At 40.1% G+C, this 56,923-nt stretch overlaps 5 protein-coding genes across 5 annotated transcripts; 2 read left to right on the forward strand and 3 right to left on the reverse strand.

Moving 5' to 3' along the window:
- The first annotated feature begins 3,023 nt into the window (after positions 1 to 3,023).
- Positions 3,024 to 5,189, forward strand: LOC104715265 (uncharacterized). Its single transcript, XM_087465562.1, has 7 exons — positions 3,024 to 3,399; positions 3,466 to 3,704; positions 3,796 to 3,804; positions 4,145 to 4,404; positions 4,495 to 4,782; positions 4,865 to 4,919; positions 5,052 to 5,189. The coding sequence occupies exons 1-7, from the start codon at positions 3,024 to 3,026 to the stop codon at positions 5,187 to 5,189; spliced, it is 1,365 nt and encodes a 454-aa protein (XP_087321688.1).
- A 730-nt stretch (positions 5,190 to 5,919) lies between these two features.
- Positions 5,920 to 8,203, forward strand: LOC147938285 (uncharacterized). Its single transcript, XM_087465563.1, has 7 exons — positions 5,920 to 6,138; positions 6,217 to 6,430; positions 6,501 to 6,589; positions 6,674 to 6,797; positions 6,881 to 7,437; positions 7,519 to 7,818; positions 7,913 to 8,203. Exons 3-7 carry the CDS (start codon positions 6,524 to 6,526, stop codon positions 8,201 to 8,203), a joined length of 1,338 nt encoding a protein of 445 aa, XP_087321689.1. The 5' UTR covers positions 5,920 to 6,138; positions 6,217 to 6,430; positions 6,501 to 6,523.
- An 8,591-nt stretch (positions 8,204 to 16,794) lies between these two features.
- Positions 16,795 to 19,323, reverse strand: LOC104710966 (uncharacterized). Its single transcript, XM_010427627.3, has 2 exons — positions 19,209 to 19,323; positions 16,795 to 19,110 (listed from the first exon to the last, which is right to left on the reverse strand). The coding sequence occupies exon 2, from the start codon at positions 17,936 to 17,938 to the stop codon at positions 16,958 to 16,960; it is 981 nt and encodes a 326-aa protein (XP_010425929.1). The 5' UTR covers positions 17,939 to 19,110; positions 19,209 to 19,323; the 3' UTR covers positions 16,795 to 16,957.
- On the reverse strand, positions 18,241 to 19,059 carry LOC147938286 (uncharacterized). Its single transcript, XM_087465564.1, has 2 exons — positions 18,805 to 19,059; positions 18,241 to 18,696 (listed from the first exon to the last, which is right to left on the reverse strand). Exons 1-2 carry the CDS (start codon positions 19,057 to 19,059, stop codon positions 18,241 to 18,243), a joined length of 711 nt encoding a protein of 236 aa, XP_087321690.1.
- Positions 19,324 to 28,184: 8,861 nt separating the features above from the next.
- Positions 28,185 to 28,850, reverse strand: LOC147938287 (defensin-like protein 206). Its single transcript, XM_087464308.1, has 2 exons — positions 28,706 to 28,850; positions 28,185 to 28,605 (listed from the first exon to the last, which is right to left on the reverse strand). The coding sequence occupies exons 1-2, from the start codon at positions 28,773 to 28,775 to the stop codon at positions 28,397 to 28,399; spliced, it is 279 nt and encodes a 92-aa protein (XP_087320434.1). The 5' UTR covers positions 28,776 to 28,850; the 3' UTR covers positions 28,185 to 28,396.
- Between the last annotated feature and the right edge of the window lie 28,073 nt (positions 28,851 to 56,923).

Genomic DNA, 56,923 nt, shown 5'->3' on the forward strand with positions numbered 1-56,923 from the left:
AGCTCTGCACGCGTAGCATAACTACGTCCTCTACAATGGGCCCTCAAGTCATCACGAAGAGCCCTCATAAACCTACTGATCTGGGCCTCCTCAGGCTCCATAGCCCGACCCCCATAACATAAAAGTCGACTGAACTCCAAGTCCAGCTCCCGCACTGACCGCGTCCCCTGAGATAACTGAAGAAACTCTACCTCCAACTGGTCCAATGCCTCTCTCGGAAAGTACTTGCGGTTGAACTCCAAAACGAAGTCAGCCCAAGTCATCTCCCTCTGCACTCTCCTAGCAGCCACTGATCTCCACCACACCTGAGCATCACCAACCAAGTGGTGGACCCCTATGTCCACCCAGAACTCCTCAGGACATCTCAGAGTATGGAAGTTACGTTCCACACTCGTCCTCCACGCATCTGCAGCAGTAGGATCTGTACCACCCAAAAACGGCGCAGTCTCGATGCCCTTCATCTCCTTGAGCATGAACAAATAACGTCCATGTGCTCTTGCAACTGCAGCCACTGGCTGCTGCTCCTCCGCCACCACTGGTTGCACCACCTGAGCCTGAGCCGGTACCACTGCTGGCAACCACTCTAACAACTGTGCTAGAACCACCGTAAAGTCAGCACCAGGGACTCCATCCGCTGGGACTCCCACACCCGGAACCCTAGAATCACCGGCCACTGGAGCATCAACACCGCCCCCTCCAGCCACACTCATGGAATCTTCCTGGCCACCCTACGACTCGCCAACACCCTCAACTGTCACACTATGGTCCGCAGTCTCACTCACTGCTGGGCCTCTGCCCCTACCACGACCACGTCCGCATCCACGACCACATCCGCGTCCACGACCAGCAACAGCACCATCTCTAGCCATCTGCACTACCATGGACAGAAGACGAAGCAAACACTTTCTATTATAACACAGAAACATAAACTCGCCGTGGAATCACACAGTAGGCTCGAAGAGGATGTTATAGGACTCCATACCACACACAATCGACTAACTCACATAATCAATCGAAGCATGCAATCCCAAACATCTACAGCACAAAGCCTAGTGAACCCAAACCTAGAACCGTAAGGCCTCTGATACCAAACTGAAACGACCCGACAAATTTTTAAAAAAAAAATTAATAAATAATAAGAAATAAGTATAAATAGTCTACAACTAGTGGTCCCATAAGTATAAATAGTCTACCACAATCACAACCAACAGCGGAATAACAAATACCAATAAATATCCAATAACCAATAAAATAATAACCAGTATTAATTCCAATCAACATAAATCAGAGAACTAGCAATCCTAAACAACATTCTAGGACTCAACTCTAGCAACCTAACAGAAGCCAGACAACCAAGCGAACCACTAGACATCCTCCTTTTCATTGCCTTGATTCCACGATCACACTTTGCCTTTACTTGCATCAAAAACACAAATTGCAATGCATGAGTATTTTATAAACACTCAGTAAGGCAATCCTCTCACCTACTGGGCTATACACACAAGCAATAGGGACATCTCTAACTATCAACCAACAATCAACAATCAACAATAACAAACCAGGACTCTGCATCGACCGACACCGAGTATGCATCGACCGACACAAGTTGGGGGTTGCGTCGACCGATGCAAGATCTGCATCGACCGATGCAAGATTAACTTGCATCGACCGATGCTCCCTTTGCATCGACCAACGCATGCTCGACATAGCACAAAAACCCTAGATTTTACGCGCCGTCCACGCATTTGCACCGACCGACGCACAAAGTGCATCGACCGATGCAATGCCGAGCATCGTTTTCCCCCAAAGCTTCTCGCCAGATCTTTGTTCCTACAACCACAAAACTCGATCCCAAGCCACAAGTAAGCTTCCTAACGTCCCAAAGAACAATCTAACAATCCTAGCAACACATAACAAGCAAATCAGAGATATCTCCAGCTTACCTTTGCCAAGAAGTTTCTGAACCTTAAACAAGCAAGAACATGCTCCTAGGAAGCTCCTACAACTATCTCAGCTACAGATCTCTACAGGAAACGCCTCCAACCTCCAAGAATCTCCCAAAACGCTCAAGAACTCTTTTCCTCTCTTTTTTTCTCTCAAAAACGGCTAAATTCGCCTAATGAGACAAAAACTCGAGGTAAGGGTTTTTCCTAACCCAAAACGCAGCGTTTAACTTAACTCATCCGCAGAAAAACCAACCTTGCATCACCGATGCACATAGTGCATCGACCGATTCAATCCCTAAACCGGGAATTTGGTTCGCCGATGTTACAAAAGTACATGAAGAATAAGTGTTTGTGTATGCATGGTAAAAGAAAGGATGAGATGTCGGATAGTGTTCCAACATCAGAAACTGAAGCTTATTTTGATGGTGAAGGCAGTCCACAAAAATCAAACCCAGGAGAATCTGAGGAGGATGCAACTATTGGAGACTTTGAATTTAGGAAGAGTTTGAGAGATGCTGAAACTCCATTGTATGCAACATGTTCTAATTACACCAAGGTTTCTGCAATCATGGCCCTCTATCAGATAAAAGTGAAAAGTGGACTATCAGAGAACTTCTTCGATCATATATTGACGATAGTTCATGACATGCTGCCGAAAGACAATGTGCTGCCAAAGTCTACAGATGCAATCAAGAAATTCATGAAGGTTTTTGGGTTTGGATATGATGTCATTCATGCGTGCAAGAATGATTGTATTCTCTACAGGAAACAGTTTGGTGAGATGGAAAGCTGCCCAAGATGCAGTGCTTCAAGATGGGAGATAGATAAGCAAAGTGGTGAGGAAAAGAAGGGGATTCCAGGAAAGGTTCTTAGGTATTTTCCAGTCAAGGACAGATTCAGGAGGATGTTTAGATCCAAAAAAGGGCTGAGGATTTACGTTGGCATTATACCAATGCCACCGAAGATGGTACAATGCGACACCCTGTAGATTCTATATCTTGGGCTCATATCAATGATAAATGGCCTGAGTTTGCTGCTGAACCGAGAAACCTTCGACTCGGTCTTTCTACAGATGGGATGAATCTTTTTGCTATTCAAAATACCAAATACAGTGTGTGGCCAGTGTTGTTGGTGAACTACAACATGCATCCAACTTTGTGTATGAAGGCTAAGAATATCATGTTGACTATGTTGATCCCTGGTCCAACAGCTCCGAGTAACAACATTGATGTTTATCTAGCTCCTTTGATAGATGATTTGAAGGATTTGTGGAATGAGGGTTTAGATGTCTATGATTCATATCTGGAAGAGCATTTCACATTTAGAGCTTTGTTATTGTGGACTATCAGTGACTATCCAGCCTTAGGGACATTGTCTGGCTGTAAAGTGAAGGGTAAGCAAGCGTGTAATGTTTGTGGAAAGGATACACCTGCTAGGTGGTTGAAGTTTAGTCGTAAGTATGTATATATGGGAAATAGGAGATGACTCAGACATGGACATCCTTACAGATGCTGAAAAGGATGGTTTGACAACACGGTTGAGGAAGGGACTGCGAATAGGATTCAAACAGGTCCTGAAATTTTTGAGACACTTAAGGATTTCAGGAATGATTTTGGAAGACCCTTGGATAAGGAAACTAAAAGGAAGAGAACTGAGATGTTAGCAGATGAGGAAATTTCAGAGGAAGAGTGTGAAGAAACTTCTGATCAGTGGCGATGGAAGAAGCGGTCAATCTTATATGACTTACCTTATTGGAAGGTAATATTTTATATTTTATTAATTTGTAAGGTCAATTAACATCATTGCCGGTTAATTGATTTTTATTAATTTTTGTCTTTTCATGTGTTAGGAATTGCCGGTGCGACACAACATTAATGTTATGCACGTAGAAAAAGAATGTGTCGGATGCTTTATTATCTACATTGATGCAGAATGCTAAGTCAAAAGATGGCCTGAAAGCAAGAAAAGACTTGGAAGATATTTGGATTCGACAACACTTACATTCATAAGTACGGGGTAAGAAAATGTACTTGCCTCCTGCGGCTTACTGGTTGTCTAAGGCAGAAAAAAAGATTTTGTGAGCGGTTGGCTAAATTCAGAGGTCCTGATGGCAATTCAGAAATATTGCCTATTCTGTTTCAATCAACCCTCCTATGATTGGTAGTTTAAAGTCCCATGATCATCATGTACTCATCCAGAATTTGTTACCTGCTGCATTGAGAGGATTGCTTCCAAGAGGACCTCGGGTGTTGGTAACTCGATTATGTAACTTCTTCAACAGATTGTGCCAGCGTACAATTGATCCTGAGAAGCTGCTCTCATTGGAGTTTGAGATTGTGGAGACGATGTGCCAACTAGAGCGGTATTTTCCTCCATCACTTTTTGATATCATGTTCCATCTCCCTATACATCTAGCAAGAGAAGCACGTTTAGGAGGACCTGTACACTTTCATTGGATGTATCCTTTCGAGTGGTTAAGTTCTATTTATTGTATTCGTCTTATTATATAAATGTGTTAGTTTTGGGATACTGATATTACATTGTGCAGCTACATGAAGATACTCAAGGCATATGTTAAAAATTATGCAAGGCCAGAAGCGTGTATGGCTGAGGGATACTTGGCTGGAGAATGTATAGCATTCTGTTTAGAGTTCTTAAAAAAATCAGTACATGTTCAAGAAGCAGTAAACCGTAATGAAGATATTGAGACAGATGGACTTGTTGTCGAAGGCCGATCACTACAGAAGGGCAGAGAGGTGACCCTTTCAGATAGAGAGAGAGAGGTAGCACATCGATATGTTTTGATGAACTTGGCAATTATGGATCCTTATGTACAGTAAGTTAAAACATCCCCTGTCAATTAGCTGCAACTTTACTTATCTTGCATATCATATACATCGTTTTGTATGGTAAAACAGGATGCATTTAGAAGAATTGCAAGCTAAGGATGTTCGATGCGCTAGAAGTGAAACTGTTTTATGGAAATATCATACTTGACCAGTTTATAGAATGGATTAAGGAAAAGGTTTGTACACATCCATTTATATGTTAAGTAGTCTTTAGTTTCAAATCAGTCACTTACATTTTTATATTCTAATTAACTAGATTCTTTCTAACTCGAAAGATCATTCGAAGAAGTTGATGTGGTTAGCATTTGGACCGAAATACATTGCACAAGCTCATAAAGGTTTTGTCATTAATGGGCATCGCTTTCACACTGATGATGTTAAGCGGAAGACTTAAGATTTTGGAGTGACATATGAAGCTTTCAAATCCATATTGCTGATGATTTGGATAATCAATCTTCTGATGATGAGAGTTTTTTTGCTAGGGATGATTATGATGGGATTATAGTGGCAGAATAATATGTCCACGTTGACTTAGGTTTTAGCAACTTTGATTTGTAGCTAATTTAACTTTTTGGTTGGTGGTCCAGGATAAAAAATGGTGAAGACAAGAGGAGTACTAGTCCGTCGAAGTGCACGTCAGCAAGGTTTGGAGCCCAGGTTTCCCATAGATACGAAAAATGCTAATAAACAGAGGAAACAAAAGATTCTGGCACGTAAGTTGGGTGACGTTAATGGTGTTGAGAATCAAGAAGTTGCTATTATAGAAACTGATCCAAAAAAATCTGCTGAGAAACCAGATGGTGGGGTTCCAGAGCAAAACGTCGATGAAGTTGACTATGGGGTTCCAGACTAAAACGTCGATGAAGTTGATGGTTGGATTCCAGAATAAAATCCTGAGGACGTCAATAGTGGGGTTCCAGAACAAACTGTTGAGGAAGTAAATTCTCAATTACTAGATGGTGGGGTTGCAGAACAAATTGTTGAGGAAACTCCTTCTCATATACCAGATGGTATGCTTCCAGAAGATCAACCTAGATTCTCAGATGGAACTGAGACTAGGGAGCAAGAATCTCATAATCCTATCAATGAAGAAGTACAAACACCGCAGTCAGGTGAAAAAAGAAAAGAAGAAAAGAGGACCAACCAAGATGCGTAAAGTGGCGAAGGATCCTAAGGACAAAGTAGATGTGGAATTCAGTGAGCTTGGTGAGCACTACGGAGAAGGTTCAGTAACACTATCATCTTTTCTTGGTGCACCTGTCCGGGAACATGTTCCGGTAGTACTTGATGACTGGAGGAAAGTCGATAAGCAGACGAAGGATACATTATGGAAAGCAGTTCAGGTTTACTCTATTCTACTATATTTAATAAACTCATCTCAATTATCTTGTTTAACTCTTGGAAATATGTTTTTCTTATAGGCGCGATTTAATTTAAGAGAAGAGTGGCAGAAGGATGCTGTTTTAAAGCAGATGGGTGGTATTTGGAGGAGTGAAAAGTCTAAGCTGTTAAACCAAGTTCGAGATGCAAAGAGTACTACAGAGAGGAATTCATTAAAACCAAGCAACATCTCATCTATTGCAACTTGGAACTCTTGGATTAAGAGTAGGAGTACAGCAGCTTTTAAGGTTGAATGTGTTTAAATTTATTTGAGGATGTTCATATTACTGTTCTGTAATTTAATTAACCTCATTTTATTGTGCAGAAAAAAGCAACAAGTTTAGAGAAATGAAGAAGAAACAGATTCTTCACACCACTAGTCGCCAAGGAATGTTTAGACTAGGTCAAAAAATGGTCAGTGACTCTCTATCTTGTATATTTTCTACAAGTTATATTATGAGTTCCATAATGATGATAAATACTATGACTTGCTTATAGAAAAAAAATAGTGCAGACCCTAGAACGATCACTAGAAGTAAGATCATGATTGCAGGACACACACATGCCGATTGCAGACCTGTGAAGCCCGAGTTTGCTGACACTATTGTAAGAATCATACATAATTCATGTTAAGTAATAAGTCTTCTCTATAGTTTTTTGACCAATCTACATGAATTGCATTTGTTCATGAACAAATCAAATCACTTGATAGTCAAATGGACTCAACAAGCGGTTCTTTTAATATTAAAGAGGATGTTGTGAGCAAAGTGTTGGGAATTGGCAAACCTGGACACGTCAAAGGGATGGGCAGAGGGATTACTGCTACCAAGCTAGCACACCTTCATGCCAGAGATTCTAAAATTGAAGAATTGCAAAGCGAGGTTCAGGACTTGAAGAATATGGTCCGAGAATTAGCTGACAAGAAAAGTGGTGGTAATGTTGCTTCTCAATCTGAAGATAGTAATTTTAGCACAGGAGTTAGATGTCAGATACTGGATTGGGTTTCTCAAACATATATTGTCGTTGGTGAAGGAGAATTTTGCTCTGCTGAACCTCAATATAGGATTGGCGGAATTCCATTAGGTCCTAACATGGCAGCTATAATCATCAAGTCTGTACTTGTCCGAGAAGCATGTATTTGGAGGCCTACGACAGATGTATTTTCCCTGCCAGAAGCTATAGGGACCAAAATAGCATGGCCATCTCATAAAGTGATATTGGACAATGAAGATCTCTCTCATCAAACTGATGGCTCTAAGCAGGTAAATTTTAATAACCATTTGGGATATTTTACGATGTCCCAGCAGTTGTTTCATGACTAACCATACACATGATAACTGTAGGATCCTACAACAAATGACAAAGTTGCTAGATGCAAAATCTTGGGTTTATTTGAAGATGAAATTATTGCTGAGGGTGTTGTGTTGTCGACTGATCAAAACGAAATGGTGGATAATACTCGTATATGTCAAAATGCGGTTGTTTTGCAAGTTGAAAGTGTTATTAACCCTAATGCTTATTTGTGGAGACCAAGTTCCGAAATATATTTGATGGGTGAAGCACTGAATGTGAAAATCGCATGGCCAATCCAAAGGATAGACTACATACATGCACCAGAAGAAATACAGAGAAAGTCTAGTCAGGTATGATACTCTTTTTGGATACATTATTGTGTTAGATTTTGATTTTGCTGTGATGGATGCTTAATAGTAGTTTTGATGTTTTTGGGTGCTATAGAGTGCTACAAGTACCAACACCACCAATACTAGGAAAGCTGCAAAGAAGAAGTGCATCTTGTTAGAGTGTAATAACTCTGGACGCAGAGTAACAGAAGGCAGAGTGTGTTCTACTGATCCTGCAGATGTTGTCCATCACTTCCCATTAGGCAAGAATGCCAGCAAGGTCTGGGTAGAAGTTTCGAAGATTGGTACTGCAAGTGTATGGAGACCAAATTCAGAAATCCAATACATTTCTAATGCAATCGGCTCAATAGTGGCATGGCCAAACTATAAACTCCTTTTTGAGTGAGACGTTTTAGGCTATCTGTTTAATTAGCTGCAACTTTGTAACATCCACCCGAAAAAAAGTAATCCTTCTCGAGTCAAACGTTTTAGGCTAAGTACTTGCTGTTGGAACGAGATAATTAAGCATGTTTCATGTGTTTAATATTTTAATAGATATTTCTCTTTTTAATACTAGTACTATGCTCATGAATAACATATAACCGACCAAATTTTATAAATGATATAACCGACCAAATTTGATAAATGATATAACCGACCAATAACAAAAATTGAAAAATAAACGTCAATGCTAATTATAACAAGTTAAAAACAAATATGAAGGTGTAAAAAGTTCATATTTTATAGCTAACTAGGTAATAACCTGTGCTGTTGCACGAGACCAAATTTTTGTTTGAAATATTACATTTGTAAATACATTTATTTAGTATAACATTTCTAATACAATCTTATATAGGTTTGAATTCATCAAGTTTTTTAAAGTTTAAAATATTAATCTTTTCACCGTAAATTTTAGATTGACATGATGGCAGATCTGGATCGAATGTGAACCGAAATCAGTTAGATTTTTATCAAAATCTTGAACTATCAAATCAGATAAAAACTACAAAAATTTCATGAACCAAATGATTTAAATAAAATTGTTAACTCGGTCAAACGCACTACAAGAAAGCACGTCGATTTCAGACGAATTTCTGACAGAAAAAATCCATAGGAAATTTCTGACAGATTTGCGAGAGATTTCCGACATGTTTCCGAGGAAATTCTGAAGAAAAAAAGTCTCTCATAAAATCCTTGGAAATATGTTAATCCGTCTGTAATTGCTTGGAAATTTCCGATGAAAACCAGGTCGTCAGAATATTCTCGGAAAATTTTCAACATTTCCGACGCATTTCTGAGGGACCAAGACCGTTGGTTTTTTCTAAGAGATATCTGACAGATTAGTGAGAACTTTGCCATTATATCTGTTGCGATTATAATATAAATATATGTAATATATAATACAAATACATATCATATATATATAAAAAACATCAGTCTCGGTATTACAGACGGATAACCAAGGAAACTAACAAAGCGTCGCAAATCCGTCGGACATTCCCTTGGAAATCCGTCAGAAATTTCAGAGGGCTGCCCGAGGGAAGACGAATGTGGTCAGATTAAGAAAAAAAACTTGTTTCATAGGAAAACCCGTGGAAATTTCCGATGAATTACCGAGGCTTAAACCGTGTTCTCTGAAATCTGTCGGACAACTCCTCCGGGTCCTCTGAAATTCGTCGGAAACTTTTGACGGAATTCCAAGTGATTTTTATCTATTAAAGAATTTATAAGTTTTGACACATCTAATATGTTGTCTAATATTACAATAAGCCATATTTGACAATAAATAAGATTATAAAACATTGTACCACAAAAAAATATAACATTTGGAAGATTACATTATCTACACACTTAAGTGTTTAGAAGATGATATTAGAGATGTAGTTGTAATTTAGTGAGAGTTAATTGATTTTAAAAAACTATGTGATATTTTATCTATTATGATCCTAAATGTAATTGTGTTGACAATATGTCTTAGTCTAGTGTTAAACAACTCTTGAGATTAATCAATTTTTATAAAATTGTCATAAAAAATAATATCCGTCTGAAATCCTTTGGAAATTTCCGACGGATAACCAAGGGAGACTAAACTATCCGACGGAATTCCAAGGGATTTGGACTGTTCAGATAAATGTGTTTTCTTCGGTTAAATAAATGGTATTTCAGAGGGATTTCCGAGGGAAGCCAAAATATTTTAGACGGGTTTCCGACGGAAGGTGAATTTCCGACGGGTTTGCGAGGCGAAAATAAATACCCGCCTATTATTTCATTCACGCGGCAAAACCCTAATTTTTTTCTAGGGATTTCCGACGGTTTAGTCCTCTGAAAATGTTTATATATCCATGTTCAAATAATTTTTTTCCCATCGACAACTCTGAAAAACTGCTGAAATCGAAGGACAATCTCTTTCCTCCCCTGCTCCGCCGGTCTTTCCTTCCCTCCCCTGCTCCCAACGCCGCCGGCCATCTCTTCCCTCCCCTGGTCATCTCTTCCCTCCGCCGGTCATCTCTTCCCTCCGCCGGTCAGATCTGCTTTCTTCCGCCGGTCAGCTCCGTTTCCCTTCCCCCAGTCCGCTCCGCTTCCCTCCGCCGGTCAGCTCCTTCCCACCGCCGGTCACCATCTTCAAACATGTAAGTTTGATTTGTGATTTTTGGTTTTGTTTGTTAGAATTAGGTTTTTGAATATATTTATTTCAAGTAGGTTGGATTTGTTATTGAATTAGGGATTTTATATAGATTTAGACTGTAATTTTAAAAAGCATTTCTTTGTCTAAATAATTTTAGAAAGAATCTATTTTAGAATTAATTTATTTTAAGTAGATTGGATTTGTTATTGAATTAGGGATTTGATATATGTTTAGATTGTAATTTTAGAAACCATTTATTTGTGTAAATAATTTTAGAAAGTATTTATTTTAGAATTAATTTATTTTAAGTAGATTGGATTTGTTATTGAATTAGAGATTTGATATACTCTAGGTATGTTTAAATATATTGTTTTGTCTTTTTATTTATTTCTAATCATTAATTATTTTTTATTCTTCTAACTTAGGAAATTCCTTTAATCAAAGGTCAGAGACCCGGTTTAGGAAATCTTGTGTCACGAGATGGGAATGTCTCTTCAGTTTTTCCTCGGGGCAATCAACTTGTTCAACAAGTTCAAGATCTTAACCGGATAATGAAAGAAAAAGACGCGACGGTCGAGGAATTGAAGCAAGAAAATCTCATGATTAAAGAATTATTTTTTTTTCTAAACTATTTTAATTTTATGAGAATTTTTATTTAGTTTGATAATTATGTATTGGGGTTTATATATTTTGTATTAGGATATGTATATATTTATTTTCAGCTTTTTGATATATTAGTTTTTATTTATTATTGAAGAATTTTTATTTTTATATTAAATAAATTTATTTATAATTTCGAATAAATATATAAATTTATTTGTTTTTATTTCCCTTGCAAAGTTCTCGGGAACTCTGTAGTCGTCGGAAAATCCTCGCAATTATTTTCCCTCGGAAATTCCTCTGAAATCTTACCTCTTGGAATTCCGTCGGAAAAGATGTTTCCCTCTAAAATTCCTTGGTAATTTTGCGTCTTTGGAAATCCCTTGGAAATTGTACACCCTTGGAAATCCATCGGAAATTTCCGACGGATTTCAGACGATTTATAATTTCCGACAAGCGGTTTCTGAGGACTTTTATTCCTCGGTAATTTGTCGGAAAAGGCTGTTTCCGAGGGATTACTGACGATTCCTTCTCTCGAAAACTGGCTGTTTTCTTGTAGTGAACCCGTCCGCTAAGCCATCCCGCAACGGGTTAATATATTTTGAGCTGCAAAATTTCTTTGCATCTGTCCCGCTTGAATTCGTGAGATCCGCGGATAACCCACATGCATTTCAATAAATCATTTTTTCTAATATATAAAATATATTTATACCTTAAACTTAATTTATATTAATAAAGTTATGTGATAAAGTTTTTAAGAATAACACATTTGTTTTTTTTTTTGTTAAAAACACAATGGCATATATGTAGCTGTAAATAATAATTCAAAATGAGACTAAATTATTAAATCTAAAATATTGTGTATATAAATAAATTGAATAGTAGTAGCAGTTGATAAAATAAATAGCAGTGATAGTTTTATATATTATTATGGAATATTAAAGACAAATAATAAATAGGGACAAAGCTCTCTGGCGACGACACGTCAGTTTTTTTAAGAGAATGCTTCTCTTTTAATATATAGGGGATTTTGGATTGTTACATAATATTTAACTACATATATATAACTAATCAATATATTTGTTTTATTTTTCAAATAATGAAATATTTTTGTGAAATATTGAATCCTAATTAAACCCTAAACCCTAGGGTTGTGAAATAAAGAATAATGAGTAAAATATGTTGTGACGACACCGATCTATTCCACCATCACAGAATTAGATGTGACTCTTGCTCCTCTCTACCGTCGGATTAACTTCCATAATCGACGAAAGGTTATGGTTCCAATTTTACGAAAGGAAATCGTTGTTCACTTTATTGTTCATATGGCTGAAAAAAATAGGTTAGAACACTTTGTTGTTTGTATGTCCATTAATTAAGATGGTCATATTATAATATCTACGTTCTAATTTGTGTTTGGTTGATTTTGATGTTCTTAGGTGTTCTTTGAGAAGAAGAAGAAGGAGGAGAATAAGAAGAAGTCAACAAATGAGAAGTTGTATTATTTTTTAGGCTTTAGAATTTGGGCTCCTGTAATAAGAAGATTTCATGTTGTATATGTTGGGTTTTGAATTATCTTTTTGTTGGGCTAATAGGCCTCTTCTTAGTGTAAAAAGTGAATCCCTAAATCCCATTAATGAAATCTTATTTTTGTAATAATTTTTCCTAAATTACAATTTAATAAAAAAGCATAAAAAATAAATTTTAAAATACGATAAAATCTGGTAATCAATTGCATTTTCTCAATGTTATAATAGAATAGGTTACAGCTACAAAAAAAAACCGTACTAGATAATATAACTGCTATAGATAATTTCAGTATAATAACATACGCAACTGGCGCTATTAAAAAAAAACAAATGCTGCGCATAAAATTAGTTTTTTTTTTTTTTTTTTTTTTGACTTCAAAAACCCCATACTTTATTAAACTTGGTCAAGAAGGTTGGTTTCAAGTACCAACAACTCTGGAACCTGAGAGTTTACATGGGAGAAAAGCGAACCTCGTGTTCGAGCACCTTTTGCAAGGCGATCAGCATGGACATTAACAGTTCGAGGGATATGCGAAACAGAGAAATTCAAAAACTTTTATCTCAAAACAGAAAAACTATCTAACTCCGTTGAAAAACTTGGCCAATCTTCAACCTCATCAACAATTTTAATAAGAGTCAAGCAGTCTGTCTCGAAGTGCACCGAAGTCATACCCTGTTGAAGCACTGCTTCCATTGCCCAGAGAAGAGCATCCAATTCCGAGTGTAGGACCGAAAGATGTCGCTGCGTGTTCTTCAAGCCGTAGATCGGTGTTTGACTCATCAAAACAAAGCCCAGACCAGCAAACTGATCCTTAAACTCCCAAGAAGCATCAACCTGGAATCGAATACTGTCCATCACTTGCTCCTCTTCCTCTTCGTCACCCTGTAGACTACCGTCAGAGTGCTCATAAGAAGCTACACACTGAGCTACTTTCCACTCCTTCGCCTCTGAGAGAGCTAGATTCAATGTATCCATAGGCGAAGTATCCTTGCCATTGAACAATTTATCATTTCGGGATTTCCATATATACCATACTATCCAAGGGAAAACTTCTAACTGCTCCTCTGTTGCTCCCTGCTCCTTTGCACACCAGAAAAGATAGTCAAAATTTGCATAAATGGAGTTACACGGGAAAACTCCCGGAGATGTTGCAATGTTAGACAATGCCCAAACTTGTAGAACCGGTGGACACATAAATAGTATATGATTAATGGATTCCTCTTCATCTCCACATCTGGGGCAGGATCTATCAGTTCCACAATGCCGTTCGACCAGTCTGCTATTAGCTGCAATACACCCTGAAATGGCCTGCCAAAGAAAATGTTTAAGTTTTCTTGAGGTTTTTGTTTTCCATACCTGGCTCTTCAACTTGGTAATACTCGGTTCTAGGACTTCAAAATTGCCTTGCGTTGCAATGGCGTAACCCGATTTAACGGTGTATTGGCCTGATTTTGTAAAACTCCAAATATAATCATCTATCATAAAACGACTGCTAGGCTTTAGACAAGTAATGAGAGGGATATACCCCGAATCCACCAGGTTGTTCAACATGTCCATCTTCCATGTTTTTGACTCAAAATCAATCAAGTGATTAACATAGAGGTTTGGGTCCCTTGGAGCGCCACAGTCTTTCGCTGGTCTCGCTGGAATAGTGGGAACCCAGTTGTCTGTCCAGACGCGGGTATTAAAGCCAGATCGAATGTTTTTCCGGAGACCCTGCTGGAGGAGAGGTTTTGCTGCCATTATGCTACGCCATCCAAACGAAGGAGAGTTTTCTTTCACCACATCCATGGGATTTGAGTATCTAAAGTATCTTCCTTTTAGAACACGGCATAGAAGAGAGTCTGGATATCTCAGGAGTCGCCAGAGCTGTTTTGCTAGCAATGCTAGGTTGAATTCCTTCAAATCTCGGAACCCAAGTCCACCCTTTTCCATGGGGATGCTGATTTTGTCCCATGCCACCCAATGCAGACCCTTATTATTACTCTTCGTACTCCACCAGAATTTAGCTATCGCTCCTCGCAGCTTGTTGACAATATGTTTTGGCAATAGGAAGCAGGACATGACAGGTTGGTAAAGCTTGAGCAACCGATTTAATGAGTACCTCTCTGCCACCCTTTGAAAGAAACTTCGCCGACCAGTAGTTTATCCTGGCATTTAATCTGTCCTGTACAAAGGCAAAGACTTGTTGCTTCGACCCACAAATCGTTTCAGGGAGTCCTAAATAGGTTCCCATACCACCTTCCTTAGAGATTCCTATCGCTCTTTTCAGCTCTGCTTTTAGATTCTGATTAACTCTGTTCCCGAAGAGGATGGCCGACTTCTCTCTGTTCAATTGTTGTCTAGATGCTGCTCCATAACTGTTAATGATCCTTAGAAGCTCAGCACATTGCTGGATGTCTGCTCTGCAAAAGAAGAGGCTGTCGTCAGCGAACAGAAGATGTGATACAGGCGGGCTTCCTTGTGCTATTTTTAGTCCAGTGATACGTCCATCTGCTTCCGCATCATGAAGTTGCGCTAAAAACAGGGACAGCGGGTCGCCTTGGCGTAATCCCCTTGAAGGGATTATATTTCCTTTTGCTTCCCCATTAATGAGCACCTTATAAGAAACTAAAGTTATACAACACATCATCATCGAGATCCACTTGCTATCAAAGCCCAACTTCCGCATGAGCTGTTCCAAGAAAGACCATTCCACACGGTCGTAGGCCTTGCTCATATCTGTCTTGATAGCAAGAAATTTTTCTCTGCAAGTCGAGTTGGTTCTTAACGCATGAAAATTCTCTTGTGCCAGCAAGATATTGTCTGTGATCAGACGTCTACCCACAAAGGCCGATTGTGTCTCCGAAATCAGCTTCGGGAGAGCTTTCCTTAACCTATTAGAGAGGACCTTTGAAATGATTTTATAATTTACGTTGCAAAGGCTGATGGGTCGGAACTCTCCTATTTCCCTTGGCCTCTCATTCTTTGGAATCATGCAAATGTTGGTCTCATTCAATCTCGGGTCAAAAACTCCTGTCTCGAAGAAATCCTTAACCATTTTGATAATATCTTTGCCAATAAGGTTCGAAAACCGTTGAAAGAATAGACTTGTCATCCCGTCAGGACCAGGCGCTTTGTCCGGGTTTATTCCAAAGACTGCCTTTTTTATCTCCCCATTCGAAGGGGGACGAGTTAAAGAAGCATTAATCTCAGGAGAGACTTTTTCTGGAACATGTCTGAGGACATCCTCGACACCGGTGATACTTGAGGCCGTAAACAGATCTTGAAAATACTGTGTCGCTACACTCTCGATGCCTTCTTCAGACTCTACCAGTTAACCATCTTTGTTTTTTAAGCTGAGAATACAGTTTCTAGCTCTTCGTTGCTTTGTAGTGGCATGAAAAAATTTCGTGTTTCGATCTCCCTCCTTTAACCAGGTGGCTCTACTTTTTTGCTTCCAGTATAACTCTTCCTCCCTGAAGGCGGCACACAGCTTCCATTTGATTTCCAGTTCTTCCTCTGTGGTAAGAGAGTCATCATCTTGTGCTTGTTCTAGTTTGTCCTTCAGTGCCTCAATATCCTGTATTGCGTTACTCGGGTTTTCCCTTTTCCATACTGAGATGGCCTTGCGACAAGCCACAATCTTGGAGTAGACATCCGCTGGGCCCTCCGTGGTTAACTCCCCCCAACCTGCCTTAACCGCATTCTTAAAACCCTGTTTCCCAAAGCACCGCTTATCAAATTTAAAGCTCTTCTGTCTCCGCCTGTTATTTGATGAAATTCTAGCCAACACTGGCCGATGGTCGGACCCCCATAGTTTGAGATACTCCACATTTGTGTGGGAAAAAAGATTATGCCAGTCTTCATTGCCTACTGCCCTATCCAGTCTACAATGAACCCTCTTGCGATTTCTCCTCTTACCAACCCAAGATAGAAAATTCCCTTGATAGGGAAAGTCAATCATTCCACAATTTGATAACATAGTGCGGAAAGGAAGGAAGGTAGACTCAGCTCTCCGTTTACCCCCTTGCTTTTCCTGGTTCCCAATGATTTCATTAAAATCTCCTATCATAAACCAAGGGCCCTTCCTCGAATGACTTATCCTTGTCAGTCTCTCCCAAACTTCCTCGCGATTAGCCACCACTGGATCTCCATACACGAATGTCATGTAAACTTTGTGTCCCTCCATTGTGGTTTCTATATCGATCATCCTATTATCAGAATAGATGATTGTCACATTAGGGGAATTCATATAAAACAAAGCTAATCCGCCGCTTCTCCCAGCTGGATCCACGGTAAAAAGATTATCATAACCTAAAGAAACTTGAATATCTTGCATAAAAGAAAAATTGTTTTTTGTTTCAGAAAGAAAAAGAAAAGCAGGAAAAAAATATCTACTGAGCTCCTTGAGATGCTCTGAGATCAAGTAGGCTCCCGCTCCTTGACAATTCCAGGCAATATATGAGTACTGGGTGGTTTCTGGGACACCACTGAACCAGGTTTAGCAGCAGACTTCTTGCTTATAGCAGAAGGAAACACCTCATTACGAGGGACAGCAGTCGATCTTGTACGCCCATTTCCTGACTTCTTTTTTGGAGATTGGCGAACTCTTAAAGCGTTTAGTTTTCGGGAAGCCACCCCTGATATCTCAGGATTCTTTGATACTCGTCGCTTATCCATATTCTCGTCTACACCTGGAGGATTTGTGCTCTCTTGACTTATAACCGCAGGGGGATGTTGAGCCGTAACTTTGTCCTTGTCTTTTATAGTCTTCTCCTTGTTTCTGTCTCTTGCATAAGCCTTTTTTGAAGGTTGGCGAAGCTTTGATTTGATTACAGGTGAGAGCTGCGAAATAGCTTCTATTTGTTCCTCCCCCTCCTCAATGTGTTCGCCCTGCTCTGTTGAAACATACAGGATCCCTGCTTCCCGTAAATAATCATCAATTGGCGGATCCTCCTCGGTTAGCAAATCATCATTATCAATCATTTCATCATCCATTATCATCTCATCCTCTAGCTCTATATCTTTGAGTGGAGCTTCAGTCTCCTTACTTGCCCCATCGTGACTAACAACCACCTGTGTCTCCTTGTTACCATCCCCATTGTCCTCCTTCACAGGTGGGACTTTAGGAGAAAAAGTCTCCCCATCCACCTCCAAATCCATGGTCCTCTTTTGTTTTGCTGAAGCTTGTACCTCCGGATTTTCCTTGTTTCCATTTACCTGAACAGCACCCTCATCCTTTTGAAAAGCCTCCTTTGTTGTCGTGTTCTTCATTCGCCAGCTCGTACCCGAAGCTCCATTGACCGCAGGTTTATAGTTCTGTTTCTCATACAATATCCCTTTCCTGGAACTATACTTCTCCTGATTTCTATCTCCATACCCACCATGACGGTCTATCCTCATTTTTGCAAGCTGATCACCTGTCCTGTATATGTCAGAGATCGTTCTTTGAGAATCAGTTGTTCCTGAGGAATCTCTGGTGAACCCTCCATCTTCACGTCTCTCAGGGATACGTGTGTTATGGAATGGCCTACGAAGGCTCCGCTGATCTCTCCTATTCTCACTAGTAGATTGATGTGTGGATCTTATCTCATCCCTTCTTCTCGAATAGGGATGGAATCTCTCCCGATAGAGGGGGATATCTTTAGAGTACTGTTGATCTAATCTATTCCATACATCTTTGCTGCGATACGCTCGTTTCTCACTTAATTCTTGGCGTAAATCCGACCCATTCTCTGTCTCCTTTGGTCATAGTCTTGCTCAATATTCCTTCTAACATAATGCGACGATTCAGCATGATCTTCTTGTCCACTATTGTTACCAGAATCTTTACCTCTTTGGGAATCCGACAAGGAAGAAGATGCTCTCAACGTCTTGTTCCTTAGTCGCTCCAAATCAGTGAGTTTAGGACAAGTCCTTTCCTCATGGGAAATCCTTTTGCAAGTGAAACAGTAGCGGTACAAACCTTCATAGCGCAGAGAGACATTGACTTCACCCCCATTATCGAAGACTACCTTGCTCTCAAATTGGAGTGGTTTATCCCCATTAATAAAAGCTTGTACCCTTGCACCCTCCACATCAACAGCATTAACCGTCCCTAGAGCTTGACCAATTCCTCTGAATGTTTGGTCTTTTCTATATATCGGTGGGACACCCTTGATCTAAACCAAAAACAGCATAGTATTTGGAAAATCCTCTCGGATATTTGCTTCCCATCTCTCAAGGGAGAAACTCCAGCGATTAAAGTGGCACGGTCGACGCAGCAGGACCTTTTCAAGATCTTCCTCATTATCAAAATCGAATTGAAATTTATCATTCCCCAGATCTGTGCCCTTAACTCGTCCTTCTACATCCCAAATACGCTCCTTTGGCATGAAAGCTAATAAAGCCTCAATGCTCCTGCCTTCCGCGTGAAACATCCTGCCCACCAGAGAGTTTTTAAATTTATCTAGCAGATCCGAAAAATCGAATTTTGGGATACAAATCACACTTGTCTCTTCCTCTTCCTGGTCCCGATCCACCATGGGCTCCTTACCGCTCCTCCTTGTGAACTTAGATCTGAACATCGTGGAAATCTGAAAATAAGAGAAACGAAACGAAATAAAAACTACGCAGAGAAACTTAGCAGTGTGCTAGAAAGAAGGATGAAAATTTTCTGATCCTAGAGAACTACCCCAAACGAAATCTCTATTGGAGTGGTTTGAAGGGATCGCACAGAAAATTGCCTAACCCTAGAAGCGCCGCCATCCTTAAACAGTAGCATAAAATTAGTTTAATAACATATTTGTACAACGCTGTTAATAAAATTGCTATATCTAAGTTTTTAATAGCATATATATAACTCTATTAAATAAATAACAATGAAAAAAACAAAAACGCTATATTTACTATATTAACAATAGCGATGCGCATAAACGCTATTTAAAGGGTCTGACCTACCGTCGCGGGAGATGTCATAGCATTTGTTATAACGCTGTCGAACATTTGAATAGCGTTTTTTACGCGCTGTTAAAACCCCGATTTCCTGTAGTGCACCCACCTCTCCATTGTAACATCCGCGAACGAAAATCTCGGTTTAGGGATTGCATTGGTCGATGCACTATGTGCATCGGTCGATACAAGGTTGATTTTTCTGCGGACGAGTTAAGTTAAACGATGCGTTTTGGGTTAGGAAAAACCCTTACTCATTAGGCGAGTTTAGCAGTTTTTGAGAGAAAAGAAGAGAGAAAAAGAGTTCTTGAGCGTTTTGGGAGATTCTTGGAGGTTTGTGGCGTTTCCTGAGGAGATCTGAGGCTTAGAACGTTGTAGGAGCTTGCTTGGAGTGTTTTCCTGCTTGTTTGAGGTTCAGAATCGTCTTGGCAAAGGTAAGTGCATGACCATGACTTATCTAAGTTGGAGATCTCTCTCATTTGCTTGTTATGTATTGCTAGGCTTGTTAGATTGGTATTTGGGACGTTAGGAAGCTTTCTTGTGACTTGGGATCGAGTTATGTGGTTGTAGGAACGAAGATCCGGCGAGAAGCTTCGGGGGAAAACGATGCTCGGCATTGCATCGGTCGATGCAGTTTGTGCATCGGTCGATGCAAATGCGAGGACGGCGCGTAAAATCTAGGGTTTTCGTGCTATGTCGAGCATGCGTTGGTTGATGAAAAGGGAGCATCGGTCGATGCGAGTTAACCTTGCATCGGTCAATGCAGATCTTGCGTCGGTCGACGCAACCCCCAACTGGTGTCGGTCGATGCATGATAAGGAGGATGTTCTAGTGGTTCACTTGGTTGTCTGGCTTTTGTTAGGTTGCTAGAGTTGAGTCTTAGAATGTTGTTTAGGATTGCTGGTTCTCTGGTTTATGTTGATTGGATCATTATTTTATGTTTGAAATTAATATTGTTTATTATTTTATTGGTTATTGGATTATTGGATATTTATTGGTATTGGAGCGGTTGCCAACAGTGGTACCGGCTCAGGCTCAGGTGGTGCCACCAGTGGTGGCGGAGGAGCGGCAGCCAGTAGCTGCAGATGCAGGAGCACATGGACGTTATTTGTCCATGCTCAAGGAGATGAAGGGCATCGAGACTGTGCAGTTTTCGGGTGGTACAGATGCTGGAGATGCGTGGAGGACGAGTGTGGAACGTAACTTCCAGACTCTGAGATGTCCTGACGAGTTTTGGGTGGACATAGGGGTCCACCACTTGATTAGTGATGCTCAGGTGTGGTGGAGATCAGTGGCTGCTAGGAGAGTGCAGAGGGATATGACTTGGGTTGACTTCATGGGGGTGTTCAACCGCAAGTACTTTTCGAGGGAGGCATTGGACCGGTTGGAGGTGCAGTTCGTTTAGTTATCTCAGGGGAACGGTCAGTGCGGGAGCTGGACTTGGAGTTCAGTCGACTTCTATCTTATGGGGGCGGGCTATGGAGTCTGAGGAGGCTCAGATCAGGAGGTTTTTGAGGGCCCTATTTGACGATTTGAGGGTTCACTGTAGAGGGCGGAGTTATGCTACGCGTGCAGAGCTGGTTGAGACTGCGGCAAAGATCGAGGAGGACATACGGGCACAGACAGTGGCGGTTAGTCCAGCAGTTCAGCCTAGTAAGGCTCAGCATCATGGAGGTTCTAGCAGGGGCGGCAAGCCTGCGGAGGGAACCAAGAGGAGGTGGGAGGTTATGCAGAGGCCGAGTGGTGCGAGTTGCTACGGGTGTGGGAGCAAGGATTACAAGGTTGCTAGGTGTCCCAAGAGGAGTGCTCAGACGGCAGCGGCTTGTGTATGATATCATTGCAGGGAGCCAGGGCACATCAGGCCCTTATGTCCCAAGTTGCAGCCGGTAGCAGTGACAGCGTTGCAGCAGGTGCAGCTGGGAGAGCAACAGGTGGCAGGGATTGAGCAGGCGTCACGGGTGTACACGACTGCAGAGACTGGTTGAACTAGTGCCTGGGCGATCATAGGTATAATTTCTGGTACTTAAGCTTTGTGAATTTTAGTAGGTTCAGATTTTATGTTTTTCCTGTGATAAAGTGTTAAGTTCTCAACACATGAGGTTTGTGTAGGGACCTTGTTGGTGGGCGGGTTTAAGTCCCACATTATGTTTGATTCTGGAGCTTCTCATAGCTTCATTACTCTGGAGTGTGCATAGAGTACGGATATCAGAGGAGATCCCGAGGAGTGTACATGAGTTGTCAGAGTTACAGGAGGCAAGTTCCTGAGAGTTATTGGACGAGCTAGAGGGGTTGATATTCATATCACAGGAGAGTCGTGGCCAGCGGATTTGCTTATCAGTCCAGTAGAGTTGTATGATGTTATTCTCGGGATGGATTGGTTGCATCGGCATATGGTGCATCTGGATTGCCATCGGGGTAGAGTGGAGTTTGAGCGTCCATTAGGGAAGTTGGTTTTCTAGGGGATTAGACCGACTTCGGGGAGTCTCGTGATCTCGGCCATTCAGGCTGGGAAGATGATCGAGAAGAGCCGTGAGGCTTATCTGGTTACTATATCTATGCCAGAGTCAATGGGAAGTCTACGGTTAGCGGTATTAAAGTTGTTGAGGAGTTTGAGGATGTGTTTCAGTCATTGCAGGGATTACCACCATCTAGGTCTGATCCTTTCACTATTGAACTGGAACCGGGGCCGACCCCGTTATCCAAGGCTCCTTACAGAATGGCTCAAGCAGAGATGGCAGAGCTAAAGAAGCAGCTAAAGGATTTGTTGAGCAAGGGATTCATCCGTCCTAGTGTATCACCGTGGAGAGTGCCGGTGTTATTTGTGAAGAAGAATGATGGGAGTTTTCAGTTGTTTATTGATTACCGGAGTTTGAACTGGGTCACTGTGAAGAACAAGAACCCTCTTCCCAGGATCGATGAGTTGTTGGATCAGTTGAGGGGTGCTACTTGGTTCTCCAAGGTAGATCTGGCGTCGGGTTATCATCATATACCGATAGATGAGGCAGATGTGAGGAAGACGGCTTTCAGGACGAGGTATGGGCATTATGAGTTTGTGGTGATGCCTTTTGGGTTGACTAACGCGCCAGTAGCGTTTATGAGATTGATGAACAACGTGTTTCAGGAGTTTCTGGACGTGTCTGTCATCATTTTCATCGATGATATCCTGGTATATTCTAAGAGTCCTGAGGAGCATGCAGTGCATTTGAGGGCAGTTCTGGAGAAGCTGCGGGAGCAGAAGTTGTTTGCCAAGTTAAGCAAGTGCTGTTTTTGACAGCGTGAGATGGGGTTTCTGGGTCACATTGTTTCTGCAGAGCGAGTTTCTGTAGATCCGGAGAAGATTCAGGCTATGAGAGATTGGCCTAGACCACAGAATGCCACAGAGATCAGGAGTTTCCTTGGCTTGGCAGGTTACTACAGGAGGTTTGTACAGGGTTTTACAAGTAGGACACGGCCTATGACTAAGTTAACAGGGAAGGATGTTCCTTTTGTTTGGTCACAGGAGTGTGAGGAGGGCTTTGAAAGCCTTAAGGAGATGTTGACTACTACGCCAGTGTTGGCTTTACCTGAGCAGGGATAACCCTATGTGGTTTACACTGATGCATCTAGATTTGGTTTGGGATGTGTGATGATGCATCATGGGAAGGTGATTGCCAACGCTTCGCGACAGTTACAGAAGCATGAGGGCAACTATCCTACTCATGATTTGGAGATGGCTGTTGTAGTTTTTTCCCTGAAGATTTGGAGATCTTATCTTTATGGTGCAAAAGTACAGGTGTTTACAGATCATAAGAGCCTGAAGTATATATTCACTCAGCCTGAGCTGAATTTGAGACGGAGGCGGTGGATGGAGCTTGTGACAGATTATGATTTGGAGATAGCTTATCACCGTGGTAAGGCTAACTTGGTAGCTTTGGCTCAGGAGCAGGAGATGGAGTCTCTGGTAGGAGAGATCAGTGCTTTGAGGTTGTGTGTTGTTTCTCGTGAACCGTTGGATTTGGAAGCGGTTGATAGAGCAGATCTTCTGTGTAGGGTGCGGTTGGCTCAGGAGAAGGATTTGGGACTGGTAAATGCCTCTAAGGATGTTGATTCAGAGTATCAGGTCTCAGATAATGGTACTATCTTGGTGCACAGTCGCGTTTGTGTGCCCAAAGATGAGGAGTTGAGACAGGATTTCCTAAGAGAGGCTCATGCGAGCAAGTTTTCTATTCATCCAGGAGCGACTAAGATGTACCGTGATCTCAAGAGCTACCATCACTGGGTCGGGATGAAGAAGGATGTAGCTAGTTGGGTCGCGAGGTGCGATGTGTGGAAGCTAGTGAAGGCTGAGCATCAGGTTCCAGGCGGGTTACTAAAGAGTCTACCCATTCCTGAGTGGAAGTGGGATATGATCACTATGGATTTTGTGGTAAGATTGCCAGTGTCTCGCACTTTTGATGCTATCTGGGTCATTGTGGACCGGTTGACTAAGTCAGCACATTTTCTGGCCATTAAGAAGACTGATGGAGCAGCGGTCCTGGCTAAGAAGTATGTGAAGGAGATAGTCAGATTGCATGGGGTGCCAGCGAGTATCGTGTCTGATAGGGATTCTAAGTTCACTTCGGTGTTCTAGAAGGTATTTCAGGCAGAGATGGGCACTAAGGTGCATATGAGTACAGCTTATCATCCCCAGATAGATGGACAATCAGAGCGGACGATCCAGACGCTGGAGGATTTGCTGAGGATGCGTGTGTTGGATTTGGGAGGCCATTGGGTGGCTATTGAGCAGATCACCTGAACATGGTAGAGTTTGGTTACAACAACAGCTATCAGGCGAGTATTAAGATGGCTCCTTATGAGGCTTTTTATGGGAGGCCATGTCGTACACCGTTATGCTGCACTCAGGTGGGGGAGAGGAGCATGTTGGTGCTAGTTTTGTTCAGGAGACCTCAAAGAAGATTCGGGTTCTCAAGCTGAACATGAAGGAGGCTCAGGATAGGCAGAGAAGTTATGCTGATAGGAGGAGGAGAGATCTTGAGTTTCAGGTAGGAGACAGAGTGTACCTCAAGAGGGCCATGTTGCGAGGTCCGAACAGGTCATTGACAGAGCTTAAGTTGAGTCCGAGGTTTATGGGTCCGTTCGGAGTGATTGAGCGGGTGGGACCGGTAGCATATAGGCTGGAGTTGCCTGAGGTTATGCCTGCGTTCCACAAGTTTTTCCATATTTCTATGTTGTGGAAGTGTCTCAATGAGGATGATGAGTTGTTGGCTAAGATTCCTGAAGATCTTCAGCCTAACATGACTTGAGGCGAGACCAGTGAGAGTTCTCGGGAGGAGGATCAAGGAACTTCGGAAGAAGAAGATTCCTTTTATGAGAGTCCTTTGGGACTGTGATGATGTTGAGGAGCAGACTTGGGAGCCTGAGGCGAGGATGAAGGCAAGGTTTAAGAAGTGGTATGAGAAGCAAGCCGCGACTTGAGCTTGTCTAGCCTGGTCCCATCTGTAATCCGTGGCTGGAGCGGGGATGGAGTATTCCAGCCCATCTCTCTTGTTTACTTGGTCGCTTAGGGGTGGTTGGTTGTGCGACTAAGTAACAAGATGAGGTGGTGTTCGGGGTACGAAATTCCCGTGAAGCGGGGTTTTGGAGGGAAAGTTTCCTGAAATAGAATTTTCTAAAAGTGGAAAGTTTCCAAAAGTGGAAAGTTTTATGTGAGTTAGAATTTGTCCATTTTTATTTGTTGTGAGCCTTGGAGGGGCTTGTGTGGCCTTAGTGGCAGACTTTTGTCATTGTGCCCGTGTGTGGCGGTCTTTTGAGACATTGTGTGGCCTTTGTAGCAGGCTGTATAGCCAGTTGTGTGGCCTTTGTGGTGGGCTGTTTAGCCAATTGTGTGGCCTTTGTAGCCAATTGTTTAGCCAACGCCTGTTTAGACGGTCCTTCGGGACAAGTGGTCTTTGTGACGGTCCTTCGGGACGAGTGGTCTTGGTGGCGGTCCTGTTTAGGACATTTGAGTGGCGTTGGTGGCGGTCCTGTTTAGGAAATTTGTTTGGCCTTGGTGGCAGTCCTATTGAGGACATTTGATTGACTTTTGTGTCGGTCCTGGTTAGGAAAGATTGTTTGGCCTTGGTGGCGGTCCTGTTTAGGATATTTGTTTGGCCCTTGTGGTATGTATATGATCCTTGTGCGGTCATGAGGTATTCCTGTGAGGGGATATGTGGTTGGTAGGACATTGTGATGTTTTACGCGAGCCACAGGAAGGAAACCTGGATAGGGATAGGACTCAGACGTATTCAAAATTGTTTGCTCGCGACTCTTGGGGGACTTTGGATCTCCTAGTACTGCCATATTCTGAGACTTTGTGGCTTGGGAGTATGGTTGGTATATCGACTTCAGATGACGATCCGGGGGTGCGCTGTATGGTGGCAACCCGAAAGATGAATATTGGACTTCCTTTTGTATATGGCATGCGAGCTTAGGCCCGATGAGGAGCCAACATTATGGCATGCATACTTAGGTTTGATGAGGAGCCAATAAAAACTTAAGGTTTAGACCTATGGGTAAAGGAAAGCCCAAAAGTCGCTATCGCCTAGAGGTGACCTTCCGTAGATCGGTCGGAGGAGTGTGGGCCGTGGAGACGTTTGCACGGGAGTCCTTGGCTGATGGTTGATCAAGATTCCAGGATGAATCTATGTTGGTGGGGGAGAATTATAACACCCGCAAACCAAAACTGTGCATTTTGGAGGAGGGTGTCGATCGACACCATGGTGGTGTCGGTCGACACCAATTCTGTCTGGTTCAACCAGATTGTTTTAATTGGTGATTTTGGACGGTTTGTTTTAAGGGAAACCACAGAACCGGACTATTAAGTGAAAAACGACCTAGGGTCGTGTTTCGTTGTTGTCTCGCCGCTGAAAACAAAGAGAAAAGAAGAGAAAAGTTTGTTCTTGAGTTTTTGTGAGATTTCAAGGCTTTCTAGGTGAGATCTTGAATTGGGAGTGGGGATCCAAGGCTAGGAACGTGTGGGAAGCTTGCTAGGAGTGTGAGATTCATCATTGTTGGTCAGAAACTTCCTGCAAAGTGGTGAGTGCATGACCATGGCTGATCTAAGCCTATGATTCCTTGTTCTTGCTTGTTTGTTGCTGTGTTTGTGTGTTTTTCTTGCTGGGATTGATTGCTACAGGTTCCTACGGATGTATATGGCTTGGATTTTGAGTATTGGACGATTTGGTGGAGTTTGGGAGCAAGATTCGACTCTCGGCTTTGTGAAAATCACGGTTGCAGAGGTAGTGTCGATCGACACCAAAGGGTGTTGGTCGACACCAGTGAAGCGGCATCGATCGACACTGTGGGGTAGTGTCGGTCGACACCAAGAGCCAGTGTCGGTCGACACTTGGCTGGTGTCGGTCGACACCTCCCTTCCAGCGAGACGATGTTTGTTTTCCTGGTTTGTATGCTTTGTTTGTTGATTGTTTGGAACATTGGAATTACAATTGCTTTTGTGTATAGCCCAGTAGATGGGAGGTTTGCCTCACTGAGTTTTTATAAAATTTTCATGCATCTCAATTTGTGTTTGTGGTGCAGGTAAAGGCAAAGTGTGATCGTTGAATCAACGCAATGAAGAGGAGGATGTTCTAGGGACTCGATTGGATGTTGTCTGGCATTGCTAGGTTGCTAGAGTTGGGTCATTAGAAACATTGTTAGGTTGTTGGTTCTGTGATTCCTGTTGGTTGAATTTTGGATATTGTTATGTTATAATTATTGGATTATTATTGGATATTTATTGGATATTGGTGTTGGTTATTTCCAATGTTGATTGTGATTGTGGTTAGGTGGCTACTGGGTATGGACCACTAATTGTAGTTTATTTATTATTACTATTTATTATTTATTATTCTATAAAAAAAAACGGGTCAGATCGTTTCAGAAGCAATGCATGGCCTTTTATACAAGAAAACTCGATATATCTAATAAACGGTTTTCGAATGTGAGGCGGGAATGGGTTGACGAACACAAATACAAATCAAGTTTATTTTTTCCATAATTGGAATAAAAGTTCAGAGAACATGAGATATTATATTACATTTGAGAGGAGGGGATGCAAGCAATGGTTAGCTTTTCCCTCCATCTTTTATTTGGAAGCAAAAGAAACATGAACATAACATATATACACACAAATGTCACACTTAATAATTATATAACAAGGTTATTTCAAACTTTTTTTTTGCAGTGGCAGTGTTTGTCCGGTCATTCAATAACCTTATCGCAAACTGGAGGTGAACCACTTTTTCTATAAAACACTTACGACATACATTCGTCTTCAATGAGTAAATCAATCATTCAAAAGAATTTATCATGCTTGAAACCAGTCATCCCCTAAATGAAAAGTCGTCCATAGTCATGATGAGCTCATAACCGGAGTAAACCGGTGTCAACTAGGGTAAAGTTAAAAAATAGATGTGGTTATGGTATTGCTTTGTTTTTTTTCCTATATTAGTGGGATTGTATCACCCACCTCTCCATGTACGTTTCTTAGTGGTAAATTTAGTAGTTAGTTTCTTTTCTTCAGAACCAAGGGAATATGAAGAAAATATTCTGAAGAAAATATTGCTAAAAACTTTTGTTTTTGTTTTGTTCTTATGAGCGATTCTCCTTGGCACTAAGCTTATATATATTCTCTCACTCTCTTTCTCTGATCTCTAGGAACCGGTTTTAGAATGTTAGGCGGGAATGGATTGACGAACACAAATACAAAACGGTTATATTATATATGATGATTAAAATAAAAGTGCACAGAAGATAAGATTACATTTGAGAGGGGGGCAAGCAATGGTAAGCTTTGCCCTTAATGTTTTTTATTTGGAAGCAAAAGAAACTTGAACATAAACACACGCAAATGGCATGTCCTCACACCGAAAGGGAACAAAAGTCACACTTGGAAATTACATGATGAGGTTATTTTTAAGCCTTTTTGTAGCAGTGGCAGTGACTGTCAGTTCCCTCAACAACCGCCCAGCAGACTGGAGGACTACCGTATGTGGCTACGCAACACGTACAACATTGAGCATTTGTTGTACCGTGGGCCGACGGGCACTCGCCAAGGAACACACGTGAAGCGGCCGTAAGACATCCACCAGCACCACAGGTTTGAGCCTCAGTATTAAGGATTCCTAGATGTTGACATATTAATTCGTCAGCAGAAGATACTTAAGAGGCAACTGCAAAGTACAATATATAGATGAGATCAACTTTGTAAAACTAATATTATACCAGTTGAAGCCATCAGGAGAACAACCAAGAGAACAGTAAAGCTGACGGAGTTGATGAGGTTCTTTGCCATTTCTTTTCTTCTTTGCTTTGCCTTCGCTGAAACTTGTTCTTTTAGTTTTTCTTTTGGATTAACTTCAAACTTCGATGGTTTAAATTCGTAGGTGTGGTCATCTATTTTTAGTCAAAATTTTGCAACTTTTTTATATTTTTTAATCACTTCTCTCTTCTTTCTGATTTTCCCAAGTTCATAATGTCGCCACAATTATGCACGCCCGTCTTTGTTATCCTCTTTTTTTAATCATGCACTTGTCTTTAAAAAATCAACTTAAAAGAAGGTCATCTCTGTATAAATTGTTTTTTATGTACATTTTTATTTAGTTTGAAATAAATATTGTTTAAAATTGATATCGTTGTGAGTAAGCAGGAATCTTGGCAATTCTTTAATCCAACAATGATAACGATTTTCCCTCATCAGTTCATTAAATAATTTTAGGGTTTCAGCTACAAGACAACATTTATGGCGACACTTATGAGATTATAATTTTAATAAATTTTAGTGGTATGTTTCAAAAATAAAATTAGACATGGAATTTACGAAAAGAAACTTATCTTCGTGGTATTTATCTTCTTTTAAATCTAACATTATAACGTTGTAAATACAATAATTAATTCTAAAAGGTCAAATTCTAAATTATTTTGTATATACATCAAAGGATAAAATTACTATAAAATTTGGAATATGTCTATATTATTTAGCAAAAACAAAACATATCTACAAATTAATTTATTATGCATTATACGAATTAAGCGTAAGTGCTAACTAATATAAAAGAGTTAAATAATATATTACCAAGTCCTATATCTATTCACATTTAATTCTAAAATAATAATTAGTATTTAACTTTAATTTCTCACAATAAATATATTTTTTTATTCACTATAACTTATATTTTTTTTAATATTTATTTATGATTTTACAGTATTAATAATGTTCAAAGTATACCTTTTTAAATATATTTACATGTATTTTGGTAATTTTGGGTGAGTAAAATACTCTTTTACTCGTTTAGGTGTTATCGAAGTAGATTGTTCTGAGCATTTTTTCATTAGTTTTGAATTTTTCTTAAATTTTAAAAACCAAAACCTTTTAATGCAGTGTGTCGATGCGAAACCTAGATCCACTGGGTAGTTCGAGAAGAACTACAAAAAAGTTGCTTCTTGTTATAAAAACTCTCAAGAGATTTAGTACAAGGTAAGAACAAAATGCTCTTTAAGTAATTCTTATTTAAAACTATGTTTGAAAGAAGCAATGTATGGCCTTTTATATATGATAACTCGATATATCTAATAAACAGTTTTCGAATGTGAGGCGAGAATGGGTTGACGAACACAAATACAAAGCGAGTTTATTTTTTCCATGATTAGAATAAAAGTTCAGAGAACATGAGATATTATATTACATTTGAGAGGGGGGGGGGGCAAGCAATGATTAGCTTTGCCCTCCATCTTTTATTTGGAAGCAAAAGAAACATGAAAAGAACATATATATACACAAATGTCATACTTGGTACTTATATATCAAGGTTATTCAAGCATTTTTTTTGCAGTGGCAGTATTTGTCCGATCATTCACTAACCATGTCCCAAATTGGACGAGAACCGTTTTTTCTATAAAACACTTACAACATCATACCCGTTAATTAAAAAATTATAAATATTTCACAAATACATTCGTTTTCAACCAGTAAATCAATCGTTTAAATTTTTTATCATGCTTGAAACCATTCATTCCCTAAATGAAAAGTCGTCCACAATCATGATGAGATCATAACCAAAGTAAACCGGTTTGCTATGTTCGAGAGATTTTGAAAACTTGTTACCGTCCCTACAAATCAGCATATGATCTTTCCCTGTGTTTTGTCCTCACTCGAATAGTTCGACAATCACTTCCCAGAAGATCACCCATTCTGAAATTATTCTAGCATAAGCATGCTTAACTGTAGAGTTTTCTCATGACTTTTGACCAAAAAGATAAGTACACTTTGCTGACATAGGTGGCCAAACTAATTTTTCTAAACCTCTCCGCAAACCGAAGTGTCACAATTCACCCCTACTGACAGATTGCAATGTCCTAGTTGCGCACCAAGACCGTCACCCCCGACGGTGTGAGTCCACTCGACTCCACACTTGTCTGGGTTTGGCTCTGATACCACTTGTTATCCACAAAGCACATAATCGCTATTGACCTTGCGTTTCTCGCTCAGGAACCGGAACCGGAACAGGAAGTGGAAACACATGAAATTGCTCAGAATCACGATTATAAAACTGAGGCATTTGGAAATGTGATTAAAGCGACGATCCCGAGTTAGAAGCGCTAGTATTGTAGATCAGAAGTGATATGATCATGAGACCATCCAAGAAGATACTTGAGTCTTGTTCAGCACGAACGAAGTCAAAAATCAACTCTTCTAGCCAAACTTCTATTTGGGATACATTTTTACCTCATCTATAGCATATCTTGAGGTGGAATTAGTCCAATAAGAGTTCAGATGAAGGAGTTATTCATTTTACAAATCAGGTGAACTCATGGCTATGCGACTTGGACCTACGAGCATTCAAAGGAGGATTCCGACCAATACAGAAAGATTCAAGCTATGAACCAAACTTTTATAGAAATTTGATTCATCCTGGAGTCACTGAAAATTGGAATCACATTAAGATCAGTTCATATGTGAGAGATATGGATATTTCAAGTCAGTGGATCTGTCCTACTCCCAGTTTCGCGTCTGAGCCAAAGATAATTTTACACAGACCAACTCAGCAAAAATTTCGACAAGAAATCAGATGGAGGATTCCAATGGATCTCTTGTGTTTCCAAAAAGTCCAAGAACACAAGATTTGGCCAACAAACCACAAAATTACGCCTCAATTGCCAAAGGAGGTGAATCTAGTTCTACACTTGAAGAGTTTTAGGTCCAATTGGTTTAGTAGCTTCCAGAACTATGTATGGCAACCAGGAGTTGTTTCTACTAAACTCAAGGTGAAGAAAATATACAGCCCATGTTGTTTCTCATCAGCAAATTGGATCAAAGAGTCAAAGAGATAAAACATCAAGAAAGTGCTTAATGGGCTAATTCAAGAGCTTATGGCCAAAGAGAGCATGAGAAATAATATTAGGGATAATATCTATCAAGTCCAGCCCACTTTGAGCCTAATTCAAGTCCAAAAAACCCCAAAATAATCACTTTATTTTGTGGTCAAAAAGAATTGACGAAAATAGAGTTCAACTCACCTTGGCAAGGAAACAATGGGAAGGGAAACATCATGTACCAAGAGTTGGGTCTTCTTTCAACCATCTATCTTTACTGTCTTTTAGTTTCAAGAATAGTTAATACTTGGCTTTGTTACCAAGTTTCTTTTCCTATATAAACTCATGTAAGAGTAATGAAATAATCAATTCATTCCTTTTCATTTTATAAGTCTATCTCTTTGTTCTTTGTCTTGAACATTTCCTTGTTTCTTGGTGTGTAATATCCAACCAACAGCCTCCTCTTACTGGACTAGTGAGTCATATCTAGCAGCGACTAGAGTTGGAAATATCATCAGCCTTCCGCAACTGCTGTGCGATCCCTCAATCCATTAAATCTCCCTCGTTGCACCTTGCACCTTGGCGAGTAGGACTGGGCATTCGGGTAACCCGTTCGAATTTGGGTATTACCCATTTGGGTTGGGGTAAACGGGTTTAGAAAAATAGAACCTATTGGGTATTTTTAGATATATGGGTTTGGTTCGGTTTGGGTACTATCGGGTTCGGATCGGTTCGGTTTACAAATTTTAAAATCCAATTAACACCCAAACTACCGGGTACCCGAAAAAAAGTCTTTAAAATTAATTAAATTTAAATAAATTTAGTTAAATTTTGACTTATATGATAAATTTTTCTAGATATTTTGATTATTTTTGATATTTAGGTATAAAACTAAATGAAATATTGAAAAATATAATTATAATTTTAGGTAATTGCATTATATTGATACTAAATATTATAAAAATGTTTATATGTTCGGGTTTGATGAGTACCCAAATGGATACCGGGTATTATCCGACCCTAACCCGAACCCACGGGTATTGAAAAATAGAACCCAATAGGGTTTTATTGGCAAACCCGTACCCAACCCGAACCCGGTTTTCCGGTTCGGGTTCCGGATTGGGTATTTGGGTACGGTTTTTATGCCCTGGCCTATTGGCGAGTTTCTATCATTTCTAATCCGGCTGAGTGATCCTCGAATTTGGGCATATCAAGAAACGTTGATGGCCATATCACATTATTAAAAACTCTACCTTTTGATTTCACCTTATGTTGAATCTTCCATAAATTTGAAAAAACTAAGTGTAAAATGAGTTAAAACCATAACTAACTAAGCAAAATACAGCACACAAATTTCACATTTGGTACTTATTTAACAAGGTTATTTCAAGCATTTTTCTTGCAGTGGCAATGTTTGTCCGATCATTTAATAACCCTGTCGCAATCTGGAGGAGAACCGTTTATTTCTGTAAAACACTTACGACATCATACCCGTTAATTAAAAAATTATAAGTATTTAACAAACACATTCGTTTTCAACCAGTAAATCAATAATTTAATATTTTTTTATCATGCTTGAAACCAGTTATCCCCTAAATAAAAAGTCGTCCACAGTCATGATGAGCTCATAACCGAAGTAAACCGGTTTGCTATGTTCGGGAGATATTGAAGACTTGTTACCATCCCTACAAATCAGCATATGATTTTTCCCTGTGTTTTGTCCTCACTCGCACAGTTCCGACAGTCACTTCCTAGAAGATCATCCATTCTGAAACTATTCCAGCATAAGCACGCTTAACTATAGAGTTTTCTCAGGATCTTTGACCGAAAAGATAGGTATACTTTGCTAACATAGATGGTCAAATCAATTCTTCTAAACCTCTCTGCAAACCGAGGTGTCACAATTCACCCCCACTAACAGATCGCAACGTCCTTGCTGCACACCAAGACCGTCACCCCCGACGGTGTGAGCCCACTCGTCTGGGTTTCTCTCTGATACCACTTGTTACCCACGAAGCATGGAATCGCTGTTGACCTTGCATTTCTCGCACCGGAACCGGAACAGGATGCGGAAACGCATGAAATCGCTCGAAATCACGATTCTAAAATTGAGGCATTTGGAAATGTGATGAAAGCGACGATCCCGAGTTAGAAGCGCTAGTATTGTAGATAAGAAGCGTCGATGATCATATCATGTTATTAAAAACTCGACTTTTTGATTTCACCTTATGTTGAATCTTCCATAAATTTGAAAAACCTAAGTGTAAAATAAGTTGAAACCATAAGTAACTAAACAAAATACAGTAACGATGGCAACTAGGGTTTTTAAAAAATTGTAGGTTTTAGGATGAAGATGATGGTAGAATTATCATTCTATTCATTAATTAAAAAAAAAAATGTCAAAATAGCATTTTAGAGCTCGAACCCTTCACCACACTTTATATCATGGCAACTTGCCAACAGACCTAGACAATTCTCAAAATATTAGTGCAACTAAAAATTTATATATCCTTTGCATGTAATTATTTAATTAATATTTGAATATTTTCTAAAATATTCCTAAGTAATATTTTTTTGTAATTAAGCACTAGCTCTGTAACATCATCTAATAATGTAAACAATTAGATATTTTATTATATATATATACATATTATATTATATTATAATATTACACACACATACAATGTGTACTCGCTTCTTAATTTTATTTTAAAAATCCCTTCTCCGCTTCCATTTTTGTATACCCGTTCCCGATTCCATGCAGCTTAGCTTGTAACGTCACCTTCTTTAGTGGAATCCATATCCATTTCCGGTCTATGAGCCCACTTCGCTTAATGGGCTCCATTTCCTCTAAATAGGTCATGAACCTATCCATATCTAACGGTCGATTTGCTACGTCTGGAAGACTTTAAAAACTTGTTTACCGTCCCTACAAATCACCAAATGATCTTTCCATGTGTTTTGTCCTCACTCGCACTGTTTGGACAATCACTTCTCGAAATGTCACTCATCTTGAGACTAGTCCAGCATAAGCATGCTAAACTGTGGAGTTCTCTCAGGACCTTTGACCGAAAAGATAAGTGCACTTTGGTAACATTGGTGGTCAAATCAATTATTTTAAATCTCTCCGCAAACCAGGGTGTCACAATTCAGCCCTACTTACAGATAAAAACATTTTCGTTGCGCACCAAGACTGTCACCTCCAAAGGTTTGAGCCCGCTCTACTCCACACTTTTCCGGGTTTGGCTTTGATACCACTTATAACGTCGCAATCGTCACCTCTCAATGGTCTCATGTCCACTCTCAGTCCTTGGGCCAACCTTCCTTAATGGGCCTCACAGCCTCTCACTAGGTCTGTGAGCCTATCCATATCCGAAGGTGGGTTTGTTACGTCCAGGAGGCTTTAAAGAGTTGTTATCGTCCCAACAAATTGCCACATGATCTTTTCCTGTGTATTTTTCTCACTCGCACAGTTCTGACAATCACTTTCCGGAAAGTCACCCACACTAAAACTACTCTAGCTCAACCACGCTTAAATTTAGAGTTCTCTTAGGACCATTGAGCGAAAAGATAATTGCACTTTGGTGACATAGGTGGCCAAATCAATTCGTTCAAACCTCTCCACAAGTCTCTGAAACCAGGGTGTCGCAGGATCACAATGCTTTCCTGATGAAATCCTAGCTCACTGGTAATTCTCTTTAACCATAGAGCTTCGTTTACTGCTTCTGCTAATGCCATCTATTTTGCCTCTGTTGATGACATGGCAACAATTTGTTGCAGGCCAGAACGCCAACTCACAGTGTTCCCTCCAATCTGAAACGCGATCTTCTTTGATCTAGGTCAGTTGCATAGTCACTATCACAATAGCAAACGATTTCAAATTTTTCTGACTTTCTAAATGTACGACAGCAATTTGAACTACCTTTGAAGTACCTGAGCATCTAGATAATAGATTCCCAATGTTTTATGTTAGGAGAGCTCATTTTCTGACTCACCAGTCCTACAGCATGAACGATATCTGGTCTGGAGCTTACCATCTCCTACATGATGCTTTCGACTGCGCTTGAGTATGGTATGTTCCTCATTTCTGAGTCAGTTTTTGCCTTCTCTTCTTGTCTTGTACTAGAAAGTTTGAACTACCATCCCATTGGTGTCTGAACGAATCTTTAATCGTCAACCCCAAAGTTCCTTAGGATTTTATCAATGTAGTCTTTTTGAGATAGAATTAGAGTTCCTTTCTCTCTATCTCTGATAATATCCATTTTTAGGATCCTCTTGGCTGGCCCTAGATCCTTCATTTCAAATTCCTTGCTAAGTATCCCCTTTATCTTACTGATCTCATGCGAATCTTTAGCTGCTATTAGCATGTCGTCAACATATAGAAGTAGATAAACTTTCTTTCGTTCACCATATTCTCTGAAATACATACAAGTATCAAACTGACTTCTTGAAAACTTTTACGACTTCATTAACTTGTCAAATCTTAAATTCCACTGTCTCGGAGATTGTTTAAGACCGTATACAGATTTCTGAAGTAAGCAAACCTGATTTCCCTTAGCGTATCCCTCTAGTTGCTCCATAAATATTCTTTCTTCCAAGTTTCCATTGAGAAAGGTGGTTTTCACATCCAATTGTTCCAGATCAAAATCTTGATCCTCTAGCATTGACAGCATCACTCGTATTGTAGTGTGTTTCACAACTGGTGCGAACACTCCATTGTGGTCAATACCTTCCACTTGAGCATCGCCTTTAGCTACTAGCCTTGCTTTAGAACTTGGATCTTCTTCTTCTGATAACCCTTGTTTAAGTTTGAATACCCACTTACACCCTATAACTTTCTGTCCTTCTGGTCTCTCAATCAATCTCCAAGTCTGATTCTTGTCATGTGAGGCCATTTATTTATCTGTTGCTCCTCTCCATTTTAGTTTATTTCTGCCTTCCATTGCTTCCTGAAAGTTCACCTTGGATGTTCAACGTCAAAGAGCTCAGCTATTTTTATGCATAGGCTGCTACATCTCCAACATCAAATCTACTTGGAGGTTTGATAATTCTCCTTTCCCTATCTTGTGCTAAGAGATAAATGTCAAGACCTGTTGGTGAGTTTTCTTTCCTCAAAGCCAGGCTCTAAATTTCCTTCAACTCTTGCTGAGGTAGCTCCATCTCCAGTTGAAGACTCTCCTTATTCAACAATTTTGTGATTATCATCTAGAAGCATAACATCGACTCTTTCTTCTGTTGCTTTTCCAATGTCCTTGTAGAGAGTCTCTTCCCAAAATGTTACATCATGACTGATGACACATTTCCTCTCTTCACAACTCCAAATTATGTATTCTTTCACCCCTTCTAGATACCAAAAACCTCCTTTCTTTGCTCTCGGTTTTAGCTTCCCATGAACAGTATGATGATACACAAGACATCCAAACTTCTTCTATGACCATACTCTGGTCTTGACCTTGTCCAAAATTCTTCTGGAACTTCAAAATTTAGAGGCGTCGATGGTGACATGTTTATCATGTATACCACTGTGGATGTTGTTTCAGCCCAAAAATTTCTCCGAGTCCTGTTTCACTCAAGAAACTTCTTACTTTCTCCAAAATGGTTCTATTAAGCCTTTCAGCCACTCCATTTTGTTGTGGAGTATAGGGACATGTCTTGTGTCTTATTATATCATGAGACTTGCAATGATCTTCAAAGACTTTGTTGCAATACTCAAGACCATTATATGTCCTTGATGTCGTTAGCTTCTTACCACTTTGATTTTCCACTACCGTTTTTGTGAGACCCCGGTTTCAGCGACTTGTGGAGAGGTTTAAAATAATTAATTTGGCCTCCTATGTCACCAAAGTGCACTTGTCTTTTCGGTCAAGGGTCCTGAGAGAACTCCACAGTTAAGCGTGCTTATGCTGGAGTGTCTCAGGATGGGTGACCTTCCGGGAAGTGACTGTCGGAACTGTGCGAGTGAGGACAAAATGAAACGACCCGACCCGTTTTTTTTTAATCAATTGGTGACAGCTTGTCCTGTGGGAAGGTTGTTAAAGGGTGGGGACTAGGGTTCTAGGAACGCCTGGCGCACCAATAACCTACTGGTGGATTTGGATGTGAGTTCCTTTCCATGGTGAGGGGTTAGGATCGATACCCTGCTGGGCCAGCTTGGAGCTTATGGGGGCAAGCTAGCGGTGGGGCTAGTGGGTCAACGGGACGGGTTGTCACACAAAACACAGGGAAAGATCATGTGGTGATTTGTAGGGTCGGTAACAAGTCATTAAAGCCTCCCGGACGTAGCAAACTGTCCGTCGGATCTTGATGGGCTCACGGGCTTAGTGAGACGATGTGAGGTCCATTGCGGAAGATGGGCCCGTGGACTCGGATTGGTGGCGGTCGGGGCGTTATAGTTTTCCATTCCACAAACTTGTTGAAGGCTTCATCTTTTGTCTTCAGAAAATAGACCCATACTTTCTTGGAGAAATCATCTACGAATGAGATGTAATATTGGCATTTTGGAGATCCCCATAGATCAGAATGAACGTATTCCAAACAGTCTTTGGAAGTATTCTTCCTAGTCTTGAATGATGACTTGTGATACTTTCCAAGAACACAATGTTCACAGTAGACCTTTTGCACTCATATGCCCCATTCTACTATGCCACAACTGTAACACCCTGACTGTCTACTCACTTAGTGGGCTCCATGTCTACTCCCAGTCCATAGGCCCATCTTTCTTAATGGGCCTCTTGTCCTTCCACTAGGCCCTTGAGCCCATTTATATCTGACGGTCGGTTTGCTACGTCCGAGAGGCTTTAAAGACTTGTTTCGTCCCTACAAATCACCACATGATTTTTTCCTGTGTTTTGTCCTCACTCGCACAATTCGGACAGTCACTTTCGTGAAGGTCACCCATCCTGAAACTACTCCAGCATAAGCACGCTTTAACTGTGGAGTTCTCTTAGGATTTTTGACCGAAAAGATAAGTGCACTTTGGTAACATAGGTGGCCAAATCAATTCTTTTAAACCTCTCCGAAAACCGGGATTTCACAATTCACCCCCACTAATAGATCGAAATATCTTTGTTGTGTACCAAGACCATCACTCCTGATGGTGTGAGCCCGCTCGACTCTACACTCGTATGGGTTCGGCTCTGATACCACTTGTAACGCCCTGATCGGTTACTCACTTAGTGGGCCCCATGTCCACTTCCAGTCCATGGGTCCACCTTCCTTAATGGGCCTCACGTCCTCTCACTAGATCTGTGAGCCCATCTTTATCCGACGATCGGTTTACTACATTTGGGAGGCTTTAAAGACTTGTTATAATCCCTACAAATCACCATATGATATTTTCCTGTATTATTTCCTTACTCATCCAGTTCCGACAGTCACTTACCGGAAGGTCACCCATCGTGAAACTTTTCCAGCATAAGCACGCTTAATTGTGAAGTTCTCTTAGGACCTTGGACCGAAAAGATAATTGCACTTTGGTGACATAGGTGGCCAAATAAATTCTTTTAAATCTCTCCGCAAACCGGGATATCACAACAGCATTGTCGTATCTCCTTCTTTTAATGCTGAAATTGCATGTTGATATGCTCAAATTTACCCTATAGCTACTCTCTCAAATTAAGAGATCATTATACTACTTAGGGATCAAATTCCACAAGGAATCTCGTTTACACAATAGATTACTAAGTATCAAATTAAGCTAAACCAAATAAATTGTAATAAAATAAAATGCAAGAAACAATTAAAACAATTGTGAATTCAATATGAGAGAAGATAGGACCACGAAAATTCTTAGGAAATTCAGAATTTCAGATAAAATAATTGTCATGATTTATTAAGAACCATTCTAGAACTCAAATCACAAAGTTAAAATTAACCAGCTCTCGCTGCGAAGATTATCTAAGTCTAAAAACTAGAATTCCAAATCTCTTTGCAAATCTTAAAGATTAAACAAGCATTAAATTCAGGTTTGATAACTTAACAAAATCCCTAAACCAAATCTCTTTGTGAATAGGTATTTTGCTCATCTAAGATTATTTCAGGAAATCAATAACACTCTCGTGTTTACCAATGAACCTAAGATCAGATTCTAGGTTGCTCTCGCTACTCTAGAATAAACAACAACTAATTTAGATGAACAAATCTATAGATATTATTGTAACAATCCGATAACCTAACAATTCATGAATTCCTTTGAAAATCCTAAACTAAGAGATCTACTCAGACATGGTGAATAAAACAAACATCATGAATAAAATATATATCATTAAGAAATTAATAAAAGGAGTAAAGGAGTTATGCATCTTCTCCAAAGGAGTATTGATTCTTCTCCCCAAAAGCTCACTAAAAATATCTCTCACAAAAATTGGAGGAAAAATAAAGCACAGATCTAAACAATGACCTAAAAATCCTATATATAGTGTAAAACACGAATTGAGTCTTAATTGCAAATAAAGAGAACTTTTGTGCCGAATTTGAAAATCTTATGAACTTCAAAAAGATTGAAAATTCAGTTGCCGTCAAAATGATGTGTCGCTCGACACAGAGGCTTCATCGAACGATGCTCCACACCAATTTTGCTCTTCGAGTTTGTTTTCTCACCGTTGTTTCTCCTGATGCTTCAAAATGCTCCAAAATCTACAAATAAGTCCAAGACGTTTCTAAAACTGCAAAGACTCAAAAAGATCCTAAACACACCAAAAAGACTCAATAAATATTACTTATATCATGGCTAAAAACACCTAAAAACCATTCTATATCACATGCTCCACCACTGGTTTTCCATCTAGGATGTACAAGATTTCTTTATAATCACTAGCCAAGGCTTCTTCCCTATAGCTTGCATATAATGTGTCATTACCCATAAGAATTTTCCTTCATCGATTTCTTCAGGATCAAACATTAGATCCTTTCTATAGGTTCGATGATAAGAACACCCTGAATCCAAAAGCCAGCCATCTCTTGTCTTTTCAAACGTAGTTAACATCATAGGCTCATAATCTATGCCTTCCCCAACACTAGCTTCACCGTTACTAGCTTGATCTCTCTTGGGACAGTCATTCTTAAAATGTCCCTCTGCTCCACAAATCCAGCATGTCTTCTTTTTCCTAGCCTTTTCTTTTTCTTTGGTTGCTTGTTTAGCTTTCTGATTAGGCTTCTTATTAGTCTTTGGCTTGTACTGAACATAGATCTCTTCACCGTTAGACTTGGTCATGTAGTTTCCACTTTGCTTCAACTATGTTTCTAAAGAATAAGTTGATTGTGTTATCTCCTTTTGAGTGATGGTTTCCTTTCCCCCTCTATACTTGAGGGTGTATACCAAATGAGCAAAATCCAATGGTAGACTGTTTAGAAGAATAATCACCTGATCTCCATCTCTTAGCTCCATGCCTAAACTTCCCAAATCTCAAACTATTTTGTTGAACACATCCAGATTTTTGTCGAGATTCTTATCCTCCTCCATCTTGAAACTGTAGAATCTTTGCTTGAGGTAGAATTTGCTCAGTAGAGACTTATCCTGATAATGAGATTCCAAGGCTTCCCACATACAATGAGCAGTGGTGTATTTCATGAGCTTTCTCAACACCGGATCAGTTACACTCATGCCAAACAGATTTCTAACTTAGCTAGCCACTTAGGATTTGATTCACTTTCTGACCAAGTATTTCTAGTTGGCCTAACACTATGTGCTTCCAAATAGAGAAAACACCTTCTCCATCAAACTTGTCTACTTTGAACTTTCCCTTAGTAGGTTTCATCTACTCTTTTTACCAGACTTCTTCAGATTCTAGAAATACAAATATTAAGAATAAACCACTAAGAACACCAAACCCAAACCCAGAAAACCACGATATGCAACTAGATCCAAAACCAGATAATCTTCACTTAGAACTCCACACTAATACCTGAGATTCAGAAGGAAACATCTAGACTCAGAAACCAGATAAGATCCCTTACCTGCTGAGAATAGATCCTCTGTTGTAGGAACTCCAAAAGAAAATCTCAAGCTGAAAAGCAACAACTTTATGACCTCCAACCTTTCTCTAATACCATTTGTTTACTTGATGTTTGTTTGGGTTTCTAGAAAGAAGAACGAACAAAAAAGGAAACGAGACACGGAGGTTTACATGTTCCCAAGGTCAATGTGACCAAGGTACGTCTTGGAGAGCTAAAACCAGCTCTCAAGGTTTATATCACGCGTCTAAACCGAGTACAAGAAACTAGAAACAAAAACACCTCTAGAGAGATTACAACCATAATGAAAGGAAGAAGATAAACTCTAAAACCTCTATCATTCTCTCTAGTTCTTCCGGCTTGCCACTCACGCTCCTTACACTTGTCTTCACTCTATGATCTCCGTTTATAATCGTTGAATGCTTCTTTTTACAGCTCACATTCAACCTTGGAGCAACAAACTCTAGAGCCAGGTCCAAAGCATAGTGACACATCCGTAAGACGACACAAAAGAGTATTCCCAAACTTGTAACTGGGTCTTAATGAAACAAAATAGCTTACTTGGCCTTACCACCTTAAAGGCCCAACTGTTTCATACCTCGCCCAACATGTCCGACTAAATCGACACTCAGAGATACATTTTCTTGATAGAGAAAACACACAAAGCGTACAGAACATCTTCTTATGTCATATCTCACTCTTTGGTGTCCTTGCCTCAACTAATTGCCCCGTCCTTAGTCTTTGCATCCATCACATTCTGGACCGTTAGTTTGAGAAAGAACAATTAACAAAGAAGAAAGAACAATTATTATTATTATTATTATATATATATATATGTGTAAAATATTACAAAAAAATTATTATATATTAAATATTTAATTTAATAGACATCGAAGACCTTCTCTCTTTGTTAATTATTTAATATATATATATACACATGTAGAGTTGACCTGGAAATAAAATCTATATATAGTAGTTGTAGTGATCCTCACTAAGGGCAAAAATCGCAAAATAAAAGTTCGAGAAAATGGCTTGAAAAAGACCTAAGAAAGAAAAAGAGGCAAAATAAAGAAGAATGACCAAAGGAAGTCCGAGGAAAAATTCGTGAGTCGGAAGATGGCCGAGCCAAGATTGAAGTAACCAGATGTGCGATCGAGACCCTAAGACCAATCGGGAGTTTGAAGAGTCGGTCGAGTACCGAGAAAATTGTCCGAGAGTACCGAGAAAATTGTCTGAGACGTATCATCGAAGCATCCGAGACATGCTGCCGAGGAGACCGATAGCATCCGAGAGACCGAGAAAAGCTGACCAAGAAATGTCGAGAAGACCAAGAGGCGTGACCAAACGAGACGAGAAACGCCGGGAACCGTCGAGAAACGTCATACGAGAGACGGGTTTTGTCGAGAGAAACAAAGATCGATTTCTCTCATAAAAATGAACCAATCAGATTGCATGCATTTCCATGCCTAATAAAATGGAGTTAGTGGGCTTAATGGCGATTAATAATTGGAGAATGCTAAACACGCTCCACATGCAAGCAAGGAGCTTGCCATTTGTCAAGACGCACTAAGGGAGAAGAGGAGGAGTTCGAGCTTATAAATAGAGGGTGTGAGACTTCATTGTTCTATTTTCTCTCATTTCTCTCATTTCTCTCATTTCACTAAAACACTAAAGCTTTGTTCTCTCAAAGTCGAGAGAGAGAGAGATCGAGAGAGAGAGATCATCGACGCTTGCGTCAAGATAAGATCGAGAAGAGAAGGTTGTTGCATCGAGAGAGAAAAGCGAGGAAGAAACCATCGAGAATAGACGGAGATTCTGTCGAAGAGTTCATCGAGAAAAGACGGATATTGTGTCAAAGAAATCATCGAGAAGAACCGGTGTTGTGTCGAAGCGATCGAAGAGAATCGAGAGTAGACGTACTTGCGATCGAAGATAGTCGAGAGCGAGACGCGGTTTACTGTTGAGTGAAGCCAAGAAAGAGACGGTGTTGGTGCCGAGCCGAGAAAAGAAGTTGGTTGCGGATCGAAAGCGGACAAAGAAGCGGGAAGCTGTTTGACGCGAAGAGGGTGGAGATTATCTGATCGAGTGGTGCGGTGAAGTCCGGTAATCATCATCGGCGTGAAAGGTGAGTTCTGTGGTAATGCATGTAGAGTAGATGCATATAGTTTCAGTTTAAAGTTGATGCATGCAAATATAGTAGGATTCATGTTAGAACCACCATGCAGAAATGAACGAGTTGCATGATAAATAACTTGGACTCACTCAATAATTGGTTAAGGATGAATTTGGAAGCATTTTAAGTAAGAGGGAACACTTAAGATTTGGTAAAGAGAATTGCATGCATGATGAGACTTAGCGAATTCTCTAGCAATATTCCTTGCATAAAATCGGTTGCATGCATGATTAAAAAGGTTAAGTTCATTTGAAAGTTTATTGCATAAATTCATGTGAGGTTAGCTTGAATGCATAGATAAATTTAAAGGATTTAAATGGTTAAATCGAATGAACTTATATGTGGAATTGGACCAAAGAGGATTTAAACGGTTAAATCAAATTGGTTGCATGCCTAAATAAACTTGTCGCATTAGTTGCTTAAGTTGAATAAAATTGGTTGCATGCATATAGAATAATCATAGGTTGCTTGAATTGTGATTCTTGTGCTTATTGATTATTTTTTGTACTCTTGCTCGAAGTTTCTTGCTTGTTTTTGCTTGATTTTCTTGCTTGAGTTGTTGTTGGTATTTTAGCGACTCTCTTGAATTTGTTTCTCGAGTCTTAGCTAGAATGGAGTGTCGATCTTCTGTTCCAAATGCAGATGTCACGCGTGAGTTCCCGATGACCACTCGCACGGGACGATGTCACGGCTGGCTAGCTACTAGCGTGATCGCTACATGACGATGTAGCATATTTGCGGGCTCATGCTGGTGACCTTTGTGGTCTCGGCATGGGAAACGTTGTGGAACGGAACAGATTATCGAGGGCCCTTAGGTGAAAGAGTCTAGGGTATTTCAAGTATTCTCTTGTTTTATTCTAGACGTCTTTGTGTGGTTGATGGGTGAAGGAGTCTAGGATATTTCAAGCGTCCCTTGTTTATTCTATTAGTCCTTGTGAGCCGTGTAGAGTTAAGAGTCTAAAGTTCCTTTAGTCGTCTTTCTCTGTGGATAACAAGTCTAGATCGTGCGACTCGAGTCGTTTTGATCTAACCTCTCTCGCTTGTTTGTTGTTTATTTGCTTCCGCTATTATTTCGGCTGCGTTGCTTTGATTACTTGCTAGCTAGATTGCCTTGCTTGTTTTCTTTGTTTGCCGGGGTAGTCAGGTTGGGGAAAGTAGAATCCTGTTTAGGAGAAGGGGGTACCCAGGCTCACTGAGTAATCTTAGATTACTCATGATATTACTTTTGTCTTGCAGGGAAGCCTAAGTGAGTCTAGAGCCGGAGCAAACATTAGGGTACCGGATAGGGTTTTCTTGTGTTCTTTGTAAAACCCTATATTTTCATAAACGATTATGTAAAAATTATCCGACTATCTTTATATATTGCTTTAATGATTTATTTACAATGTAATATTTTGTTAAAGTAATATATTCGGTTTTCGGGAAACATGGCAAGTTGCAAATGGTACTCGGCCTTGTCCGGGTCAACACAACGCACGCTGTGGGACGCAAGGGTTGCAAAGCCTAAGCGAACCTCGGTCGCAGGTGGAGTTGTGCCAGGGAGGACCGGTCGGAAAGTCTGCAGCTTCCATCCGTCGACCGGATCAGCTCGGTGCAGTTCTGCAAGCAGCGTCCTATGGCTGTCTGATGACCTTCGTGGTCATAGAACGGTTCGGGGGCGTTACAACGGTGGTATCAGAGCGGTGTTTTCGAACCCGCGAGCACTTGTGCATTTCAAAGTTTTATCGAATAAATGTGTGGCAAAAACACAAAGATTTTTTCTGGTTGTTTGCTTGTCTAGTTTTAAGTTGAACCTTAGAATGGACTAAGCATCTTACCTTGTTTCTTGTGGGGTTTAGATGTCTTCAGGTGATTCAGGTTGCGGGTATGGTTTAGGAGATGAGGGGCCGAGACATGAGGATTGTGGGCATCACAATGGGTTCTTGTCAACGGAGTCAGAAAACAGTCAAGAGCCAAATGATTCGAATGATTGGGATGAGGACGGGGTATTTGACGCTGATGACACCAACTTGTCTATCAAGACTGATTCGTCCGAGTGCTTAGAAGAAACGGAGGAGTTGGAAACGGATCAAGATGACCAGACGATTGTATTGGAGATTGGTGAGCCAAGTCATCTCCAAGTTCGAATGGATGCGCAAGGAAAGTTTGAAACTGTTCCTGTGGGAGATCATGGAGAGGCAGAGGTGGAGCTCGCCGATAAGCTACAGAAATTGCTGTTGGATCTTGTTGAGGATCAGGGCGACGATATCAGTCCCAAGAACTATATGAGAGAGTACCCGGAGGCAATCGATAGAATCCTAGATTTCTTGACGGATGTGTACGTGCCAGAAGAAGAAGGTGCCGCTAGTGGTACGGGAGTTGTACCGGAGACCGGAGGTACCAGTGCGGAGCGACCAGCAGAGGAGAGACCAGAGACGGTTGCGAGGATTCTCCTAATGTTGAATGAGATGCGCTCACCGGAGAGAGCGAACGAAGACGATGGAGAAGTTATTGTACCGGAAGCCAAGAAAGAAGAGAATCCAGCCGATGGAGACTCTAAGAATGGGGAACCGACGACGAGAAAGGAGCGGTGTGTAGAGGTGGTCGACCTCTTATCGAGTGACGAGGAGGGGATTCTAACTTTTGTAGTGGAGCCAAGGAATGAGCAAGACCCGATACCGAGAGATCGAGATCAAGAAACTGATGCGAGTGGGGAGCCTAGAGAGGACGCGAGGTTGAGAGCTAGTACGAGTCAAGTTGTGAGAGACCAAGGTGGACCAAGTCAAGTAAGGCCAGATCAAGTAGTGCCAAACCAGATTGTGCTAAGGCGCAATAGTCCCATTCGAGCCATACCTTTGAGGATGGTGATACCGGAACAAGAAGAGGAACCGATAGACCCATATTTGGAGAGGATCGCTAGAATGGCGGAGTTAAGGAGGTTGAACCGGGAGCAAATAAGGTTTTGAAAGAGGAGAGAGTAGTTCGAAGAGGCAAAGGATGTCTTACCAGGAGTTTCAGTCAAGGGAGCAACCAGATACACGGCCAGTGACCTTTCAACCAAGAGGCCGGCCGAGAGTGAGAGCCACTGCCAGGAAGAGAGTGGTGTATCCGAACCAAGTCCATATGAGAAATCAACCCTACTGTGAGCTGTGTGAAGGGATTGGACATTGGACAAGGAATTGTTGGAGGACGGAGCTGAGGCGCATGTGTGATCCGACGAATGTGGAGTGCGAATGGTGCGGTATGCGAGGGCACTTTGCCTACTGCTGCCCGAACCTAGATCTTATGAGATACACGAGGCCATGTGATTCGTGTGGGATGCCGGGGCATCTGAACAATCATTTTTGGAGGACAAAACCACAACATCTGACGATCCCAGAACGTGTTGTGTGTACTGAGTGTGGAAACGCTGATCATTTCACTTATAACTGCCCATACCGAGTCGTGCGAGAGAGAATGAACCTATCCAGTCGATATGTGGAAACGGGACAGAACCCGATAGGACGAATTGATCGAGTGGAAGCGAACCCAACGGATCAAGCTGGAACCTCAATGTCTGCTGCCTCTACCTCAACCGAGTCTCCCGCTGAACCGCCACCTAATGAGCCAGCTAGGGAGTGTGTGTCCACGTGCGAAGCGTGTACTAGGCTCAGCAACCACTAGAACTTTTGGGAGTAAGGGAAGTTCTTTTTGGGGTTTATGTGTAAGGGTTGGATAGTATTCTTTTTGTTGTTTCTAGACCTAACCTTTATTGTGTTTGTCTAGGATCCAAACCCTTAAGATTATCGGCTAGGTGGTTTAGAACCTTCGTATCTTGTGTAAAAGTACTTTGTGTTCTCTAGCCGTATTGCGGTGTTGTTTAACTGCTTGCTAATCTTTGCTTGTTTGAATTACTTGCTTTGATTGTTGTTTGAGTTTTATAGGTTGCATAGTCAATTATTTGCATAATTAGCTTGCACGCAATCGATGAGGATTCACGTAAGTCACCACAAGCGCGATCAGACAAAAGAGAAGAAGTTCAAGAAAGTCCAAGAAAATTCAAGGAAATTCGATCAAGAAAGGGCGACCAGTTCAGATTAAAAGAATCAAAGAAGGAGAAGTGAAAAGAGGAAAAATGATGGAGAAGGATGAGACAAATTCGAAAGAAATCGAAGGAATAAAAATGGCGGTGCAAATCGATCGAAAGTGGCAAAACAAAAAAGTTCGGACCAAGTGCGATCCAGAAGGTGCAAAAGTAGTGCGCGACCCAAGGCTTAAGTGCGAAAGAGGATGCAAGAAGATAATACGTAGAAGACAAAATTGTCTACAAAAAGACAAAGAGGGTGCAAGAAAAAAATGGACGGCGAAAGAGAAGCATTAATATGCTAAAAGGCGAGAGTTGGGTAAGATTTTGTTTGGTAAACCTCATAAGTACGGGAGTTGAAGAAGAAACTTGCAAATGGAGACACACTGAGGATAAGAAAACGATGCGAAGCCAAAAAAAAAAAAAAAATTGAAAGAAGTTGAAAATCAAAAGGAGCGCGAAGCTAAAAGAATCGGAGAAATGAAGAAGAGTGTGAAGTCAAAGGAACCAGAGAAGCTGGAGAAGCAAAATTTTGTGGTCAATAGAGGAGAAAATACGAGGTCGTATGACGAACATATCAAGATGGAGAAGTGAACCAAGTTATAATTCGGAGGAAAAGAAAAGAGTCAAGAACAAGCTTAAGAAACAGAAGTAAAGAATATGAAGTAGTGGACAAACCATGGTGTGATAAGGCAAAAGCCTTAGTATTTCAAGAACTCGAAGAAAAATGAGAAGCAAAGTAATTGCTGGAGATGAAGAAGCTTTCTAAAAGCATCAACAAATGGTGTAAGTGGTACCAGTATGAAGTGAGACTATGGAGACGAAAGAACCAAGGAAAGGAGGATTTCAATAAAGGTATTGACGTAGTGATAATCACAAGACGAGGACACATGTGTCAAGAAGTATCGATATCACAAGAAAAGAAGGAGAAGGCCTAAGAATTCAGGGACGAATTCTTATAAGGGAGGGAGAATGTAGTGACCCTCACCAAGGGCAAAAATCCCAAAATAAAAGTTCGAGGAAATGGCTTGGAAAAGACCTAAGAAAGAAAAAGAAGCAAAATAAAGAAGAATGACCGAAGGAAGTCCGAGGAAAAATTTGTGAGTCGGAAGATGGCCGAGCCAAGATTGAAGTTACCAGATGTGCGATCGAGACCCTAAGACCGATCGGGAGTTGGAAGAGTCGGTCGAGTACCGAGAAATTGTCCGAGAGTACCGAGAAAATTGTCTGAGACGTATGGTCGAGACGTCCGAGACATGTCATCGAAGCGTCCGCGATGTATCGTCGAAGCATCCGAGACATGCTGCCGAGGAGACCGATAGCATCCGAGAGACCGAGAAAAGCTAAACAAGAAATGTCGAGAAGACTGAGAGGCGTGACCGAACAAGACGAGAAACGCCGGGAACCGTCAAGAAACGTCGGACGAGAGACGGATTTTGTCGAGAGAAACAAAGATCGATTTCTCTCATAAAAATGAACCAATCAGATTGCATGCATTTTCCTTGCACTAATAAAATGGAGTTAGTGGGCTTAATGGCGATTAATAATTGGAGAGTGCTAATCACGCTCCACATGCAAGCAAGGAGCTTTCCATTTATCAAGACGCACTAAGGGAGAAGAGGAGGAGTTCGAGCTTATAAATAGAGGGTGTGAGACTTCATTGTTCTATTTTCTCTCATTTCACTAAAACGCTAAAGCTTTGTTCTCTCAAAGTCGAGAGAGAGAGAGAGATCGAGAGAGAGAGATCATCGAGGCTTGCATCAAGAGAAGATCGAGAAGAGAAGGTTGTTGCATCGAGAGAGAAAAGCGAGGAAGAAACCATCGAGAATAGATGGAGATTATGTCGAAGAGTTCATCGAGAAAAGACGGATATCGTGTCGAAGAAATCATCGAGAAGAACCGGTGTTGTGTCAAAGCGAACGAAGAGAATCGAGAGTAGACGTACTTGCGATCGAAGATAGTCGAGAGCGAGACGCGGTTTACGGTTGAGTGAAGCCAAGAAAGAGACGGTGTTGGTGCCGAGCTGAGAAAAAAAGTTGGTTGCGGATCGAAAGCAAACAAAGAAGCGGGAAGCTGTTTGACGCAAAGAGGGTGGAGATTGTCTGATCGAGTGGTGCGGTGAAGTCCGGTAATCATCGTCGGCGTGAAAGGTGAGTTCTGCGGTAATACATGTAGAGTAAATGCATGTAGTTTCGGTTTAAAGTTGATGCATGCAAATATGGTAGATTCATGTTAGAACCACCATGCGGAAATGAATGAGTTGCATGATAAATAACTTGGACTCACTCAATAATTGGTTAAGGATGAATTTGGATGCATTTTAAGTAAGAGGGAACACTTAAGATTTGGTAAAGAGAATTGCATGCATGATGAGACTTAGCGAATTCTCTAGCAATATTCCTTGCATAAAGTCGGTTGCATGCATGATTCAAAAGGTTAAGTTCATTTGAAAGTTTATTGCATAAATTCATGTGAGGTTAGCTTGAATGCATAAACGAATTTACAGGATTTAAATGGTTAAATCGAATGAACTTATATGTGGAATTCGACCAAAGAGGATTTAAACAGTTAAATCAAACTGGTTGCATGCCTAAATAAACTTGTCGCATTAGTTGTTTAAGTTGAATAAAATCGGTTGCATGCATATAGAATAATCATAGGTTGCTTGAATTGTGATTCTTGTGCTTATTGATTATTTTTTGTACTCTTGCTCGAAGTTTCTTGCTTGTTTTTGCTTGATTTTCTTGCTTGAGTTGTTGTTGGAATTTTAACGAGTCTCTTGAATTTGTTTTTCGGGTCTTAGCTAGAATAGAGTGTCGATCTTCTGTTCCAAATGCGGATGTCACGCGTGAGTTCCCAATGACCACTCGCGCAGGACAATGTCACGGCTGGCTAGCTACTAGCGTGACCGCTACATGACGATGTAGCATATTTGCGGGCTCATGCTGGTGACCTTTGTGGTCTCGGCATGGGAAACTTTGTGGAACGGAACAGATTATCGAGGGCCCTTAGGTGAAAGAGTCTAGGGTATTTCAAGTATTCTCTTGTTTTATTCTGGACGTCTTTGTGTGGTTGATGGGTGAAGGAGTCTAGGATATTTCAAGCGTCCCTTGTTTATTCTAGTCGTCCTTGTGAGTCATGTAGAGTTAAGAGTCTAAAGTTCCTTTAGTCGTCTTTCTCTGTGGATAACAAGTCTAGATCGTGCGAGTCGAGTCGTTTTGATCTAACCTCTCTCGCTTGTTTGTTGTTTATTTGCTTCCGCTATTATTTCGGCTGCGTTGCTTTGATTACTTGCTAGCTAGATTGCCTTGCTTGTTTTCTTTGCTTGCCGGGGTAGTCGGGTTGGGGAAAGTAGAATCTTGTTTAGGAGAAGGGGGTACCCAGGCTCACTGAGTAATCTTAGATTACTCATGATATTACTTTTGTCTTGCAGGGAAGCCTAAGTGAGTCTAGAGCCGGAACAAACATTAGGGTACCGGATAGGGTTTTCTTGTGTTCTTTGTAAAACCCTATATTTTCATAAACGATTACGTAAAAATTATCCGACTATCTTTATATATTGCTTTAATGATTTATTTACAATGTAATATTTTGTTAAAGTAATATATTCGGTTTTTAGGAAAATATGGCAAGTTGCAAATGGTACTCGGCCTTGTCCGGGTCAACACAACGCGCGCTGTGGGACGCAAGGGTTGCAAAGCCTAAGCGAACCTCGGTCGCGGGTGGAGTTGTGCCAGGGAGGACCGGTCGGGAAGTCTGCAGCTTCCGTCTCTCAACCGGATCACCTCGTGCAGTTCCGCAAGTAGCGTCCTGTGGCTGTCCGATGGCCTTCGTGGTCATAGAACGGTTCGGGGGCGTTAAAGTAGCAATCCGAAAAAATGCCACCAAAGGTTATGTTTGTTCAATCGTACCTTTTGGATAATTTTTCAAAAAAATCTGTAGAAAATTTAAATTGTTACAAAAAGTTGCGATTATTCATTGTAACGGCTTTTTGTAAAGTTGCAACTGTTCATTGTACAGTTGTGTCTATTTGAATATTCGTATCTTTTGAAATCTATATATATTTGTCTGTTTGAACTGTTTTCATTTTTTTGCCATGACAAAAAATAATATATAATTTCAATCTCAACGGTTTTTATAGCTCTCTAAATTATTCTCTAGCATTCATTCTTTTAAAAGTAAAGAAATTCCTCCAATTCTTGATTTAACAAAAGATTTTTGAAATAGTGAATCTAATTTACAACTTTTAGTTAATATTATATATATATATTTAATAAAAATTATAACTATATATAATAGCAAATGCCACCAAAAGTTGTGTTTTTCAATCGTACATTTTGGATAATTTTCTAAAAAAATCTGTAGAAAATTTAAATTGTGTAATTTACAAAAAATTGCGATTGTTTATTGTAATAGTTTTTTTTGTAAAGTTGCAACTATTCATTGTAGAGTTGTGTTTATTCGAATATTCATATCTTTTAAAATCGATATATATTTTTCTTGTTGAACTGTTTTCATTTTTTTACCATGACACAAAATAATATAAAATTTTAATCTTAGTGGTTTCTACAGCTCTCTAAATTATTCTCTAGCATTCATTCTCTTGAAAGTAAAAAATTTCTCCAATTCTTGATCTAAAAAAAATTTTTGGAATGATGAATCTAATTTAAAACTTTAATTAATTTTATATATATAAATTTTAATGAAAATACCTAGAGTTTTTTTTCCAAGAGTTAGATGGATTATATAGTGAGATTTTGGATTTGACTTTTGAATATGGTAATAAAGATGTCTTCTATTTAAAAGCAGTTTATATGAGTTTGTAGGTATAATCAAGTGCAGACACAACAGTTGCGATTTTTCGTAGTACATTTTTGTAAAAAAATTGTTTTTATTTGTTTTTTAAAATTCAAACGGTTTTATATGTTCATTATAGAGTTGTGTCTTTTCACTATATTTTATTTATATTTTTTCATCACAACTTTTCGTTCTATTAGGTATGTCTATTTAAATAATCATGCTTTTTGAACTCTCTTTATATTTGTCTCTTCATCACTAACTAACAAGTTCGTTGAAACAAATTTTTCATTTTATGTTGAATCTAAATAATTTAATATTAATATCTAATATTCAACGTTATTCTATAATCTAACTAAAATTGTGGAAAAAAAGATTATATCAATAGAGAAATTTAACACAACTTAATATAGAATTTACAATTGCATCTATTTATCGTAACTTTTCGTTAAATTTTCTTTTTTAATATTTAAAAATAATAATAACAATAAGAATAAATGAGAACAACAGTTATGACATTTCGTAGTACTTTTTTGTAAAAAAAAATTGGTTTTATTTTTAAAAAAAAATTCAAACAGTGATATTTGTTCATTGTAGAGTTGTATCTTATCACTATATTTTATTCAGATTTTTTCATCACAACTTTTCATTCTAATAGGTATGTCTATTTAAATTGTCATATCTTTTGAACCCTCTGTATATTTGTCTCTTCATCAATAACTAATAAATCATTGTTCGTTGAAATAAATTTTCCGTTTTATGTTGAATCTAAATAATTTGAATATTAATATCTAATATTCAGTATTATTCTATAATTTAACTAAAATTTTGGAAATGATTATAGTAGTATAAAAATTTAATAAAACTTAATATAGAAGTTACAGTTGAGTCTATTTATCATATCTTTTCGTTAAAAACTATTTTAATATTTAAACGTAATTTTATTTTGTTTTTAAGAGTTGTGTATTTTAGTTTTAATTTTTCGTTGATACAATTTTACTCATTATTAAATATATTTTTAATTATAGTTACTTATTAAAAATTATATTTACTTATTACAACTATTAGTTCAATATTCTCAGTTAGGATCACTTTGCCATAATAATTTTTTTAATTGTAGCTTTTTACCATAATTCTTCATATAAATATTTTATATTTATAATACTTTAAACAATATATTTTTTTTTTAATACTTCTCCCGCAATATCGGGGGGTGTCTGAGTCCTAGTATAATTAAAAACATAATTGATAAATATCGTAAATTTTTTCTTTTTATTATATTTTTAATAGGTATTAAGTATAGATGGTCAAATAACTTATTTTCAATCTTTCGTATCCACCACCATATTTTCTGAAATCAAAGTAATGTTAGAACTGTTATTCAAAACTTTAACAAAAAATTGTCCGTGTGTATATTATTTGTACAAATACATCAAATATTTCTATGAAATATAATAGCTTAGTTTAGGCCTGAGAATTTACACTGAGTTATCAAAAAAAAAATAACTTAGTTTGAAAAAGCTAATAAATTAAAATTGGTGGATCAAATTAGTCATATATATATATATATATATATAATCGTGGTTACAACGACGAAGAAGACAACTTGGAGCTTCCTTTTGGTTAATTCTCTAAGTCAAGTGCATTTTTTTCATATAATAACAAATTATGGCGACATTATGTACTTAGGAAAATCGGAAAGGTAGATTAAACAATGATAACAAGGTTACAAATTTGAATTATAAATAGATATCAGCAGACATATGGAATGTCTCACCAATATTAAATTTTAAGACAAAGCAAAGCAAAACCAAAAGAAATGGCAAAGAACATCAACTCAGTTTGCTTCACCGTTCTCTTTGTTGTCTTTTTCATGGCTACCACTGGTAAGAACTTTGGATGTTCTCTACTATTCTTTACATTTTTTTTTAATTATCTTGTAATAACGATTGTTGATGTCCCTTTTGGTCACAATTAGAATATTTAGTTCGGTCAAGGGAGGGTCGAAGTTCTCTTTATTATATCGGTGCCGAGGCACTAAAGGACGGATTACAACACAATGTAAACGAGTTACAAACAAAGTAATCGACGGGCTGATAGCTCGTCGACTCTCCGAGCTATAGGCTGGAAAACGTTGACTTTTTCTTGGACGAGCTGAGCTCTGGTTTTTGCTGTACGAATTCTGCTGCCTTTTTTACGATCCCTTGAAATGCGGGCCGTACGCCTGTATTTATAGGGAATCGTGTCGGTTCGTCCATATAAAAGACCATAATACCCTCTTCTCTTGAAAGGGATACCTTGGGCTTTTTCCTGGGCCGGGCCCTTTTGTTGGGGTTGGATCCACCCCTAACAATAGTCCCCCCCCCCTCGCCTCTAGTTCGTAGTCTTTAGGCGAAGGACTGCGCGTGGGAGAATAGCGCGTGAAGGTGCAGTTTCCGACGTTTAGGGTCGAATCGTCGCGTTCGGTGCTTGGAGCGCGTGAAATCCGGAAGTTGGATCGTCATGAAGCGCGTGCTGCAATGATGGCGTTTCTGGATTCTTCTTTTCCCCCCTATAAATATCGCTTCCTCGATGTCCCTTGTTATCTTCTTCTCGTGTTTTTGGTGCTTCCGTCGTTCAGGTATTTTTCCATTCTTCTATCTCGTCGTTATATTGCTTTTAGCGTGTCGTCGTTTTTCCTTTATTATGAATTCCCCTCGATCCGCGTCGTCCAATCCCTCTGCCGGAAGTCACCTTCGACGAGCGACGACTTCTGAATCTAGCGGCTCTACCAGGTCTGTTCGCCGTCGAACTCGTTCTCCAAGACCCTCTGACTCGTCTTCGACGGATTCAGATGCGGCTCAATTCGAAGAGTTAAAGCGTCGTCTTGCTCCCGGATCTGCAGTCCCTAGCTCTTCTGGGCTTACTTTCAAGATTCCTTCCCTGATAGACGAGCCTATGAATGATGGCTTGTCTTCTCCTAATTTGGACGACGTCCCCTTGCCGACCGTGAATCTCTTCAATCATATGCCGGCGACGTCGATAAAAATTGATGCGGCAGTTGACGCTCTTCGTATCGGGAAATTAAAAGTTGATGTGACAGTTGTTGCGGATCGTCCCAGGAAACTGAACACGAAACCGAAGATCTTGATTCCGAACGCCTTTCAACGTCCCTGGGATGCACCTTCCGGTTTTATTTGTCTTTCAGAGAAATACTTCACCGAGTGCGGACTCACCTTTCCTCTTCCGTCTTTTTTGATGACGTATTTTGCTCGTCGAAAGGCGGCTATTTCCCAATTTGCCCCGGCGACCTTTCGAAATGCTGTCGGTCTTTCGATCATGGCCGAGGCTGCCGGGGTCAAGCTCACTTGTGATCACTTCGAAGAGTTGACGTGTCTGAATCCGTCGAGTCGGGAGAAGACTCCCGGGCTTTATTACGTAGCCTCGGGAAAGAAGACGACGCTCGTCGAGGGTGCCAAGGGTAAAACGTATAACTGGAAAGGCTCATATTTCTTTTTGGAAGTTGCCGCGGGGGTTATGGAGGATCCGTCGATCCCTTGGTTTTCTGGGTGGAACCCTTCACCCGGTAGCCGACCCTTCTTGATTAGTTATCTTCACTTGCTTCCTTTGTTTTTTTTTTTTAAACCTCTCCCCCCCTTCTTTTTTTTTTTTTCAGTTGTTATTCCGAGGTGTTTGCTTCCATACCCTTCTTCTTTCCGAGCTGAAATAGACGCGATTAAGCTCCGCTGCCCATTCGTTTGGCCGGGAACCGAGGGTAGAAAGGATCGTCCGCGGAAGTTAGCATCTAGCCGAAGACCAAGGGGTACTATTTCCTTTTTTTTTTTTTTTGGTTGTACATATATACGTTGCGAGCTTTGTTTTGATATTGTCCCCATTATATTTTTTTTTATTTTAGCTGAGACTATGGGGAAACTGAATTTGAACGTTCCTAATGCATCCGCTCGCTATCGCCAAGCTCCAGAGCCGTCGTCTCGGTCGGCTCCCCGACAGGATGTTCGTCGAGGTTCCGATCCCCCAGCTGCAGGATCGTCCAAAAAGGTCCCCCCTTCCCCTCGTCGAGCTGTGGAAACCCGTCAAAGGTCTCCCCCGCCTAACCGCCATACTGGCCCTGAAGAGACGCTCCCAAGGAGGAAGGTGGACGGGACTCCTGGTCGCATTGCCGACCCTC

The sequence above is a fragment of the Camelina sativa genome, chromosome 9, assembly GCF_030686135.1.
Source record: "Camelina sativa cultivar CO46 ecotype springtype chromosome 9, ASM3068613v1".
In the NCBI taxonomy this organism is placed as follows: domain Eukaryota; kingdom Viridiplantae; phylum Streptophyta; class Magnoliopsida; order Brassicales; family Brassicaceae; genus Camelina; species Camelina sativa.

Bases quoted from the DNA above. Each gene is read 5' to 3' on its own strand.
- LOC104715265 (XM_087465562.1), top strand. From the start codon at position 3,024: ATGAATCTTTTTGCTATTCAAAATACCAAATACAGTGTGTGGCCAGTG. The intron at 4,405-4,494 runs GTATCCTTTCGA...TACATTGTGCAG, and splicing joins CCTGTACACTTTCATTGGAT to CTACATGAAGATACTCAAGG. The intron at 4,783-4,864 runs GTAAGTTAAAAC...ATGGTAAAACAG, and splicing joins ATTATGGATCCTTATGTACA to GATGCATTTAGAAGAATTGC.
- LOC147938285 (XM_087465563.1), top strand. From the start codon at position 6,524: ATGAAGAAGAAACAGATTCTTCACACCACTAGTCGCCAAGGAATGTTT. The intron at 7,438-7,518 runs GTAAATTTTAAT...TGATAACTGTAG, and splicing joins AAACTGATGGCTCTAAGCAG to GATCCTACAACAAATGACAA. The intron at 7,819-7,912 runs GTATGATACTCT...TGGGTGCTATAG, and splicing joins TACAGAGAAAGTCTAGTCAG to AGTGCTACAAGTACCAACAC.
- LOC104710966 (XM_010427627.3), bottom strand. From the start codon at position 17,938: ATGAGGATAGACCGTCATGGTGGGTATGGAGATAGAAATCAGGAGAAG.
- LOC147938286 (XM_087465564.1), bottom strand. From the start codon at position 19,059: ATGGTGGATCGGGACCAGGAAGAGGAAGAGACAAGTGTGATTTGTATC. The intron at 18,697-18,804 runs GTCCTGCTGCGT...TTTTTGGTTTAG, and splicing joins ATGAGGAAGATCTTGAAAAG to ATCAAGGGTGTCCCACCGAT.
- LOC147938287 (XM_087464308.1), bottom strand. From the start codon at position 28,775: ATGGCAAAGAACCTCATCAACTCCGTCAGCTTTACTGTTCTCTTGGTT. The intron at 28,606-28,705 runs GTATAATATTAG...GTCAACATCTAG, and splicing joins TCTCCTGATGGCTTCAACTG to GAATCCTTAATACTGAGGCT.